Genomic DNA, 68,010 nt, shown 5'->3' with positions numbered 1-68,010 from the left:
ATCTCGTTTGGCTTTTTTTGGGGTGCGAGTGTATGCCCGCTGACTTTATGAGCTCATAACCGATTATGCGATATTGTGCGCAGCGGTGTTATTAATCAAATGTAAACAAGCTGTTTCGGTGTCTCTATAAATTGTTGCAAATGCTCGGTTGAGGAGGGGCTATGTAGCGGTGGTGTTCTTATAATTTATTACTGTTCAATTTAGTTAACGTTCTTGGTGATATTTTTTTGTTGTGTTTATGAGTATATAAATACACCAATTTAAGTATGAAAGACTACTATGAGAGCTAGAGAGCTCTATAGCTACTATTTTACTAGTGGAGGAGTAGAAGATGCGCAGGATATTGTAAAAGTTGACCCATCCTTTAACTAAATAATGAAACAGTATAATTTCGGTTTGTGCATGACTAGACCTATGGAGATCTAGCTAATCTATTTGTTTCCTCGTTTGAAATGCTTGAATATATAATTGACTATTCTAAATCCAATGTAAGTAGCAAGTCCTCGTATTGTAAGGGAAACAAGCTTGAGGAAATATGATTCTGATATGATAAACTAAAACTGACTAAAACTAAAAAAAAAAACAAGAAAAAACGTTAACTTCGGCTGTACCGAAGGTAATATACCCTTCACAGGTGCATTTCTTTTAGTAACTACATATGTGTTTAAGCATATCTAAAGACGTAAGAAAAAATAAGTAAAAAAAAAGAAAACATTTTACTAATTATTTTTAGCCGGGTTGTTTGCTAGAAACATTAAGGTTATATAGTTAACCGATCTGAACAATTTCTTTGGAGATTATATTATTATCTTAAGCAGTAATCCATGTCAAATTTCGTGAAGATACCACGTCTAATACGAAAATTTTCCATACAAACCATTGATTCCGACCGTTCGGTTTGTATGGCAGCTATATGCTATAGTGAACTGATCTGAACAAATTTTTCGGAGATTAAATTATTTCTATGAGCAATAACTCACACCAATTTTCGTGAAGATACCACGTCAAATTCGAAAATTTTCCATACAAACCATTAATTCCGATCGTTCGGTTTGTATGGCAGCTATATGCTATAGAGAACTGATCTGAACAATTTTTTCGGATATTAAATTTTTTTCTATGAAAAATAACGCACACCAAATTTCATGAAGATATGTAGTAAAATGCGGAAGTTTTCCATACAAGCCCTTGATTCCGATCGTACAGTTTGTATGTCAGCTATATGATATAGAGTCCGATATCGGCAGTTCCGACAAATGAGCAGCTACTTGAAGAGAAAATAACATCTGCAAAATTTCAAAACGATATCTTAAAAACTGAAGGACTAGTTCGTATATATACAGACAGACGGACATTGCTAAATCGACTCAGTTCAACATACTGATCATTTATATATATACTTTATAGGGCCTCCGACGCTTCCTTCTGGGTGTTTCAAACTTCGTGACAAACTTAATATACCCAGTTCAGGGTATAAAATTATCTGACGGACACCGAAAAGTGCTTCAGATATGACCTAAAGACACTGGTGTTTCCACTAATGCGAAGAGAATTCGAGGTTAATTAATGTCTTTAATTTCTATATTCCTGTCATGTTTTAGAATTTCAAATTGTTACTGTGGATGGAGATATTTCAGATATACATAGGTATATCAAGAGAAGAAGAAGAAGAAGACGATAAATAAAAACAACCGTTAGTGAATCAACTCCAGAAGAATCGATCTCAAAGACGATAGGAAACATCATGATAGACAACATGACCAGGCTTTTTAAAGCTTTAAGTCACTTGAAGTTAAACTTATTTCGAAATATCGAGAATTCGAGCTAGAGATCTTAAGAAAAAGCTGAGATCATTTTGTGACCTACATAATATAGTCGTCGCTAACGATTTGATCGAAGAAATCACCCAACTCGAGGCTATTCAGGAAGCAAATTTAAAACTATGCAAACTATTTCCATTAGTGTAGCTGAAGGTCTACTATCAGATCTGATCTTAGATCAATGTGCTTTGTGTACTAGCCATATTTTCACTGATATCTGAACTCTATATAATCTATAAATTCGATTTAAAGGTAATTTTTTCGATGATCTTACAAAAGTCTCTTTGAAAACTTGGTCTCTTTGAACTCTTTGAAAACTTGGGTTTTAATCAATAATAATATACAATAATACAATATATTTGGGATGGAGAAGGTTTTAATTCAATTAAGTTGTAAGACTTTTAGTGTTCAAATGTCTCGTTTCCTTCTGTATTCTCTTGTCACATTATTTTCTCACAGTGACATTAATGAGTAAAGCGCATAACAGTGCAATATCAATAATTATGTCTACTCTCCTTAATGGTTTAAAAATATTTACTACCTTTTCACGCGCTCTCGAAATCACCCACTCCCTAGGCAGCGAACACCAACATAATTGGGTAATTAATAGGACTTAACCACTTAACTTAACGCTGTGTGTACGTAGCCTAAGGCAACCGAGCGGAGCGTTGCTGCGTGCCGACACGAAACAATAAAACTAAAAGCGAGAGTCTGTTTGCACAAGGAAATATATGCAGGAGCAGGACGGAAGCTCACACACACCAACACACTTTCATACATATGCGGCATTAAATATAGTTTCATATAGGCGAGAGAGATACGATAAGTGAGTGAGTGTGTGTGTGAATGCGCTCGACTGAGTAATTAAATTGCTTTAAAAAATTTATTATCGTTCGTCAAAGGGTGTCGTGCATATGAAAGTGCTTGTAAGGGATTATTTTAATTTTGCCAAGGAATTTAAAAATGGCGCAACTGAAAGATGGACATGCTGCAGAGACACACACACTCGCGGAATTGTTGCATATTTGGAGGCGCATTAAGCTGGCCGCCTGCAGACAAGCGAGCCAAATTAACCGCAGTGCTGCTTATGTATGCGTGTATGTGTGTGTGGCAAGCATTTTTACGCATACATATATGTACACTCGCATAACCGCCGAGGCACACACTAGCATTTAATTACTTTCGAATGTGCAAAATGTAGCAGTCGCTCGAGCTGACGACGAAGATACTCTGCGTAATGAGTGTAAACAGGGGTCAGGGGTCTCGGAAAGCACACAAATGTACATATAGAAATACATATATGCAGCACATTTAGCTATATGTTTATCTGGCGTCGGAATGCATACGTAAGCGAGAATGGAAGTGCACAAAAAGTGCAAGGCCAGTGCTGGGCCAACAGAGATGTGGACTGAATTTCTGACTTTGACCATTCACTTTTATTTCAAACAGTGACAAGAAGCTGCGAAATTTTGCTGATTTTCGAAATTACAATAGTTCTTATACTTAGCTGTTCGTTGTAATATTGGATTTAACAGAATATGGTAGAACTCGTTGCATTCTACAAGGTTTATGGTTAGATTGGAGATAATAACGCAGTGGTTAGGAGTACTACGAGACTCACGGAAAAGGCCCCAAAAGCGGAATATCTTCGAAATAGTTTTTGCTTCTTGTTCTCATATAGCATCATTTTACACTTGACAGGCGTGCTTGTGGATCTCACTAGGACAGAAATGGGCGGATCAAAATTTATTTACGAGCTCTTAGTATATTTTTTGGATTAGCTGACTACTAAACAATGACCGTGATCTTGAGCCGCTCAATAGTTTTAGAATTTAATCAGTTTGAGCATTAATCTGAGCTGAAAGATGTCGTTAGTTAAGAAAAGCAGGACTCATTAATTCTGAAGGATAAGTTATATCCTACAAAACAAGGAAAAGTAATTGCGTTTTATTTATCGATGAAAATTATGCCTTTTTTCTCTTTGTATGCGTTACATTTTTTACATGATAAAAGAACAATAAATTTTCTTCCTATTAAGCTGGAAAAATCTCACACAAAAATTTGAAAACAATTATATTTTTTTTTGAGATAAGAAAACGCTGTAAAACTTACAAGTTAGCATTGCAGATTGTTGGAGTCAAAAATGTTTGCTAAATAATTTTGGGGAATGCTTTTAAATTGGTAGTGCTTGACTGTATAAAAATTTCCGCAAAATCATGACGATATAGATTTCTTTCAGTTTACGTAGTGCAGCATACAGTGTCTTCATCGTATAAACGGATACAATTTTATGAAAGTAATTGTGCCATATATTTATTTAGAAATCAACTATATTTAAAATTTTTTGCAGTTAAACATAGTTCAAGGTTTTATCTAACTGATAAATTAACAAATATTGAAACAAACATTTGTACTAATAAATATTAAAAAAAAACAAGTAAGGAAGGGCTAAGTTCGGGTGTAAAGGAACATTTTATACTCCCGCAATTTGATTATTTAACTTTATTTATATTAATAATACACAATTTGACCCACATATTCGTCATATATATTATATAAAGTCCATTGAAAGTTGGAAACCCTAATATTAGGTTAGAAGGACCGAGGTCCTTATGTTCGATATGTGGGGCCTTGAAAACATATGGTCCGATTTTGGCGATTTTTAGAATGGGGCTGCCACACTATAAACGTAGTATTTGTGCAAAGTTCTGATATCTTCACTAGTGCTTACTTTATATATTGTAAAATAAACAATTCAGATCGTCTTCAAAGTTCTGGTATATAGGAAGTAGACGTGGTTGTGAAGCGATTTGGCCAATTTTCACAACGTATCATTGGGAGGTAAGGAAACTATTACAAACCAAGTTTCATTCAAGTAGTTCCTGAGATATGGTTTTTGACCCATAAGTGGGCGATGCCACGCTCATTTTCCATTTTGTAAAAAAATCTGAGTGCAGCTTCCATCTGTCATTTCTTATGTGAAATTTAGTGTTTCTGACGTTTTTCGTTAGTGAGTTAACCCACTTTTAGTAATTTTCAACCTAACCTTTGTATGGGAGGTGGGCGTGGTTATTATCCTATTTAGACTATTTTCATGGTATGTAGTGGGGTACGTAAGAAAATCGACTGCAGAAAGTTTGATTTATATAGCTTGATTGGTTTGTGAGATATATACAAATAACCGATTTGGGGGCGGGGCCATGCCCACTTCTCCAAAAAAATTACAAATTACAAAAATACCAAATATGCCTCCTCCTAGTGCGATCCTTTATTCCAAATTTTACTGTTATAACTTTATTTATGGCTTAGTTATGACACTTTATTTGTTTTTGGTTTTCGCCATTTTGTGGGCGTGGCAGTGGACCGATTTTGCTCATTTTCGAAAGCAACCATATCATGGTCCCAAGGAACATGTGTTTCAAGGTTCATTAAGATATCTCAATTTTTACTCAAGTTATCGCTTGCACGGACGGACGGACGGACAGACATCCGGATTTCAACTCCACTCGTCATCCTGATCATTTATACATATATAACCCCTTATCTAACTCTTTTATTTCTTGACACAAACAACCGTTATGTAAACAAAACTATAATACTCTGTGCAACAGGTTGCGAGAGTATAAATATTAAAATTGCTCCAAACGGATGCAAATTACGGTTAAATCGAAACAACGAGTAGTTGTATTTGGAAAACAAAACTGTCCAAGAAATCGCTGAATTAGAACAAAATAAGTAAATCGACTGTCTACGACATTATTAAGAGATTAGTCTAGAAAACAAGAGTCTTGAAGGGCATATAGTTGATATATTTAATTTCTAAGTAGTTATATGACACAATTACTTTCATAAAATGGTGTCCGATTATACGATGGGGTCACCGTACATACATGGGAACATCGTTGGTAATGGAGCGTATTTGCTGCCCTCTTGTATGAGAATACCAGATTCCTCGTAGAAAATATCTTAACTTTTCAACAGATTTCAGTAAGTTTAAATATAAAGAAAATTTTCTTTGACTTTATTATGGAAGCTAAGAATATGTTAAGCATCGAGGCTATTATTCAACCATCCAAGTTACTCCTATCCTTCTACAATTCAGATAAAGATAAATAAGTTTATATTTTTATAAAAATATTTTTATAAATAAAATATAAACTCCAAATACTTTACCTCATCCTTGTAAGTTATTTAAATTTAAGACAATTTTTGCCAAAATCGCAACACTGTGTGTCCTGATTATTTATGCACTTTTTGGCGTACCAACAACAACAACAACATACGCATAAGGAGTCTTATATGTGGGATTAAAGTGCACGCATGAGACACACTTGATACAGAATCTATGGAGATATACGTGTATACACATACACTCGAGAGGAGCACGGCGACAGTTGCACAGCGTTGCATCTACGCTTGAGTGAATTTAAAATAATATTAAATTATTATTTTTTTATCACACATACAAATGAGTTTTTTACACACGCACACATATTACGTATTTAATATGCTTTGGTACATTACAATTAATGATATACGCATATTGTTACTTTTTTACACTCGCTAAGGCACGATCATACATAGTATATATGCCAACATGATTGCAGTGTGTTATGGAAGAATGCTCATACGCCTGGTGGTACCCACATGTGAGAAGTATTTGTGATATATGCAAATGAAAATATGCAAAAATATTATATGTACACATACATACATAAAAAAGGCGCATAAATTATATATTATCTGATTTATATGCATTATTGCGGTTTTTTCTTAAATAATTATTTCTTTAGTATAGAAATTGTTGCAGCGTTCCTATTAAGTGGCGTACATACTGTAAACATATGTTTACATACAAATGTATATGTAATTGTATTCACGCATGCCTTGCGTTTATGATTTTTAAGCATTTTGTAATTGAATCCTTAACGCGCTGCTGATCTCTTCAAGTGTGAAACACAAGCGGCAGCCGCGTCAACTGCGTGCATGAGCATAATTATGGCGTGGTGCACTTGGAAAACACATGGAAGCAAAATGCCTACAAACATATCCATACGCGGAAGGGAAATATAAATGCATTTCGGCACTTCTGAGAATGCTTCGCATACATATATGGTATATGTATGTATGTATATTAAAAATTATATATTAATTGTATGCATATTTATATATTAATTAAGAGTTAATTTTAGTTAATTTTAGTTAATATGGCATCACTGATGTTTTATGCTTTATATATCCCCTCATTTACCCCCACTTATTATAGATAATTTTCGAAAATTTGTTTGAAATTGTTAAGGTAATTTTATAATGTCACCTTCATAAAAACCTCATTCCTATCCAATCCTATTGGAAAAAAATGGCACTATCGGCTTTCACAAGCTTCATTTGAGGCAAATTATTCACCAGCAAAATCATTCGCCATAAACAGGAACAGATAGTGATCACTTGGTGTTAGGGCTATAAGGTGGAAGCTAAAAAATCTACAAACCAAGCCCCTGAAGCTTCTGGTGAGTCATTATAGAAGTGTATCGAGGAAACCGACTCTTTCCCTAATGATTAAAAATGCCCGCTTCTGGGCGATAGCTTGTTACAGACAGTTTAATTATTGACATTATCCGAATGAACGGGAATGAACTTAGTTAAAACTTTCCATTGTTTTATAGATATTTTAGACAATTGGTTTTCCAGAGAGTGAAATCCATATATTGGAAAAATAATGGATTTATTTTTACTTAACTTAATATTTTTTTGTTCTTTTAAAGGATAAAAATAAATAATATCGGTAAATTGTATATCTTCTTTAAATTCATATATTCACGTTTTCGATACTCTAAAACTCCCAAAATACTGTAGACAACTTCTGAATGATGAATGGCGAATTATTGTGCATGTGAAATGTAAATAATGGTGTAAATATTGGTTTATCGTCTACTATACTTCAGCTAGTCGCTAATCATAATACCGATATATGTACAGTGATCAATATTTAAGCCACAAATAAAAAAGTGTGTTCTTTTAAGTGCCTTTTACAACATTTGTAGCCATATGCATAGCCTTAATGGACTGAAATCAATTTTTACGACTTATCTTTAGTGCTGTTGGATAACCGGTTCCTTTTCGCACAGGAATTATTTTTTTTTTGGTTTTTGAACTATTAAAGCGCTGATTTAGATCGATTTGTCATACAAAAGAAAAATCATATTTTACTACATTAATTTTTTTCGAATATAAATTGAATTGAAACTGCAACTCTGCGGGTTGTTGTCCACGCTAGAAATTTGATTTTTTGGTATTGATGAAATAACAAACAGCTAATGAAACTTTCCAACTTCTTATGAACAGCAAAAAAAAATGTATAACAGCAGATCGTTAATCGAGTAGCGACTTGTGCGAAAGATAAAAACTGGTTTCTCAATTATAATCTTAATGCATTAAATTAATTTGGCTATGCGAAAGAGCAACAAAGTATACACTTACATACCTACCTACCTACCACACCCGCCGGTTTATCGCTTATTACTCAAAATCCTGCATACTTACAAGAAATACTTCGAAAAGATACTTTAATGAACTATTAGACCTTTATTTATCGATCATTTAAATCACATTCGAAGGCTTGTAGTAAACTGATTATTTCTGTAATATATGCTGAAGGCATAACAAGTAGGCGCTTCGACGAGCAAATTAACACCTAAAATGATAAATTGAAATAATCGCCAACTCACAATCGGTGAGGCATTTCATTTAAATGTAATAACTTATTTTTATTATTTGCACTAAAAAATTACGACAGTTTTAATTAATTTTTGCGAGGCAACAACAAATTACATTCGCAAAATTGTTGGGACTAATAAGCAAATATTGTAATACCAAGGCTTATCAACTAGTGCTACATATATGTACATACATACAACTAATTTACTGTTGCTTATTTTAAAATATTATTTTTGTTTTACTATTTTCTAATACTTTTTTCCAATTTCGTTTACCTATGAATATACCGGCGCTGTGATTGCTGTTTAACCGCGAGAGTTTTCATTATCACATTGAGGGCGATAAAACAAGCAAACAACAGACTGTTTATTTTCATTACATACAAACATATATACATATATTTACGATAGCTAACTTTATTTTCACACCTTTTGTGAAGGTTTTTGTGATTTGTTTGCATTTTATTTATTTTTTTATTATAATATTTTATAGCCGCGAACTTTGACGCTTCACGCTTAGTAATAGTAAATAATGGCAATAAATGAATATGCTTTGTGATTTGTATGTGTATATGAGTATGTATCGCACCAAATTGTATGAAGCACACGCGTGAAATGTATAAATTGTGACTTATATACACAGTTGTGTATATATAAGCGCCCTTACATACTGCCACGCGCACTCGCATGCCGAGCACCCAGTCATAGAGGTAATAAATTTAACGATCAATTAGTGAAGAGCATTTGATGACATCGTCAATTGTCTGTAATAGAATTACGCCAGCTTGAATGCATCGCAAGTGTGGCATAGCCGCATACCCCAAGTGTCTTCAAGCGCTCAAATGTGAGTAACACACTGTATATATAGAGATGTATATACATATGTTTATCTCCAGCATTTCCACTTCTCCCCTTTCACCTCACTCCAAACACCACTCCCAACTGCTTAAACTTTAATTTCACATTCCCGCCACATTCTTTGGTCTGGCAAGGCGTCCAACGCTCGTTTAATCCGTTGGCTCAGTCTTTGGCGTTAAAAATCATAAAGTTAATGATTTTATTACAAGTTTTAATTTCATTTACTTTCTTCGCTGCACACAAGCATGCTCTCTGGCTTATTTGTATTAGTGCAAATAGTTTTTGGTATTATGCGGTCGAAGAGCGTTCAATTTGTATGGTGCAATGTTTGATGTCGTACTTGCTGCCACAGGCTACTTGTGTGGCGCGCTGCAGCACCGTATTGCTGTCCGAGAGGAAATCTGTGAATGCACAAAATGGACATTTAATATTGGTCACTGGCAAATACAGTTAATTTTTTCAGTATTCAATTAAAAGATTTAGAGCAGAAATTAATGGCAGCACGTGCTTGGATTGGAATTCTAATTGCATTATAAAATTATTAAGAAATTGCTGAGGCTTTAAACAGCAAAATTCACTTGTGAAGAAGCTTGAATATGTATGCACCCTTCGTAGTCTATCCTAAAGAATGACAATAGTATACATACAAATCGGATTTCGTCCGCGACCGAATCGAATGTGTAGATGTTTGAACTGATCAGCAGGGTTTAAACGCTACAAGTTATTTTTAGGTTTCAAATTTGTACAAATTTAATCATTACAAGCTCAAGCGAACATCATCAATAAGTAGGATAATAATAGATAGGTATAGCTTTGGAATCAAATGGTACATTCAGTTACGGGACGAAAATTTCGCATTCTCTATTCCATTACCCAGTAAATTTACTGTGCTTTATAAGTTACTAATGCGATCGTGATGACCGGGTACGTGTCTAAAACTCGTTAAGTTGTGATCATAAATTTCTGCAGTATATAGAAAGATTATTAAATCTAAATATACCGGCAGGGTACTCTGAATGACGTCAACAGCGTTTATCATATTTAAGCCTTTGTCAAATAACGTAATACTGTTTATTTTGGCTCGACTCAACTCATAATTAACGATGATCTTGTATATATAACAATGATTATGACCGGTATGCATATATGTATTTATGGGGATATCTATATCTCACGACAATAAATTAAAATTTCAAATTCCAAGCTACCATGTCCTTAGCCCAAAATACGTGAATCCCATCTCATATTTCCCAATTATTGTATCATAGGCAAGGAGTTATCTATAGATATAGTCTATAAATGATAGTCGCAAACAGTTTCTGTCAAAAAAGTCAGGGGATTGCATTCAACGATTCGAATCGTTAGACAAAATATCTATTATATTAACTATAAACCAGAAAATAAACAAAACTGTAGCTCGAACACGAAAGAGAGCACACGCTGAATTACGAATAAATTATAAAACACAAATTTGTGCTCTTGGATTGTACAAACTTGAAAAAGGTGAAGAGTATTTAAACATCAAAGAGATGAAGACGTAGTTCTTAATCGGGTAACAAGTTGCTGCAGCCTACCTAAGGATAATCTATAATCAAATGTGGTAAACTATCTTTATGCAGGACCAGGGAAATCTCTCAGCTATGTTTAGTCGAGATCGGGAACAGATCAATAGGACAGATCTCGGATTTTATCTTCAAAAGCTCCCGACATGGTACATTCAGGGTTATAACTTAGGAAGGGAACATATGTTGCGTATTATAAATCAAACTGATCTACAAGTCAAAGATATTTTTGGTTCGATACAGCAAAATTATCTGATAAATATACGCACTGAATATTACCACCGGATTTATATATTCTGCAACCGGATAAAATATAAATATTTAACCTCAACTAATCCCTTCGTCACTTAAATTCAGGATACTAATACTTAGTAATAATATTGATGAAAAGAAGAACCCACCAATAACTAAGTGCACCATCATGACGCTGTGATTATTCGTATGGCTCCAGACATTTAAATGATGTACCGATCTGTAGAAGAGAGGATTATAGACAAGAGTAAATAGAATATTAATATATCAAAATTTAAACTTATTAGAGCCAATAAGTACTTACTTAACGCCATCAATGTTGCCTAAATCCAACGCTAGACTCTTCAGTGATATCGATGAAGGCACTGCATCCAACAGAATAGCAACCGATTCCCGAAATAGACGCACAGTGGTCATGAAAACGATAACGGAGAATAAAACCGTGCACAGCGGATCGGCATATTTCGCGTTTGGCTGTGGGGCATGAAATCAATAAAATAGTCAATTTAATCTTTATCATCAGGACGGAATTTACTCACATAAATTAGAATTAATAATGATGCGAGAAATACGCCAATGCTTTGCACCAGATCGCCGATGACGTGTATCATGGCGGCGCGCAGATTTAGGTTCTCAACGGTGTCGCTGTGGGTGGTCGAAATGAGAAAAAAATATTATATATGTAAATATGTAAATATATACAAAGTGTATAAATAAATAAGTGAATTCAAAAATTATTGTGGAAAAAATTGTGAGCGTGTTGAAAAAAATTGAAATTAAAATTAAAAATAGTTGAGTGAAAATCGAAAATGCGAAGCTTAAAAGTATGACCAGCAAAAATCATGTAGAAAATAATTGCAACTATAATTAAAAGGGAAAAATGCGCTGGCTGGTGAAAAAACTCGCCGGCGAATTAAGTTGGTAAATCGCTGGCGGTAAATTGAAATGTGTTGCTTATTGACACAAATGTCGAGTGCGAGTGTGTCAAATGGCGAAAAAATTAATAATTGCCAGCAAAAAATGAGTAAGAATTATCATTTATACATGTGGGGCGAAAATGCAGGAGTGTGGCGCAAAAAATAAATAAACACACGGCCACACACACACGCAGATGTGCGCACATATGAAATGCATAAAAAGCGCTGGCGAAATCAATTTTAAGCACTTTTGTAAACGAAAATATGCACAAGTCAATATGAATTATGCACGCGAATCCGCTTGGATTAACTTCATTTACATATAAGCGCATATACACGAGTGCATGTTGGTATTAATGGGAATTTGCCAATCATAAAAACGAAAATAAAAAAATATAAAAATAAAAACAAAACTTGTGTGGGAAAATCGAAAATTATAATGAAAAAAAATGGCGAAAATGAAAATCATACAAATTTAAATTGTTGTAAATTTGTGTGCGTCTGTACATACAGGTATGTATGGGCTTAGCAGTATGATGCTTGATCAAGTTACCGTTATTACTTTAACAGATGAAATCAATTGCTTGGTTTGTAGTTGAACTTTTAAATGAAGATACTGACATAAATATTTGATATGCTATATAATGCTGCCTTCAGTTCGTAAAAACTTGAAGTGCGACAAAACGAACATACAACTGGTATGAAATCAAATAATTAGCTGAAAATGAAAGTTATCAGCGTTTCATCAGCTCTTGGACAGTTGTTAATTGTATTAAAAGTTGGTATAGTTAAATCAAACAAATGATAGAGCGGCAAATCGAGTAAGCATTTGGTATAATATCATCCACATTGGCATAAACAAAAAGTTCATTATGTTTAATTAATCCAAGGATTGTAGTGAATTGACCGAAGAATTAATAAAATTCAAACAGGCTAGTATAATCGATATGAGTTGCCTTTGATTTCCTCTATGTATCTTGAAGTGGTAACGCCCATCACATGGTTTGGATAAGCCGCAACATCAATCTCAGAGCAGAGCCTTACAAAACTCTATCCTACAAAGCAATCTAGCAGTAGCCAATCGAGGGGAGAAACCTACTGATATAGGACCCACCTCGAAAAAGTCCTAGGTATAATGATCTATACCAGTATTGGTGCCATGGTGGCAAATTAAATGGCTTAATCGCTAAAAACTGCTTTAGTTTCATCAATCCCTTGAGCAAATCAAACACTAAACTGGTATAAATCAAAGAAATTGGCATAATCGAGAACAAAGTAATTTTAATTCACCAACTCCAAATAGTTAAGTGGCCAATAGAATAAGCAACTGGTATAAATATATATAGGAAGAATTATCTTACTCTCTCATATACAATTTAACTGAATAACTTGGTTGCAATTTTCACATTGACAAGAGAACAGATTCATCCACGACCTATTTTTTACTAAACTAGTAATGGATAAGGAGTAACATTTGTTTTTTTGTTTTTTACTATGAACTTTTTGTATTGACCTGGGTAGCGCTATTTGACATTAAGAGTTTGACGGTTCATTAAACCCAAGCAAAAAGTCGTCGATTCATCGAGGTTTTTTGACATTGATTCTTGTGTTGTTTTGTATTTTAAAGACGGAGGCTTACAAGTTCGTAAACTTATCAACTAAATTACAACAACAGCTAATCTACTAAACTAAAAGCTTCTGTTATTTTTGTTAGGGATCTAGGTTGGACCAAGTTTATGTTGTTCAAGTTATCATAGATAGTTCTATATAAGATTATTAATAACTTCTTCTTCTTAAAGATGATTGAAGTGACGAGAAGAGTCACAGACGAACCTCATTAGTTAAACAATGTTGAAACTGATCTGATTAATCATTCTCATACTGTTCTTATACTCCTCTAGGGCAAGCTTTGGCCACTCAAAGTAGTTAGTAATGGGTTATAGAAGTTTTATTGCATTGGTCAATATTCGCTCTTCAGTGTTATGGCCTTATTTAACCAACCAGTAGTTTGATACTGTCCGCTTCGTCGTTATTATAATTACTTTACTAATTACCTTCAGAAGGTCCTTAGAATTATCAAACTATCTAAACACATTTTAGAAATAGATTCGATTTTTTCAAGATATAATTTGGACAAATTACTCAATTCGATAATTTCTTACAAACCCTTAAAGTTTTTATATCAGTGAAAACATTAAACAACTTTGAATTTCTACAGCAATTTAAAATCAAGGACATAACTACCACAAACTACCTGTATATTTGAATATATATGTTTTTGTGTGCGTACATTTAAATAACTGGTTGGCATACATTTGTTTACTCACCATTTTTTCAATTCATTGCCACCACCACCACCATTTGAACCATTCGCTTGCAACAAACCATTGCCGGCCGCCGCTGAATGGCCGTGCGCATGCGAGTGGGAGTGTGAGTGCGCATGTGCGTGTGCGTGGCTGTGACCGTGAGCAGCGCCATGCGTTAGCGATGAGCCGTGGAGTATGAACGCCATGCTGAAAGACATATGTAAAACAAATTTGAATTCAATCAAAAAAATGAAAAGTGTGCAGCAAATAATAAGAATTTTATATGAGCAATACTGGGACAATAGACCCGCATATGAATATATATGTATGCATGTATATATTTGTGCGTATGTTTTTGTTTTTATAGGTGTGCAAAAACACACGAATAAAATATGTATGCAAATGAATTGCAGCTGAATTGGCAATTAAGTTTTAATTAAATGCACTCACATAATATACATAAATTCATATATATTTTAAATATCAGTGCACTCGACTATCAAATGTGCCGCTACAAAAACAAAAATATTCTTTTTGCTGCATTTGCCACGAATATGTTAGGTAGAATTTCATTATTTTGAAATTAAAGTCAGTTGAATTGCTAAAACTATTTTGCTTCGCATTAATATTCGGTCATTAATTATTCAAGTTTGTACTTTTCGTTTTTGAGTATTATTCATAAAAATTGTATGTATTATATTTAGAATTGATAAATTTCCAGCTTGATAGACTTAGTTAGCTGGCCACCCTAATTGCAATATATAGATAACTGTAAATGAAATGTGATATTTTGAATTATTTCTACTTACACGATATTAATTAAAATGCCAATGCCCGATATAACCATCATAGTTTTGGCATTCAAATCGAAGTCATTGGAGTATAAGCGTTCCATGGCCACAATAATTAGTGTTGCGGTTAGTATCCAAATACCTAATATCGATACAATGGCGCCCATCACCTCTAATAAATATACAGCAAAAAGAAAATAAAGCTACGTGTTAGCTTAAGGACACTCTAGTTAAAACAAATAAATTATAATGAAATTAAATAAATTAAAAAAATATGTATTTTCGAAATTCGAAGTCAGGTGAAATAATAATTACTGTCTATTAATACTCTATTAATACATTAAATGAATAATTATAATAAATTATTAACAAAATATAAATTCAAAATATGTACTACGAAAAAATTCGAAATAATTTTCGAAAAAATAACCGTTTATTTTTAAATATATATATATGTAAAAACTATAAGCAACTGATAAATTATTTGGAAAATTATGTCACTTAATTTCGAAATTTTTCGAACTACTTCGAATTTGCAAAAAATGTACTAAAAATATTTCTAGGAAGTGTTATTAATAAAATTAAAATCTGCTAAAAATTGCCATTTTCTTAACGGTCAGTTACTGTTTAACATCCTTGTTTCAATTCGAGCGAAATTCAGTAACAGTTATTACACACGTGGGCATAATAATAACGCACAATGGCGATTATCTGTAAATTGTCTTCAAGCTGAAACAGTTTAACACATTTTAATCTAATCTATTCTGACTAAATGGACATCTCTTTTAAATTTCTTCTCAATGTTGCTTGATATTTGCAATGTTAATTGAAATTCGATTACTTAAATAGACCATAAGTTGCCTACATATGTATGTGAATATGTAGTTACCCAGCAGATTTAAAAGCGAGATCTCCTGAATGGAGGAATGAAGGAGTCCTCCTATTGACCTCTTTTAGGAGCAGCAAGGGAGATTTTTTAATTTTGTTCTTATATTGTGTTTTTTTTATATTTTATTTTAGTGTTGACCTCCTTTTGTCATCTTTTAGGAGCAAAAAAAGAGATTTTATACTTCTATTGTGATTTTTTTTACTTCATTTCAGTATTGATCTCCTTTTGTCCTCGTTTAGGAGCAATAAAGGAGATATTTTAATTTTTCGTAGCTTAAAAATCGTACTTTTGATTCAAAAATTACAATTTAACGGGAAATAATAAATTTCAATTTTTGTCTTCAAGCAATTGTTCATTTCAACTGTGTTTTTTAAAGCGTGCAGACGTAAGTGTTTTATATCTATTGAGAATTAAATATTTTAAATTGCTAATTAAATGTACTCTAAAAGGCATTTAAAACGCCTAGTGAATAAAAAATTAAATAATTTATATAAACAACAAAATAATAATACACAAAATGAAAATGATGTGGAAAGTGTTAATGAAATTGAAAAACATGGAACAAAGAATACGGAAGCTAGAGGAAATATCAGCGCAGAACACTATACTCCTGGAGCGGATTATTGACATATTTCCACCGATGAAGATTGAATTAATGATATTTCCTATTAAAAACATGAATGATTTAGCATCTACAGAATCCTTGATTTTGAATAAGCCTGAGGCAGAAATTGTGAGTATGATAAAATACATTTGATAAGATGTTACTAAACTAAATTTTCAAAGAGACCCCTATCAAAAATTTTGGATGAAATGATTGCGGAGTCCCTGCCCTTAAAAGTGAATTGGGATGGTTGCATTGAAGAATTGGAAAAAAGTTGCATTGAGGAATTAACACTTTTCAATAAATTTCTTTACGGTAATACATAATTTCAATTCATGTCAACTATTTTTTTAACAAGTTTAATTTTTAGAGGCCTTAAAAGATGATTACTCATACCCTGATTTTGAGGCAAAGATCAACAAAGGCGTTTCTGAAATGTAAGGCTCAGTTCTACAGGAATACTTATAATATAAAAAAATAATAGATTTCATGTACATTCATTCAATTAGAAAACTTTAATAAAAAATAAAATTATAAAAATGTGTGTGCTTTAAAATAATTGCAGGTTGAAAACAATATAGGATTTATCATAGAGATCTCCTATAGTAGTAATCATAGAGATCTCCTTTAGGATTAATCATAGAGATATGCTATAGTAGTAATCGTAGAGATCTCCATTAGGAGGTTAAAAGGAGTACTCGCGTTCCAATGACATGCAATGTTAAAAACGAGAATACAATTTTACGTGTATTTACACACGAGTATTAGGAGTAATAGGGAGTATAGGATATCTCCTAAAGGATTAATCCAGGAGGTCTCAAACGATCATCCTAAAATCTGCTGGGTAACTATAAAATATTACAGCGGGTTATTACTTTGATAAAACATTAGTGATACTCTAACTAATATGGAAGCCTCAGAGAAAATCAAATACAGAATCTCCAGGATTTTTCCATACCAAAATAAACAAAAGAAAATGCCTCTGTAAGGGAAACTTCAAAAAAGGAATATTTAGTGCAGAATTGATTATGCTTGCTGAATGGAATATAGTTAATTTACTTGATATATAAAATACAAATTAAATGTGACTAAACTAGAACACATACATATTTATTTAAATCGTTTTATAACCTAAATCGTAATGGAACGGAATATTTTTGAATACAATTGATTGTAAATTGATTTTGCCGTTTTCGACTGGTGACCTGAAGTCTGTCAATTCCACAGTATTCTTCAAAATTAGCTTTGGTGAAGTGTCAATTTGTTAGTCATCATATATTTTTTAGGCAACAGTTATGAGTACTTTTAAAAACCTTAACCACATCTACATATAAGAAATCACTATTGATTATAGGAGCACTAAATGAAGTCAATTAATAAATTGTCTCCATTAATAGGTGTGTTTATAAAAACAGCTAAACCAACCATTTAATTGATTGCCCGCAACGCGCATAAGATTAGTATCGATGTTCATCAATATTGGCTTAAGGAATTGGGTTTCAAATGTATTTTCGAGTAATTATAGAAAATAAAATATGTTCACACACCACAATAAAAAGTGAATGTTTATTTTAATTAAAAGTATAATAATCTTCCAACATAAAATATAGTATTTTACTGCTTAAATTAATATTTATTTAAATATTTATATTTTTAAAAGCACTATCTCGGTTCATATAAATATATAATAGCACAGTTAATTAGATGCATCTAGTAATAATTTTAATATATAGTGGCTATTATAAATCAAAGTTACTTAATTCTAATGTCCTAAACCGAGATAATTTTCAACTACTTCGCTTATATTCAAACTAAAACCGTAAACGTACTAAATACTCATCCAAATGCATCACACTTACCCATCCGTTTATAGCCGAAGGTCATACGATCATCGGGCGGTCTTCCGCCCAACCAAATAGCCACCAAACCGATGACAAAACTAATGCAATCGGACGCCAAGTGGGCGGCATCCGTCATGATAGCCAAACTTCCGGCCATATAGCCGCCTAGGAATTCAACAATCTGCGCAAACACAATACATAATTGAAATGGGAATGGAAATGCAACGCCAAAAGCAATAGCAACAGCGCACGCCAGCGAGTGTAAGGTCAGCAGGGTGGCGAGCGGCCGGTAAGGGAAAGTGTTGGCGTTGGCGAATTTGTTGATTGGCGCGCGACAACCGCAAAGCGCGTATGTGTGTGAGTGTGTGATAAACAATACACACATGCCGCTGTTTGATTAATTAAGTGCGAGCCAAAGACCGACCGGTTGTGGGAATTTCACACGCCACATTAGCTGACGCGCGTTACTCATACGCCACGTTGTGCGCGTCCGCCGGCAGCAGTAGCACAAAGGTGAAAATGTGAAAACAAGTGTTGAACGCGCGCCGCCGTTGGGCTGGCACGTGCCGCCGCCGCGACACAACACTCGCTGGATGGATTGCTAAACACTTTTTGCATAAAACATAAGCACACACACACGCGCCGGAGGATTTACAGTGCTGTTCGCATGTGCGACGCGCGTGCGTGTGTGTGGCTCGTCTGCATTGTGATTGATTTACTCACCATGAAAACGCAGCACAGCGTAATTGCTAATAAAATTTTGAATTTCGCATCTTGTGTAGATTTTGTATGCAGATTTGCGCCAAATCCGGGTAATTGGCAATGGCAGGTGGCGGCAGCGGAAGCGGTGTTGAATTGCTGGTGCTGGTGTGCGTGGTCATGGTAATCGGCCTGTATGGATGTGAGAGCAAATACAATGCAATGTTAAATGGGCGATGGATGTTTACAAAAACAGCAATACAAACAAAAACAATAACAAAAGGTATTATATTTACAATAATGCATAAGGGAAGCCTACATACGAAAGTGTGTTCAAAAACTAACGGGAATTTTAATTTTTTTTCAAATATTGATTTAAATGCTTTTGAAGTACGATCAAAGCTGTATCAGATGCTCTCCGCTGTATTCATTGCTGACCGCTAACGAGCGACGTGTTTTTACGAGCTTGGTTATTTTTCTTTGTTAAAAGTTTACACTCTGCTGCTTGTTCGTGAATTCTTGGCCAAAATTAATACTTTGACGATGGCCCAGCCTCCATATACCAGACAGACATGACTGCAGGTGCCTTTTTTCTTATTATCAAAAATAAAGAGAACTTGAAAGGGTCGTCCAAGCATACGCCAAATCGCTGAAAGAGCCAAAAGCTATCCCAAAAGTGGAGTTTGAGTAGTGTTTCGACGATTGGAGGAAGCGCTAGCATAAGTGCATAATACCGAATGGAGACTATTATGATGGCGATAACATTAATGGAAGCGTATAAATAAATATTACTTTTTTTCGAAAAATTAAAATTCCCGTTATTTTTTGAACACACTTCGAATGTGTGCTTATATGTAGGTATGTAAAATTTTATGTTTTGTTGCAAAACAATTCGCGCGAATGAATGGCTCTGCATTTTGAATAAATAAATAAACAATATTTGCAAATTTTCGGCCGACTTTGGCCGCCTAGAACAAACACATACCTACATACATATACATACACATACATACTCATACATATACCCACATATTTGCTTATGTTTGCCTATGCACTTGCCACTTGCCACGATTTGTTTATGTGTGGAAATATTCGAAATTCCTGCATATGCAACTCTATTATTTATGCCCGCAATTTTGATTTGCTACCAGCGGCGAATTTTCACCAGCGTTTTCAATGGAAATTTCCAATGCAATTCTAATTTATTTACATGAATTTATCATATTTATTTGCTAATTGTTGCTCTGTGTAGGAATATTTTTGCATTTTTTGTTGCTTTTGTTTGTAGCCGCGGAATGCGCGTTGTGCATAATTCATGTGAAGCAGCACTCACACACACACACAAACACATACATACGAACAAAAATAAAGCCATTGAGAATTCAATGGCGCGAATTGTTTGTGAAAGCAAAACGGCGAATTCATGTTTGACTCACTGAACCATGCACGCACACACATACACTCAAGTAACATAAATATAAACACTCCAACACCCACACACACACATGTCCAGCGAAAAGGCTTGTGGCGAGCAATTTAAATTTCAACAAATGCAATTGGTGCACAAAACTACGCTAAACTTCGGCAAAAATGCTGCGAAAATATGCAAAATAATGCAACAAAAACAACAACAGCATATTATTAATAATAACGCACCATTAACCCGTGTAAACAACGCCGTCAGCTTTTTTCAGCGCCTTTTTTTATTTTTATTATTTATTTATTATTCCTAAAGTAAATATTTAATTATGCATTGCTGCAGCTGCCGTCTATATTTGTGCCATGACTGCCGTTATGCGCTTTGAATGCGGATTTATTGAAATATGATTTTGAAGCGTTTATTGTTGTTGTTGTTGCATGCTTTCGTTGCTTCAGCGCTGTATTAATTTCAATCAGTTTTTTCATATTTCAAAACCAAAGTTGTCGTAATTGTTTTTGCATTTTTAATGCGCTGCGCTAAAAAATGCTGCATTAGAGATTGATTCAGCTGATTGGCATCGTTAAAAAATTTTGGCATGCTTGACATGCTAGTTAAACATTCAGCGAATATTTTTGTGTGGGATTAGCTGGTATTTAGGGGAAACTATAAAGGGTTTTGATTTTGTATTTGGAAATTGGAAAGCTTAAAAAATATTTTTTTTTAATTTTTTTTCATTCGTTAAATTTTTTATGGTGGAGTGTATTGCTGTACTCATTTGGTATGAATAAAAAATAATTATGCCATAATGACTAAAGTATTTGAATTCTTTTAGGATTTATATTATATTCATACCTTTGTATTCGAAAATAAATTATGAGCTTTATAATGATATATTTTTCGAGGAAAAATGTACGAGAATGTATGTATGTAACGAAATGTATGTAACAACAAACAAAAAACAAAACGAAACTCGATGCACATTTGACTCTTCACTAGGTATTTGAGAGGTAAAAGGAGAGTTTCATTTTTCAATACATTCCAATGCGTTCTACACTTATTTCTGGTCTGGGTGCGTATTTTAAGACCTTGGAAAAGCAAACAAAATATTTTTGTGCGAGAAGTGTCTTAACTCTCAACACGTTCCAATGCGTTCCACATATAAATTTTTAGGTTCATGAGTAGAGTAACATGGTACACCTGTTTTTCTCTTAACCCTCCGATGTTCATATGGGTCTGGCCAGACCCACTCGATCTTTAAATGTATGTAGATCTTTTAATTTTAATATCTGAGGCTTTTTAGTCCATGACTTCCTAAAATGTAGTGTGCTAAACACAATGAAGTAGCAAAATTAAGATTTTTGCTATATTTGTTGTAAAAATAATAATTTTAAACTAATTTCGTTTATTAAGCTCACATGGGTCTGTGCAGACCCATATAAGCTTCTCATGTAAAATGGTTAACCGTTAGGTGTAAACAACTAAAGTGTTAGCGGAGGCAGCGGCAGAGATAATTTTTTAGTTGACATTTGACAATTGAAGTGAACACGTGTTTTTTAATTAGTGGGAAGTGTTTTTTTAAATAAAATGGAACAATTAAATATGGATGAAGTTGATGTGTTGACGCGTTTGCTTCGTAAGCTAAACGCAGCAAATGTGAGTCCGGAAGAACGTCAGCGACTTCAGGAACAAATTGAAGAAATTATGGGACTGGAGTCCGATCCATTTAAAACAAGTGGCGACGTAGAAGATGATGAATATTTTCCAGATGAAGATGACTTCGGTGAAGCATCAGATATAGAACAGGAAATCGAGTTAGAGGCTGTTCTGGATGAAAACCATGATGATATTGAGGATTTGTATAGAGAAGCTATCGCCCTTGAGGCTTCAACTACAATGGAATCATGCAGCACATCTATTACCCAGGGCCTTATATACAGGTCGAAAGATGGTAGAATGTGGAATTCAAATCCTACACCACCTGGAAGGCCTCGTTGTCACAATGTTACAACTTTTACTCGTAAAGGGCCACTACGAGGAGCGTCACCGAGTCATAAAGCTCTTTTCAAGCTATTGCTGTCTCCTGAAATCGTAAGTATCATTGTTCAGGAAACCAACAGAAAAGCCGTTGAAGCGTTTCGTCTATGGAATGAAAAGCATCCCAGTAATAAACAGCGTTCTTGGGTAATGACTGACGAAGACGAAATGTATGCTTTTTTTGGGATGCTACTTATTGCTGGTGTATTCTACTCGAATTCTCAGCCAGCGAAAGAATTGTGGGCCAGCTACAATATGCCAATTTATAAGGCTACTATGTCATTGAATCGGTTCAAGAGCTTAACTACTTTCATCCGTTTCGATAACAGTGGTACTCGTGCTGAGAGGTTGAAGCAAAGCAAAACTGCTGCCCTGGACGATGTATGGCTCATGCTGATAGCCAATTTAGAGAAATCATACACTCCGGATTGTCATGTAACCGTCGATGAACAGTTATTTCCATATCGTGGGCGCACTCGATTCACCCAATATATTCCGAGTAAGCCGGCCAAATATGGCATGAAAGTGTGGTGGATTTGTGACTCTGTTTCAAACTATAATTTATACTGGAAAACCACCAGGTGGCCAGCGAGAAACGAATCAAGGTGAACGGGTCGTCATGAAATAGATGCAAAATTATATGGACAGCGGTAGGACTGTTTATGCTGACAATTTTTTTTTCAACATACAACTTGGCAGAAATGTTGATGAATCGTAGAGTGGCTTTTTTCGGTACCGTAAGGAAAAATAAGACCTTCATTCCGCAAAGCCGAAAAAGCCAGTAATTATGTTATCCACTGCCCATTACCGTCAAAGCACAGATCCATTGAAAGGATTCAATCCAGATCAAATTTTGGACTTTGGTTTTATAATATGCTGGATATTGCCGGTTTGGCCTCATTCATCATCTATGACGAGCTGAATCCGGCAAAGCAGAGTGATAAGAGGCGCTCATTTATCATTGAATTGGCACGGCAGCTAGTTATTCCACATATGACGAAACGGGCGACTAACCAATTAGTATGGAGGTTTGCTCATATAAGACAAGCAATGAATCTTTTCAATATCAAGGTGAGTATGAATTATATACACACCTACATATATCTCCGCGTATAAAGATATGTGTATGCATGTATTCATATTTACTAATTTAAAATAAATTACTTCGCTACTTTTAGGTACCGGAATCTTGTCCATCGACATCAGATGCAACACAGCAACAATCATATGCTCAAGTTGCTTCAAAACGGTCATCGTGCTACCATTGTGCTGCTTCTTCTTCGAAAAAGCGACGTAAAACTCGTTATAACTGCAGCAAATGTAATCGTCCCATATGTCTTAATGAACATTCCATGCAACTATATAGTTGTAAACCCAATTGCTCTTCATAATTAATACTAATCCGTTCAAATAAAAAAATAAAATTATTTTTAAAACCGTATTTCTTACATTATTTACCGCATCATAAGGCACCGAACATCGGAGGGTTAAACTAGGTGCTCTGTGGGAACGCCGATTACGACAAAAGCTGTGAAATTTGGAAATAGTAAAGAAATGTTAGTGACACTTCCGACAGTTGTCAAGTTTTTTTATACTCTCGCAACAAAGTTGCTAAAAAGAGAGTATTATAGTTTTGTTCACATAACGGTTGTTTGTGTCACCAAGAAATAAAAGAGTTAGATATGGAGTTATATATATATAAATGATCAGGATGACCAGTGGAGTTGAAATCCGGATGTCTGTCCGTCTGTCCGTGCAAGCGATAACTTGAGTAAAAATTTAGATATCTTAATGAAACTTGGAACACAAGTAGGCGTGGCATCTCCTACTTATGGGTCAAAGACCATACCTCAGGACTTGACAGATTTCAATAAAATTCGGTATATAATATTTTCTTGAAATGGGCGAAATCGGTTCACAACCACGACTACTTTCCTTATAACTCAATTTTTAATTCCATCTTATTACTTCACTCTATAATATATACATTAGGAACCAATAAAGATAGCGAAAAAAAACTTTAAAACTTTACACAAATACTGTATATGATCTGTGGCATCACTTGTGAAAAAATTGTCGAAAACGGACTATAACTTTTCAAGGTCCCTTATATCGAATATGTCAAACTCAGCCCCTAAGGGTAAATTTTAACCAAAACAAGTAAGGTTAATATGTGAGATATCTTAGCAAAATTAAGTGAGCGTATAGTCTTGGATATAGTGCACCTTGCTGGTGAAAATGAATGGAATCGGTTCAGAAATTACTTCAACCCTCATATACTATATATGACGATTTTCGTTATTCTATTAAACTTTATGCCGAATTTATGGGTAAATTTGGAAATTTTTTGAACTCAAATTCGTAATGAAATACCCCACAGACCTCGTATCACATCAGTCGCAAATTTTTCCTTCAGATTTGTAGTGTAATTAATGTTGGTTTAAAAGCCTTGACACATTATAGAGGTTCCAGTCAAATGGGATTAGAGCAATTTTTTTCCAATGTACCATTTGAATTGAAAATAGGGACACAAATCTTGATATTTTGTAACGTAGCGTAAGGCTTCAAATATCTCTACAAAAAGAAGTCAGAGAACACAAATTTGGAGATCTGGAACCTGTCTTCCTTTTCGTCATGAGACATGCAGGAAATTTGAACCGAATGAGCAGTGTGACATTGCGTATATGAGTTTCCTAGATTGGACAATTTTTCTACCGTGCTGACGGTATTTGCTGAGAGTCTGGGTAAATTCCAGCTGTATGTAGTAGTTCTACAATCTGTCTATTCTCGAAAAGTGGATATTATATTTTAAGGTGTGTTTACCCGTTCTGCCTATTGCAAATATCGACTACAATTCCTATTATAAATGAATGTATTTAACCAAGGACGCAATACTCAATGAATCCGCTAAGCTATTACTGAGTCATTATGTGATGGTAGCGACACGGCTTAACTATGAACACCCAAAATGGTACCCACAACAATTTGTATTGTCTACAGCTCGCAAGCAGAGTCAAACAATATAATAATAAATACATATTTACATACATATATAACAAATTACAGACATTCGTTCTAATATGATTATGGATACATGAATAATGCAGGTAATTGTAGAAACAACAATTTATATAAAAGCATAAACATAGATATTATACACATGTAAAGCGTACAAGCCTTTGTTTGCATCAAATTTCATATGAATTTCACTTGCATTGTTATTTCCGCCAAGCAGTGGCACCTCCATCGTTGTGTCATCCGCCTCGTAAGCGTCCAACAATAGTGATGTTGATGACGTTTTCGCTTCCATGTCGGCTAAACTCAAGGCTGCTGTTGACATTGTTGTCGTTGTAGTCGGTGTTGCTCTTGACATCACAACCGCTTTTGTCTGATTAGTGTTGTTGTTGTTATTGTTTGTGCTTATACTATCGAAGGGACTGTACTCCCAACTGCTGGTGCTGCCGCTGCTATGACTATTCATACTATTGCTTTGACTGCCGCTCCTATTGTTGGTATTGTTGTTGTTGCTCCGTGTAGTGCGCCCTTGTCCGCTGCCGCCGCTGCTGCTGCTCGATTCGTTGCTGCTGTCGGTGTAGAGCAGCGCCTGTAGGTTCTCGGCGGCATGATGGAGATTTGTATTTGTTGCCGTTGTTGTTGTTATTATTGCATTGTTGTCTACGCCTGTAGTGGCCGCATCTTCATCGCCGGTGGCAGACGGTTCGAGTAGCAGCTGATATTTAGACATATTCCCTTAACGTATTTAGACACTTGTGTGTATTTATGTTTCTTTCTATGTGTGTGTGTGTGTGCTTGTTTTTATTGGATAAGCTGTTGTTGTGCTATATTTAATATTTATTTTCGTTTTCACTTTAGTCACTACATACAGTTATATTTTATTGTATATTGCCTTGCGTTGTTATTGTTTTTTATATTTTTGTTGTACTTATTTATTGTATTTTTGCTTTTTTACATGCAACACATCTAGTCGCGTGTGAGTCGTGTTATTTTTAGCAGAAAATATTATTCAATTGACTTTATTGTTGTTAATGATGTTTGTTGTTGTTGGCGTTCGTTATGGCATTGCTTTAGCTTCAATTGCTTTTCACACTCGAGGTGATAAAGTGTAAACTGAGGAAAAAAATGATTAAATTTGCATTTCTTTGCCACAAATTTTAGCGACAATTTGTGTGTTCTTTGAGCGGAAAATAATACAATACACTGTTAATTTGCTACACTGTAAAAAATTGTTGGTGCTGTTTTAAACACACTCGAAATATTTTGCAATATAATTTTAAACTTTTTTATTATTATTTGCTTAGAGATCGATTAAGTTTAAATCTTTAATGATTGGATACTTGACATGTTCATTCATATCAGTTCCACACGTTTCTTTGATAGAATAGTGAGGCATGAAGTTAAAATTATTCTATTAGGAACAAAGGCTTTTAACTTTGCCACACATTCCAATGCGTACCACATTATATTCATTTCAATATTGCTATTGGGGTACATATCGGTAGTCAGACATATTCTTCTAGCAACTAATTTTTATTTTTAAATACATTCCACATTTTATTCTTTTCTAGGTGGGTATTATGAATTATTTGGGAGATAACAGCTTTATTTTTCAACACGTTTCAAGGCGTTCCACACTGAATTCTTATTTAGGCGCACATTGGACGACATTTGAAAAGTGAAAACTATTTTTTTTTCAATACGTTCCACACTCATTTCTTGTCTAGCTGAGTATTGGACGGTATTTTAGGAGACACAAATTTCGTTTGGTGAAACTGGTATTATTTTTCAACACGTTCCAATGCGTTCCACACGTAAAATTTTTGATTGGTGAGTATTTGGAGGCATTTGAGAAGCATAAAATACTTTTTCTGGTAAAAAATGCTTATATTCTTAACACTCTTCAACAGGGATAGCGATGTGAATGAAATGTTTAGAGCTCTTCATAAAATTTCCATATTGTTTTGTTATAAAGCGAAAAGTGGAGGTATCAAACTGCAATATTTCACTTTGTATATGATATGCGATATTTTACGTGATATTGGTTGGTCTTACTCGCTCTTAGTCGTACGAAGATTGCGTGGACTTTTATACTAGCCCGCGGTTTTTTCCGTCAAGTAGAAATTGAAATTTTAATATGGTCTTCAAAAGTGATCAGCTTCGCAAATCACACGTCTGCATCGGCTATCATTAGTACTCAAATTAAGTATGATTAATTTATTGCTCTCTAATTGCGCATAAATATTCTATATCAAACAATAAAAAGAATAGAAATTATTTCTATATATCAGAGTCTTCAAGCCATTATCTGAATTTTCTGGTTTCGCTGATATAGAATTGATTAGCGGGTAATAAACCATTGATTATGAAACTTTTCTATCTTATCTTGAAGCCACAACTATAAACGTTTTAAACGTCCGGCGTCTGACTGTGAATTCAATATATGTGTGTGTATGTGAGAGTCTATAAACTATATATATGTCTAAAAACAAAAAAATTAAATGAAAAACCTTTCCTTGGCTCGATGTTCTTGAAAACTGCTTTATGAGGAAATATCAATCCAATGGAGCAAAATAACCGCTGTATAAATATTAACTGTTGCTATAGGGCAACTGTAAAGCGAAATATTTATTCTAATGGAGAGCTGATTGGAGCATAATAAGACAATATCTAAAAGATCATTTCGTAAAGCTTTGAAATAATTTATGAAATTGTGCTGAACTGAATAAAGACCAAAAGTAGTTGAGGTCCTGAGGCTACATTAGTAGCGTGTGGTTCATAGGTAATGGTATACTAAAATAAACAAACAAATCCGATTATTTGAGGAAAACTTTCTAAAAATCCAACAGCTTAAAATAAGCAGAGACCAGCTATCGGTTAAATTTTGAGACCTATAATTGTTCTTATAAATGAAAGCTCAAGGTCCATGAAAAATTAAGCTCTGGGATACATATATGTGTCTAAATAATTGAATATATATGTAAATGGCGGAGTGAATTCGATATTAAAGTTAAAAGGTGTAATTCATTTATCATTCTCTTTGTTTTGTTTACCCATGACTGCACACTGTTCTTTGTTGCATTTCTCAGAAAGATTTCATATGTTTGTTGTTGTTGTATGCTTGTTTTTTAACTCAATCCGCTATATTTACATTTTAATTAGCGGGTTATTAGCGTAAAGCGCTGTAACAGTGGGTGGCGAGCTGGACGAGTATGTTTACTTAAACTGATAAGAGTATTCAAGGTTATTTTGCACTCTTCAGATTAAAATGTTTGTCTAAAAATTAGTATTATGCTAATAGTTATACATATTCTATATTTTACAATTGCTTTCAGTAAATAATTTCCTTTTATTTTTTTTAATTACACTTTCATCTCTTTCTTTTAAGTTTTAATACTTTATTTAATACACAATTTTCACACATTTCAGCAATCCATATTTCATTCTTTGCATATCACTTTTGTTTTATTGTTGCCGTAAATTGTTTGCCGCTGAACCAGCACTTTGTACGCACACGAAATTCACAAAGCAAAAAAAAAAAATAAATATAATCGTGTTTGTTTCCTTCCCTCAGCGACGCTCACTTTACGCGTTTTCGTTTTTAATCGCGTTCATTCACAACCAGCAGCGTCGTCTCCGTCGGACGATCACACCGTAGCGCTGTTGTGCTTATACTAAATGGATATTGGGCGGTTTGGATTTGGGTGTTCTACGATCGTCGCTTGTCTTCCGCGCTGCCGCTCACCGCCACACTCAACGCCAGACCCTCATCTCCATTATCGCTGGCGCTCATGCACACTCTTCCGCTCTCTCTCATGCTCTTTCACTCTCTCGGTCTCCCAATTTGGAACAGCCGCTGGGCTCCCCTTTTCGTTGGCTGAGTAATGCAGTAATTTACGTGTGTTTGTGTGTCGGTAAGCGAATTGCCTGATATTTGCTAATGAGTTTATGGTCAATGCTTTCCACTGATAAGCCGCGAGCGGGTTGTTCGGCTGTTGAGACGGGTATTACTGCTCTGTTTACTCGGTTTGAAGTGGTTTTGATGTTCGACAAGCAGAACCACAAGCGACTACTAAGTCTGGATGCGTGTGGGTATGTATGTTTGTAAGCGGAGTGTGTTATCGCTTGTAAGCACTGTTATAAAGTTGTCGTTGTTGCGTTAAATCCATGCGTTCGAGTGAATAAATTTTAGATTGCGAGTTTTGGGAAATTTTAAGGTTGTGATAAGTGCGGGGTTGCATGGTTGCCAGACCATTTTGATTGTTTTACGGTAGACAATAGAAATAATATTCTGACACATTTCTAAGGTTGAAATCATTGACCAGTCACCTTCTTATTAGACTAAAGTCCAATATAGAGTTTCATACGATTTAAAACTTTTTCGTAGCGGTTGAATATATGTATTTGAATGCAGTTTGTTAAATATTTCATTTTGAGAACTACTTGTCCCTAAATCTTCATATGTTATTAAATTGTTTAGATAAAAATTTCCAAAAATTTTTGAAAAAGGAGACAACTCTGCAAGTCGAAAAATATCTATGACTTGCAAATTGCGGTATTAAATTTTGTTGACATATTTTTAGAAAGATGCTTTGTGGTTAGATTCGGTTAAGGGAATAAAGTTAATAAGTTAAATAAAGTGGAATTTTTGGTGGAAGATAAAGGGTAAGGTACTTATATACATATATATACATTATATATAAAAATGTTGAGCACAATGGTTTTATGAAACGTATGATAAATTGAAGTATTGGAACTGGTTTAAGGTTTTATGTACAGTTCGTCTTGAAACCTAGGCTTTATAAAAGTCAAGAATAAATGCTGGCACTGGTTAGATTAATATTTTTTCCCTGGAATCTTACAAATCATTTTCAAGTAGATATACTCTCAATTCTTCTTATTCGCCATATACTGAATATATATATATACTAGGTATATATTTGATGGATTTCCCAAATTCATAGTATCTTCTAGACTAAGTGAACTAATAATATATAGCGAAAACAGATTTCCAAGAATTAAATATGTAAGTCTGAACGTAAAGTTGTTGTGTCCGTGATTAGGTTCTCCAAATTTAAAGTTAGTTCAAAATCAATCAAAACCACGCCCCTCACAAAGGGAACAAAAGAGGTGAGAGACACCAAAATGTGTACGCACACAGAAAAATAAATCTTAGTCACCGCATAGATTACACCGATTGATGGTAAAATAAGACTCTGTGTCTTGTTAAATGAAATTAGTAATAGGGAAGCAACTTTCAGATCTAGAAGATCCCAAAAGCATCTGTACGCTGTGGAAGGAATATAAATTAGTACACTAAATAGATAATATACTCTAACACAGATGTTTAACTCTGTTTTGCCTGGTGGATATCTTCTTGCTCCTATATCTATTCCTCCTGGGTATGTGACAATCTACCGAAGCCTCAGTGGATGAGATCACAGTATATCGGTTCTGACCTGTGTCTTACAGCTTTGACCGAAATATATTATATAATGGATATGAGTGAATAGCATAAACCTATTTCTGATTGCAGAGACCCAACACCAAAAAATTGGTATTTTGTTATTTTATATTGAGCAGAGCTTCCTTAGTCTCTGTTGTTATTTAATCCTAGCCACACATAAATATCATGACACTGATCGTTTTGGTGGTATACTAATACTGACATGGTACTAATCAAAGACATGAAGTGCTCAGCGGTCTAAAGATCTTTTGAGCTTAAAGTGCAAGACACAGACATTTAGTTGAAAGAAACATCGCAAATTGGGAGTAAGCTTTCGATATGCGATTAAATTCACTTTAAACAAGTTCTTATATCCAAACCCAGAATTCTCACCTAGCTATATTGAACTATAAGAGTTCTATTGACACGTTCTACAGCCGATTAAATATACAATATACATACATATTTATTCATGAGAAACAAATAATAATCACATTCAATGTGCTCCTGTTTCGAATGAGCTTATCTCCTCGTCATATCGCGCAATTCGGTTTACGCGTCATTTCAGAGGCGTAAACGCAATTCAATCAAAATTATATTTACCATAGCATATTCTCACCATATTGTTGCAAGTATACGTTGAAAGTATATGTTGAACGCTATTGTCTTAGACTGTTGAAGAACACTTCATGGAAAAGAACAATTGTTATACTCGTATTTATTACTTACACTTGAATTTATGACATATCTTAACTTTATGCGAATGCTATCACTTTTGACCACAATCATCTGATTGATAAGACTGACGTGAGAAAGAGAATGTCGGCACGGAGAGCTTAACTCATTCAACGGCTGCTTAACATTGTTGTTGTGATAAAGTCTACTGACATTGAAATGCTGGCAGTTGCAATTGTTGCTTTATATGTACACTTCAATGCTCATACACCACACACACATACGCAAGTATCAAGTCGCTTATATTTATGAGGTGATTAAATGTGAGCGACAGGTTTTTATTACACGCGGCATTAGAGCGCGTTTATGGCCATAAAACATTTACTCATTGAAATTTAAAGACACCCGGCTGAGAAGCAAAAAAGGGTGTCTTTTATATAAATGTTAGAAAGTGTCTCGGAAAATAATTTGCAACGTATGACAGTGCGGAGTGGAGTTGCGGATGGTATATTTTCGTTTAAATAAACGATTCTGAAAAGTGGCTGTGGGATAGAGTTATTGTATGATTATTAAATTTATCTCTAATAGCTTTTATATATGGATGATGAAACAGGTTCTCACCAGCAATTGGAGACATTTTGTCTTCGGTTGATCATATTAAGATATCGATTAAATTTCTGATATTTAGTAAAGGTCTTAGCGCCAATAAAGTCTTTGCTTATTCAATCCGTGATCAACATTTGGTTCTCGTTTAATGTCTTTTGACAGTTACAGAGCTTCTTGATTGAAGTTTGAAGTTTGAATTACCTTTGGAATCCATTGAATTCAAAATAATTTCGAGTTGAAGATCCATCTATACATTATGAAGATTAAAACACTTTTCAAACATTAATGCCCGGTTTCACAGTTCGTACTTAAGTTGTGCCCAAATAAAATCTTAGCTAAGCATTGTTGTTGACTGAGTAGTCATTTGCGTTTCACAGTCCATGCTTATTTTCATTTTTTTATAAAACCATCTGACAAATTGAAATTACTGTTGATGAAACATAACTTTGCGACGAATAAATTTAGAATCTGGGAAATGGATTGAAACAATAAAAGGACACCGAATTTCACCGCAAGCGAGTGGGGGCACCTATTGCAACTCGCAGGAAAGCATATAACCGTCATTGAATTCAAGAAATTCCAAAAAAATTTTCAGCAAATAATTTTTATTTTATTTTTTTGACAAATAAGTCAATATTCAAAACAAAAATCAGCTGTTACTTAAGCACTGCTTAAGTCTCCCATCTTCCCAGTACTTAAGCACTGCTTAAGTCTCCCATCTTCCCAGTACTTAAGCAGAACTTAAGTATGAACTGTAAAACGCAATATTTCTGTTTTATCTTAAGCACAACCTAAGCACTGACTGTGAAACCGGGCATAAAAGTAGCGAATCGAACAAATTCTTGAGTTGCTGCTATGTAACTTTACAATGGTAAGACTGATCTAAACATGTAAAACAAAACAAAAGCGGTTATACCATTCTAATTAGGTATCTGCATATTCTCTTCTATCCACTTCAGATCGCAAACTTTGTCCATTTTTTGACAAGAGAGTAGCGAGTAGAAAAATGACGAATCGATAGTTATTTAATAAAAAGTGATATATATATACTTGTATATGTATAAAAGTTAATATCATTTAAATTAAATGGCGAGACTGAGTGCGTGTATATGATAAATTCGTTATTCCCGTTAAAACATTTTACAATTTAACGATCCATATGGCTATAAAAATTATGAGCTTGTAAAACATAATTTGAGATAAGTGTAATGAACTCATACATTCGTATCGTTAGCGATATTAAATTTATAACTTTACGGTTGTAATGATATACATAGATAAATTCTTCACTTTAATATCGATTTTTTTTTACTATGATTCACGAAACGTTATAGATAGACTTGTATTGGTAATAAAATTTGAAATCATTGAGAACTTTTAATAGAAAAACACAGATAAAACTGATGCAATAAAGTAAGAACACGACTCTTGAGGTGGTCACTGATCATTTTGGTAGAATACCTGGGATTAAAAAGAAGATGAGTATTAATTGAAAAATGTTACTTTATTAAATTATCTTCAGTTGCAGATCTATTCTGTCATAACATCGACACCGATAAAGGGAAGTTTGATTGGAGCGGTCGCAAGTTTTAAGCACATTTAAAGAAGTGAACCGAGTTTTGGAACTATTTCTTAAATATATTAAGTTGATTATTTTTAGTGCTGCCGAAAATAAGTTTTTCTTAGATTATATGACTTATAGCATTAAAAGGTTTCGCCACCCTGAACGCATGGAAATCGGATGATTTTTTATAACTTATTTTTTGACAAAACTATTTGAGGTAGGACTTCTTTACATTTATTGCTAATATAATATATCTTAAGCTTTATAAATATTCAGAAAAATGTTTTTAGTTAAAAATGGAAGAGATATAAGCGTTGGCGTGGATCAATTTTTCCGTAGCACTCCTTGATGGTGTACACGATTGACTTGTCAATTTTTGTCCGATACAAGTAAAATAATATTTTTTTTAAGTGATAAATTTTGAGCAGGTAGTGCCCATTTTTTTAAACCAATTTTTACGAAATTGGTAGCACTTTAAAATTTGATTTTATATTTTGGGTTAAAAATACCGTAAAAAAAGGGATCAAAATTTCTCAAATTATTCATTCAAAAGAAATCTCACGTCACTATGCGGAATATGTATTTACGAAGATGTATTTTAATTTAATAGTTTTTGAGTTATCGTGTACACCGGTTCGAAAAATATGGTTTTAAGAAAAGGGAAAAATAAGAAAAAATGTACTCTCGGCGCGCTCCCACCGCGCTGTCTTCTAATGATCATAACATTCGTAATTTATTGAGACATTGTTTTCAGAAACATCTCAAAATACTCGTTAGAATATAGACTTTGAAATTAAATTTTTGAAAATTTCCGGGTGGAGTAATCCCTTAAGGTATTTTTGGTGGAAAGTGAGAGGTTTATGCTGATATAAATATCAACTACAGGTTTTCAATTGGGAACCGATAAGCGATACATATCTATTTGGTGAGAAAAAGCTGATTTTACTGAATGTTGTGGTTTAAAAGCGGGTTATACAATGCGGTCTTCATAAGATGAACGTTCAAACAAGAAATATTTGAAAGTGTTGCGTACTAATAATGACAAAATATTGGTAATTAAATTAGTTTTTCTTTCTTAAAAAATCTATACCTTACCAAAATCCTTTATATATATAGGTTTAACCAATTAAATAACAAATGATCGAGTTATATCGATAAAAGTAAAATTTTGAGTTGATTTACGGGGCTTTCAATTAATTAACTTTTATCAATACACAGCCTTTGTAAGAGTTTTAAAAAGCCACGACCATAGTGGTCTACACCCCACAACTATTGATTCATGAAGCAGTCATTCCAACACCACAATCGATAAGTCGACCACAATGCATTCGATTGATTGCATTCACATATAATCGCAAGACCACACAATTCTTTTGCTTGCAACTTTCGTCGCAAATATTTACAGTTAGTTACATATCTACATGCGCTAATATTAAACTCCAGTTATACGAGTTTGCTCCGTACATTTGCATGTACTGTAAGCGGTGTCTGCTCACAAAGAGAGTGAGAGAAAGCACTGAGTGTTTAAGTGAGCATGCAACTTGTTGGCGCTTCGTGTTGGTAAGTGTAATTGTGCTCATGATTTAATCAGTTGCCAAAGCTGAAATAAAACAACACGATAATAACAAGTTAAACAACAAAAACAACAACAATGCAGAATTACTTTAAATAAAAGTGTACAACAAAGTGAGCACACAATGGCGAAGTGCGAGCACGCAACGCAACGCAGCAGCGGTGTTTAAACACATTACTATTAGCAACACCTAGGGAAACAACAACAACAATGACACATTTCAACAAACTTCTTTCAAATGACGATTATTGTATGTAAATGTTTTTTGTTTTTGTTGTTGCTGGCAGTTCCTGTATTCTTGCTTTCTTTGTACATTGACCTCAAAGAGCGAGTTGCATGACCGCAATTCGAGAAGAGTTTTCTGCATCAGCTTCTAGTTTTATTTATGATATGAACAACAACAACAACAATCAGAGCAACAACAAAAACACAAGTAGCGGAAAAATGACGAGCAACACTAGCAATATAATGGAAAACATTTGCTGCTTGTTTTCGAAATTTTAAAATAATCGACAGCGGAAAACTACGTGCGAGTCAGTGTGAGTGTGTTCTCATTGGAACGAAGCAATAACTCTATCTGGAATTTATTCAACCTAAATCTAGTGAAATAACTAGTTATTTGTGAGTGGTATTATTTTCGACGCCATAGGTAGCACATTTTAACAAGATACAGCATTATTAACCATCTTGTAAGTTTCGAGCCAAAGCTTTTGAGTGCTTTTTCCCAGGCATATTGATTTAGTTGTCCATAGTTCCTATTGTACTCTAATCCTAGGATTAAGTAGTTAATATAGAAGAAGAAATCAAAAAACGGTATCCATCTTTTCTCAAAAATAAAAGAAAACCTATATAGTATATATAGTAGTATCTTATGGACACCTCAACAATTGATAATATTCGCCTTTTGAGTTTCTTGATGCTATATAAAAAATAGGAAATCCTCCCAGCTGACTTTGTTCCTTGATATTGGTCGGCTTCGAATCAAAGTCCTCGGCATTCATTGGCTGAACTCTACAAATACATATTTTGTCTACAAAAGCTAGCGCATATATTCCAGATATTACTATCCGACAGTTCCTTCGGTCAAGTTCCCTCTTTATAACTAAGTCCACTAAGTCTGCGTATTACATTTCTTAAAGTTACAACTCCGGTCTCTTCCTCACAGAAACACCTTATTGAAAGACAATGCATTTTTAAGGAAGTTATGAAGGTATAACTTCGGTGAGACCACTGAAATCAGAAGTAGAAATATCGCGAAAAGAAACAACTCATAGGAATAAAGAAGACCAGGACTAAAGCACACTCAAATATCCAGAGACTTTAAATCAAAAACCACTACGGTCCAGCATTTCCATCAAAAGATCTACAACTGCTCTCGCACTGAACTCGAACAACAAAAGCTAGTTGACTACTGGGTATTTAGTATATGTACTACAACTACATCATTGCAATTGGCACTGATCTTCAAAATCTATTCAAGATCATGCTTACTTTGCTTTATAAATAAATTAGTAGTGTGTGGTTGTTTGTATATAAGTTGTGTGCTTGCAACACTGTTGTTGGCTGTAGAGAGTGTTCTGAGTGCCGACGATTTTCGCGGTGCACCCCTCGATTCAAAAATAGCACACTGGCACATTGACTTCATTCATTGAGAATTAAAACTAACACTCTAATGAGAATTTAGAAAGTGATTGTGCAATGAAATTTAATTTCGAAGAGGCTGTGTGCTCAATGTTTTCTATGTCATCGCATACATTTGGTTATAAATATAGTATATTCGTTTGTTCATTTATGGGCTTAGGTAAGCATACTTATATGGGATTTTACTTAAAAACGGAGCCACATATTGGAATAAATACGTAAGAATATATACTTTTTCATTTCAATGGGGTCGTCGAAATCTCTCATTTCTTTATATGTTATTGGAGCACAGTTCTGATGCATTCGACTGCTGCAACACCATATGTAGATTGAACTGTATCTTACTCTCTCTTAAGCATACTACCCCATCGATAAGGCTGTATGTATTTCGTTAATTGCATAAGTTTGATTTGAAAATGTGGGGTGCGCTATTTTGAGGTATTTTTGAATCTTCAACTCTGAAGAATTCTAACCTTAAATCGGATTACACTGAGCCACGTTCCAACATATATACGCTATAATTTGGAGAGAAGGTCAGTCAGTTGGGTTTACTTAATGTAATTTTTAATATGAAAAATTGTCGGATTTGGGAACTCAAAATCTATTCGAAATCAATGCTGTTCAATATCTACAATAAAAATTCTCTGCACTTCTGATGTCAAAAAAGTTTTACGAATTAGACTCCCTTGAATTCTATTGTACGATTTTATGAAAATATATGCCAACAAACTTTTGGTCGCTATTTTCGTGCGGAAAGTGATCTCATTTCATAGTAGGCAAATTTAGTATGGCACTATTATCGGAATTAGATAGATGAAATTCTTATTGTTATAAAAAAGCCCAAACGAAGAATGCTATGAAGTTGGTTCCACAAACCCTCAAAAAACTTCTACAAATAATATTAAACCATTATAGGGAATGCCATTTTACATATCATACCCCTTGACATAGACGGTATGAAGCTCAGTATTAGACTCAGATGGTCGTAGATATGGAGTTTAGAAAATTTGCTTCTTTCTCTATTAATTAGTTCACCGTCGAGCAAATTTCTGCTGATACCTTTTTTTGAGCTGTCTGTCGAGGTGCAGTGTGTTTGTTTATATATGGAAAGAAGCTTAGGCGATCGATTATTGGGGATTCTCTAAAGCTCGCTTTTCACATTTTCCAGTGGTGGTCCAGCGTTTTTAAGCAGATGTGATTTTTATTGACAATCGATTTAATGTTCTGGATTTCAGCTTCCTACTTCAAACTCACTTACAGTGAGCCCGAATGTAGCTAAGGAATATATGAAAGAATAAACAATTACAATGAGCTACTTTGTCAATAAAGTTGTTTGAGGTCAGGCCAATTTTCGTAATTGTTTGGAAAAAGGTAAGGTAGGCACCTCAATGGCTTCAGGGAGCTTTGTCGGTTTACGAGGGTTTGGAGCCATCGAGAGACTTTTTATATCAAAAAATTGATGTGTAATCACGTCTTAAACCATATTCAATAATATTAAAGATGGGCTTTCTTATTAAGAAATAATATTATGTATTTAGCTGCAGGCTATTTCTCGATTGGACGTCAGTACAGTGTTTTGCAATAAGAGTGTTTTAAATAAAAAAAAAAACGTTTGGGATATCAATGAAATTCTTTATTCCTGTAAAGTACATTCGATGCCTTTATTCGGAGATATCCAGACGCTGAACCCAATTTTCTATGGTTTTTAAGCATAAACGGTTCGATACTGCTGTAATTTCACGTTCGATATTCGTACGAAGTTCATCAATTGTCTCTGCTTTGTTGGCATAGACCATAGACTTGACGTAACCCCACAAGAAATAATCTAACGGATTCAAATCGCACGACCAGGGCGGTAAATTGACTCGGCTATTTCATTCACAAAATTTGGTTTTCAATAAATCGATTGTGACATTGGCTGTGTGGCTTGTGGCGCCCTCCCGTTGGAACCACATATTGTCCAAGTCCATATCGTCCAATTGGGTGAAACACAGTAAAGTGCCGGTCTTGATCATCACGGAAGAAATACGGCCCAATGACGCCGCCGGCCCATAAACCGCACCAAACCGTAATTATTTCGGGATGCAATGGGGGCTCATGGAGTACGTGTGGATTGCTGCCTTGCCAATAACGCATATTTAGCTTATTGTCGAATCAGCTAGAAATGAGCCTCATCGCTACGTAGGACATAGCGTTTTAAAGTTGAGGCCACTGTCTACGAATTTCGGTAGTAAATTTTAGTAATTTCGGCTCGTTGTTGGATCGTAATTAATAAATATAAATCTGAGCTTTTTAAGATAGATTCCTATATTAAATTATTGCAGATAAAACATAACAAGAATTTCACACAAGTAGGGGTACACATATTAAATTCACGCTAATTAAATGATGGTGAAATTCGATTTCGAAATGAATGAACCCAAATATATACATATGTATATAAGCTGATTTAGGTTTGAAAGGAAAAAAGCCTGAATTGGGTTGGCGAAAAGAACGCAGCCGCAGCGCCAAATTTTCCACTTAAATTGCACGCAGATCATCTAAATTATGTCTTTCATTTATAATTTCACTTAATGTCACAAACGAAATTGCGTTCAAAATCATCAGTGATAAGATTTCAATTAATTTTACAGCTCATTCAGCGCCGCATTGCCTTGTAGCGGACAAAAATTCGTTGAGGAACGAAACGAATGGGTGGGCTGATGATAAAGAATTTCGCTCAGTAATAAAGTACAAGAAAAAAATAAGTAAATGAAACGAAGCAAAATAAAAGGAAGCACGCATTCAAAAGGAGAAATGAAGAAAATGAAACGAAAGGCAACGCAACCAACAACTTGGAACTGTAATCAAGTAGCTGCCACCTTAAGGCGCCAAAGTGAAGTGAAGTGGCACTCGAGAACAAGCAGCTGTAGAAGCCGAAGCCGAAATTGTAAAGCGGCAATTGGCAATAGGAAAAAAATCAAACTGTAAATTTCATTTCTTGCACACACACATGTGCGGCAAGTTTGGCCGATAACCTTTTCTTTCATTTCACAGCTCAGAGGATTCATGCCACAGCTAGAATTGCCTCGCACCTGTTTGCACCCGCCTCCTTACACACAGCGTTTTGTAGGCGGGCATGAGTGAATGGAAGAAGCTATACACAAACATATTTTCCTACACGCTGTATACACACGTGTGGGAGCCACTTAGTAGCTGCATACACACACCCGCACTTAATGAAATTACGAAATCCCTTGAGTGCGAGAATTGTTGCGTAGCATGTGGACGGACGCACATGTTCACGGAAAGGGTGTGTACGGCAACCGCAAAAAATTATATGTGGAAGAAAAGGTAAATTGATTTTCACAGATTTTAGCAAATTTATTTGTGCGAAATAATAGCGGCTTCAATGGACAATTTCAATGTGTGTAGTCGGAGATGCGTCTGGCTATATATAATATTATAAGCGGCAAGTATGTGTGTTTCTCAAAAAAGTTCGAAAATAATATTGGTTGGTTTAAGCGCTACACCTGGCCCTTCACCACCTATCTAGTGCGATTGTGCGGTTCTGACTTGCTTTGTACCGCATATAATATAACATATACACTAGTTTATATGCATGTGTGTACTTGCGACAATGCGTCGAAAAGCTGTTGTCACAATTACAGTGAGCCAATTTTTTGTTAATTTTTTACAATAATATTACATTTTGATGAAATAGGAAAAAAAGTGAAGCTAAAATGATCCGCAACGAAATTGCGTGACGCAACGAAATTCCGTCACGTACGCAGTATAAGAATAATCCAATTTTGATCAGTGTATAAGCGTATAAAATTTTCTATTCAAAAAGTTTATAAGATAAATAAATTATTACAATGTTATCATCGAAATAGACTTATGAAAATTAAAAATATTTTTGGAATAGTGTTGCCACATATTTAAAATTCCGCTTAATTAATTTGTTACTATATTATTATCGAAATGGGGATTGATGCGTATTAATAGTTAAAAATATGTTTTGAAAGACCTTGCCACCTTTTAAATTTTTTTGTTTTCCTAAAATTAATGTTGCCACCTATTTAAAATTTTGATTTAACTAAAACTTATAAGATGAGAACATTATTACAATATAGAAAGACTTAGAAGTCAAAATACAACTTTTAGAGTGTTACCGCACATTTAAAAATTATACTCAGATAAAATATTCTTGAAGGTCAATGTTACTTATTTTAAAATTGTAAGAAAAATGATTTTTAGATTTTTAATAATATTTTTAAGCATACATTTGATATATGTGTACTTGTGTGAAGCACTGTTACTACTACTACTGAAATGCCCCACTGACTCTAAACAAATACAATTACCGCCGATTTAAAAATAAGAAGTAAATAAATAAAGCTAAACAAATAAATTCTACTCCAAATAAATACATACATCTAGGCGCAAAACAAACAAAATACCATTGATAAGCACCACACCCAACTAGGCGTCTAAACGTCAACTCACATATCTAGGCGAAGTACAAATAAGAGACGAGAAATGCGTGGAAATAAACAATCAATAGTGTCGTCTCTGCAGGATTAAGTCTTCACAGCACACCTGATGCTTTTTAGTTGTGTTTGCTGCGCCTATATGTATACTACAGCTATTGCCATAGAAATGTTGGTGTCTACTATGTGTGTGTTGTTTGGTTATAAAAAATGTGTGGTTTCGCTTGCCTTGTATTCCCTAAGCTAATTCAGACATTCAAACCTATATCCATCTCATCCGTTTTGATAGAAATTGTTTCTTCGACGTGAGAAATTAAGCTGTGCCACCATGCCATACAGTTTTGGTTTCGAATTGTTGGTTAAATTTCCTTTTTTGGTCTTTAGAAGAGGATAAGTAGTTTTTAAAGTAATTATTTGTTTTTTTGAGAATCGATGCGTGAACTGATTTCATACCACCTTAAGATATCCAGTTGACCACAATGGTGGCAATGAGCACTGCAAGGAGTCAATAAATCTAAGCCTTAAATTTTATAGTGAAAAAAATCCATGATGAGACAGAAGAAATAAAATCCTATGCTTTGCATAAATAGGTAGGTAGGATAAGTAGGAATAGGTGCAATGCGACGTGTTTTTCGATTTAATTCAACTTTAATTACTAGTCCTAACAAACGGGGTGTGAGATACTAACAAAATGGAGAAAATTTTGCTTTGTTGGTGAATAAGTTTAATTCACGTTCAGTTGACTTTTCAGTCTAGACTAATAATTTTGTTTAATAGTATTCCTCATGGTTTTTTTTCTGCAATCTACCATCCTCATTCCTCTTTTGCTGGACAGAGGTGTCCTGATATGCATATTCAAATATTTCTGAAACCTTCGGAACAGTGTAAGTAAAAATATGAAGTAAAACATCTGGCATAAGTTTCAAGTCCTAATTTAGCCTGTTATAGGCGAATCGATGATAGCGCGCCTTGCACTCTTTCCTTCGCAGTTTGAAGCTAGTTGGAAATCCCAAGGGTAATCAGGTCGCTCCCCACCTGGTGCCTCCCATTTGTCAGCTTCCTCCGGCGGGTACTGCATCAAACTCTTTCAAAGCTGGAGTCTTTTCGTTCCAGCGTGGCATCTGTCTTTTTATTCGCTGAACTATGTCAAGGTCGTCGCATAACTCGTACAGCTCATCGTTCCATCGTCCTAGATGAGACGACACATCTGATATTGACATCGTCCTCGCTTCTGCATCATAAAGCAGGGCGTCAATGATAAATGCCTTATAGAGTATGCTTTTGGTTCGTCGAGAGAGGACTTTACTTTTCAATTGCTTACTCCGTTCAAAATAACACCTGTCGGCAAGAGTGATTCTGCGATGGATTTCGAAGCTGACTTCGAAGTTATGATTGTCAACAGTATCATCGGCGTACGCCAGTAGCTGTACACTTTTATAAAAAAATTATACCTTCTCTGTTTAGCTCTGCGGCTTGAACTATTTTTTTCCAGCATTAAGTTAAAGAAGTCACACGATAGTGAGTCACCTTGTCTGAAACCTCGTTTGGCATGGAATAGCTCGGAGAGGTCCTTCCCGATCCTGACGGAGCTTTTGGTGTTGCTCAACTTTGGGATACCAAATTCTGCCATCGCGGGATAAAGGCAGTTGCTTTTCGGTGGGCTTTAGTCCTTCACACAGTACGCTCAATAGAGCCTCATAGGCGTTATTTAGGAGGCTTTTCCTATGGTAATAGGCACAGATGGTGCGATCTCCCTTTTTATGGATTGGACAGAGCGCACCGAGATTCCAATCATCGGGCATGCTTTCTTTCGACCATATTTTGCAAAGAAGCTGATGCATGCACTTTATCAGTTCTTCGCCGCCGTATTTGAATAGCTCGGGCGGTAATCTATCGGCCCCTGCCGTTTTGTTGTTATTCAAGCGGTTAATTGCTATTTGAATTTCTTCATGGCCGGGTAATGGAACATCTGTTCCATCGTCATTGATTGGGGAATTGGGTTCGCCATCTCCTGGTGTTATACTTTCACTGCCATTCAGCAGGTCGGAGAAGAGTTCCCTCCATAATTCCAGTATGCCCTGGAGATCGGTTTCTTGATTGATGAGGATGCTCCGGTCTTGAAACCTTAGTTAAGGCGGTTAATTTTTTTCATGAAATTTTCGGGGTACAAGGGTAATTGTTGGTCAGCTTGTCAAGCTCTTCATACTCACGCATTTCGGTCTCTTTCTTTTTCTGTCTGCAAATGCGACTCGCTTCCCTTTTTAGCTCTCGGTATCTATCTCATCCCGCAGGTGTTGTGGTGGTTTGCAATGTTGCGAGGTAGGCAGTCTCGTTTTTAGTCGTTGCCAGCTTTTCGACGTCGAACCTTCTTTGTGTTTGTTGACGGGCGTTCTTTGCTACACAGAGGCGGATACATATCTTCGCTGCTACCAAATAATGGTGCGAGTCCATATTTGGTGCTCGGAGCGTACGCACGTCAAAACACTGGAGACATGTCTTCCGTCTATCACAACATGATCGATTTGGTTACGCGTGTTTCGAAGTAAATAAAAATCGGTTCATATGGTGCTAAATTTATGATCTAAAATGAGTCTTCCCAGAAGGTTGTTCCTTATTTATTCACAGGAATCTCCTTTCGTATATTCAGGTATTAATATATACGGATTATTCGAAGATGGCAAGAATCTGAATATTGCATTCTGTCTGTAGTGGTGTGTAGTGTTTCGAAGCGGGAACACAAAATCGTTACAATTGAAAATGCAACACGTACTCTTTTACCCATACCTTATAATTAATACAGCAATAGTAACAGAGTATCAATAATAATATAATAACTTACAAGATTTTTGTTGTTATTCATATAATTCGAACTTTCTCTACATTTGTACAAGCAGTATCGCTGAAGCTCAATGATTAATTGAGGATTACACGGGATCTCACATTCCATGTTATATTTTCATTGTTTTTTTTTTAAGAATTCTTCTAGTATATCATCAACTGACAGATCAATATCCCTATGAATATTCCTTTCCGGTGATACTATTGAAACAGGCAATAACGCCAATATGCGTAAAATTTTGAAAACATTCCCAAAAGACGTTTTGTTCACTGCTTGTAAAGCTTCGAGAGTATTCCGAAAATTCTTGCCTGAAGTTCGCTGTTTTCGTTTTAATAAAATAAATGAAATGTTACCAAATAAAAGTACAACTTTAAGCTCAAATGCATTTCAAAGCGGAACTCAAAGCTTAATGAACTCGTTCGCTTCAAATCTGTTCGCAACCAAATGCAGCTGAGCAAGCGAGTACTTGTATGTACCGTATAGTATATAATCACCTACGGTACTTGTATAATCAGTTTGGGTTAAATTCACTGCTTATGCTGCAACTAAACACAAATAACTGTAATGGCTGTCTGTGCAAGTGTTTGCGCTTGCAGCCAACGGCGGTAATAAGACGCCCGACGCCCAGCACCTGCGCGTGATTAATGCACTTTGACTGGGAATATCATTTATTAAGCTTGATTGTTGCAAACCGAAATTACGGTCAGTCACTGAGGTTTCGGTATTTGCGTGTCAAAGCGAAGTGCAGCAAAATGGATTAGGACGTGGATGCATTCGCAATTGGAGCCGTTACGTTGCAAGGCGAAATGGAGCAGAAATTATAGAGATTAAGACTGCAGTTGATTGGAACTTTAGTTGATTAAGCGGTGCAGTGTTTGTGGTGGAGTGGTGTGTTGGAAGCGTAATGAATCTTAAATGCAGTAACACAACCATGCGTTCTAAGTCTGTATGACGTGTACCTTTGAAGTACAAAGAATTTATAATGAGATGCTGCGCTTTAATAATTGGTGGTTGGGTGGTATGTAGAGCCCTTTGTATGGAGGTAGCGATGGGGAAATACTCGAAGCCCGGCATAAAGTTATAGATTATTCGTGAGATGTAGCCAGAAATCAACCCTAATGCCTTTGAATACATGGAAGTGAATAAAAGCAGTTTGTATGAAGAATTTCAAATTTCTTATATTGAACGTTATATATATTATGGTACAGTGCGACGTAGCGGACGGAAAACAACATTGATGATCTGTGCAAAAGGATGATTCGACGGCTAGCAGTTGCGGACTTGATCAGCAGCGGTGAAATAAGTATCTCGTTAAGACTGCAAATCACAATAAATATAATTTTTTCAATTATACATAAAAATCAGTCTCTCAAACACACCTCCATGGTACCTAAATCAACGCTAAACAAAAGCACAATAAAGCAAATTTGAGGTTTGCAAATAAATATCTGGGCCGATAAGTGATAGAATATAGTCTTTAGTGACGAAAAAAAATGTAATTTGGTCGGCCTAGATCATTGCAAGAAATATTGGAGAGATTCGCACCAGGAACGACGGTCCTGCTACAAGCGATGTTTTGGGGCGGTACCTGATTTCATGGGCTGCATTTTGCGGCAGGGGAAAGCCATCTACATGTTTTAATCTACTCAAATGAATGCTAATATCTACGTTGATCTTTTGGACAACGAGTTAATAAAATTTGCTGGCAATATTTATGGCATAAACTGGACATAAACTGTAGGATAACGCTTCAATCCACCCGAAGAACATCTTGAACGACCGGAAAATTCATTTATTACAATGTGCAGAATTGAGTTCGAACCTAAATCCTATTGAGGATCTCTGGGGGATCCTCTCTGCTACTATTTTCCTAAACAGAAAGAAGATTGAGATAGTACGTCTCCTTAAATTAGCCATAAAGCAAGAATTTGCCAATATTTACATAACTATTCTACAGTCATTAGTTAATTTTCTGATTAAGCAGCTTAACCCTTTCATGCCAAATGTTGCCTATAGGCAACATTGTACTTATCGGCTTCTAACTCTCGTTATTTAAATATTTTTGACCAGCGGTTTTTTCAATTATGTAGACTTATCTGTTGTGCAAGCTTACAGTTACATTTTTTGTAATGAGCTGTGCACGTATTCATTCAGTAGGCCTTCTCCGCAGAGTGGAATTGTCAAAATCGGTTTCGCGAAAAAGTTATACTGAAGTGTTTATACAAAAAGTGCTCAAAAAAAAAAAAAAAAATTTTTTTATTTTAAAACAAAATGAACTATATAAATAAGTAAAGATAAGAGAGTTATTTAAAAAAAAATTTCACGAAAAAAGTGTTTAGTTTTTTTATAATAATCTAATTTGTGCCTATAAGCAACATCCTGTAACTAATGAACCAGGATACATAGGACTTTGAAATTTTTATCACTTCATATTTGAGTTAAGACTAATATATATCTGTCCTAAAAAAAATGTTAGCTCCGCCCATTTTAATTCTGACATGAAAGGGTTAATTTAGTTTTAAAATATACAAAGGCAATGCTACTGACAAATAAACATTGTATAAGATTTACTGATAAATATAATATATAAATATTTACTATAAGCCTAAAATTGAATTATTTGCAATTTTCTAATCTTTTAGTTTTTTTTTGCAAAAAGTTTATGTACTTATAATTAGTTGTGCATGCACATATAAGCTTTGTTTGTATGATTTATGCGTGACGTGTGGACCCAGTAATGCCCATGAAATGAATAAGGTCTTGCGCATAGTTTATGATTTTGTGAATATTTAATTTCAGACACTGTCCAAGTGATCGCATGGACCGTGCAAATTACAAAAATACTTAGACCTTTCCTATGTAAAAAGAATCCAACAAAGGCTCATAAATACTTGGCACAGAAATGGATGTCACGTAAGAGCTATAGGAACTTCATGAACTGGTCAAATTCTATAACATAAAAACAATCTTAACTTGGAGTAAGTTCATAGAAAGATGAGAATGTTCTGAAATTTTAAACCTAAGGAATCAGTTGTGGTATTAGCGGAACACAGAAAATGCTAACGGTGATTACGAAAAAGAAATCCAAGAAAAAAATTGTATTTTTCATTCGTTAATATTAATATAAATTATCTAAAGTCTCACGAGCTAAACAGCTCGTATTAATTAAATTCTGTGCATTTTGCGCGCTTTGTTGAAGTGAATTTTTTGATAAACTGTATTTTACTATTTCGTTCTAATTCAATAATAAAATTCGAAAATTTAAAATTAATTTTCCGAGTTTTATCTACTCTAAATAGCGGAATGCCCATATGTATGAGTTTATTGTATAATTCGGTGCTATGCTGTTAATGAACTGCAATGAGCAACGGCGTGAAATATTTATTTAATTTACCCGAAATAATTCGCAGCTTGCAACGGTACTAATTAAAAATGTTCAGGAAACATTAGCACTGGAATTTCAGTTACATTTGGTGCAGTCATAAAATAGATAAAACTACCAAATGTGTGTTAGTGGTGATATGTGTATGTGTGTATGTAAATTTGTAATGAAATATATATATATATGTATATTCTGTGCAAATATGTAATTTACTAGTGTAAATACGCATCGACTGTTGGTCAAAAACCTGGTTATAATTAATGCGAAAAATGCTGCTGAGGCATTGCGTGTGAATTAGGTTTACCAATTCGGTTGTAATTTACCGTAATTAACAATTGTAATGTGCTGCAATGTGTTTGTGCAAATAATTGTGAGCATTCGTGCCAATAGTTATATGCGGGTATATTAGTTAGGCTAAACATCCGATATATGAATTCAGACTGTCTGTTTTATAAAAAATAGAACATCATTTCAGCCATTTGGTTATCGCGTCTGACTTTCCGGCACTGCAATTTTAATCGATATTTAGAAAAATAGACTCGGTGGTCTTTATCTGGTGGTTTTAATTGCAAGGATTGAATCGGTGGAGCTTCACTTACTTGCAATGGGATCGGAGAATGAGTAATTGACTTTGAATGCCATTAGATTTATATAGACAAGGTTTCACTCTATTATTCCCCCTTCATGCAAACATAATTTAATTTGGTGAAATTTTCGCCTTTCATACAAATTAATCCATGCATTTATATATGTGTTTCAGATAATAATATTGTATTAACATATTTTAGTGCCCGTCAACATACATTTATTCAGTATTAATTCATTATTAATATTTTATTACATTATTTGATGCAAAGTTTCGCTTAATTTCCTCCAATTTTATGCAATTAGTGATTTTAATAATAATATGAATTGTTGTAGTGCTCGTCAGCTGACTTATTTAAGTGGATTTTAAACAAATCGCTATTAATTTAATCGAGGTTAATATTTTAATTAATTGTTTCTAATTACCATAAAAGGATAGGTACACCAGGTGGTATGAGTAACATCCGTATGGTTGAAAAAAATCAAACATATTTGGGAAAGTATAAATTATAAATTGATCACACTTATGTATATTGCGCCCTCCAGTATATAATCATACCATATACTTAAATATAATGAAGAAATTGGTGTAAGCTCGCCTTTAGCCTCCATACCCCAGATATAAAGTTTTTAGCTTGCTGTATATCTCTAAAATACAAAATATGTTTCGCTTTGTTTGATTTTATATCGCTTTGTAGAAGATGTCAGAATATAATTAATTGAGAGTATTTACTAATATGATGAATATAGTGATTTGTGTTAATTAGATTTATTTTGGTAAAAATATCACTTTCAAATATTGTAATGGTATAAAAGTCCGGTTTTGCTTAAACTGAGCTCTTTCTTACTTCTTTTTGGATGGTGTTACCCGGTTCTTTCTGACATTCCCACATTCAATCGTCTGTACTAAGAATCATTAACAACTTCCTTTGAGGATCACTCACAAAAAAAAGTAGTTTGTTATTTATAACAGCGAGGCAAAATTTATGCTAATAATGATAATTGATCCAGGAAGTCTCAATCTAACATATGCCAAAGCGCATAATTGATGACACTTCTAAACAAAGTTAGCTAATCCAATTATTGCGAAACATACGTAAGAACAAGAGCAGAGCAAAATTTATGGTTTCTGATGACGAAATTGTGTAGTTGGTAAGTCTTTAAATATTTACTTTGAAAGAAGAATGTCGATCTGTGAAAAAGTAAAAAAAAAAAAAATGGTGCGAGAGCTGTTTTGTTTGCAAAGCAAAGGAAAAGTTAATTTACGAAGGAAAGTAAACATAAAAGCATGAGTAGATGTACCAATGTCAATTTCCTTTTGTCAAAGAATGTGATGAAAACTTTCGGAGAACTAAAAAAATATTACAAAACAAAAAATATTGAGTAGTGTCAGTTGAAAAGACAGGTAAGGAAATAAAATGGTCGCAAAAAAACATGAGAAACCCGAAAATAGTGAAATAGAACAGCATGAAAAGGAAGTAGTTATAGTAGAGGGTTCCTTTCGTAGATGGGCAAAATCGAACCACTGCCACGCCCATAAACTGTCATAACTAAGCCATATGCATAAAGTTATAACGGTAAAATTTGGTACAATGGTAAAATTAGGACGATCCTAATAAGGGGCATATTTGGATGTGTCCATGGCCCCGCTCTCAAATATGTTTTTTGAATATATCTTGAATACAAACTTTTTGCAGTCGGTTCCCTTACGTACCCCACCACACACCTTGAAAATAGTTGAAATGAGATGCTAATTATTATCACCCTCCTCCCAAACAAAGGTTAGGCTGTAAATTACAAAAAGTCCGTTAACTCACTAACGAAAAACATCAGGAACACTAAGTTTTGCGGAGGAAATAGCATTCAGATTTTTTTTTACAAAATGGAAAATGGGCGTGGCATTGCCCAGTTATGGGTGAAAAACCCTATCTCAGGAACTACTCGACGGATTCGAATGAAATTCGGTATTCGGTATATAATATCCTTGATAACACGTGTGGAAAATGGTTTAAATCGGCTCACAACTTCGATATAACTCAATTTTGAATGCCATCAGATTCCTTCACTTTATAAGATATACATAAGGAACCAATGAAGATAGCGAAATAAAAGTTTACACAAATACTGTATATGTTCTGTGGCATCACTTGTGAAATCGGACTATAACTTTTCAATGCGGACATCGAATATGAATAACTCAGTGGCTTAGGGTAATTTTCCACCAAAATATCGGTAAATCCCTCAGATATTTCAATTTAATTCAGAGGAAATCTTTTTCTTCTAACAGTGTGTCTCTGTACCAAAAATGGTTAAAATCGGGTCATAACTTCCCCTAGCTCTCATATACCGAATTATATGTATGTAATGGGCTTTTTCGATGGGCTTAATAGCTTATATATCGGTTAATATATGAGATATCTTAGTGAAATTAAGTGAGCGTATGGTCTTGGATATAAAATGTTCGGTTGGACCCCACTTAGCCTTTCCTTACTCGTTTGAATAAGCTTTGTTAAAAGACGTTATTGTATCTGAATACTATATGATTTTATAAATTTGACTACCTCTCTAATTCAAAAGCGGACTGAAGAAACATTAGAAATAGATACAGAACATTTTCGAAGATGGATCCAGTCAAGGAAAAAATGTGTAGGAAAGTCTAAGGTTGTACTTCGACTATCTCAGCCGTTGAATACATCTCTTAGGTCGAATATTTGAGGATTTCGGAAATGATAATATTTTTGATCAAAAACCATCCCCTCTAACGAAGTGCATTTTCGTTTCATCAGAAATAATACTTAGGAATCGAATGGCAAAATCTCACTTAATTTTACAACAACAAACAATACATCAACAAATTTCTAGCCATTATTTTTGGGAGTACAATTCAAATGCGTTTTGCAGTCGTAAATTTAAATTAAATTATCGATTAGACTGCAGGTTTGACTAGACTTGTCCCCAAGCGTAGACCACGATATACTGGAAAACGATCAAAAGAGAAACATGTTAGTATTTCGTAAAGTCAGCATGCTATAAACGGTATTATTTTCCCCTTTGAAAAGCAACTCTATAGAGGTAATCAAGCACATCCAAACACAAATATATGAATATCTGAGGAACATAAATCACTCACTGAATTGGTTGACGTTAGAGCATATTTCCTGGTATTTGCCTTTTGACTTTGATTATTTGCGTGTGAGTAGAGCGTTATTAGCGTGTATGGCAACAAAAGTTTTCAAATATAATCCGAAAGGAATGTTGGCAGGGGTATAAACTTCAAAAGAAGGTGGGGAACGCTGAAAAGACTAAAAGGATCAAAAAAGGCAAATATTTTTTCTTTGAGCTTTATTTATAAATAGCTATACATACATACAAAGATATGTAAAAAGTTACGCAGAAGTCTAATAAAGCAGTGACACGAAAATTCTGAAGCGATAAAACTTGCAAAGATTTTTTTCTACTCCCTTCTTGTTGTTGTTTTATTTGTTTTTTGTTCTGTAGTCTGCTGTTAGGCGGCAACACTGCCTCATCATGCATGTGACACAGCCATAAGTTTGAGTGTAAATTAACCAGTTTACTTCCACACTCTCATAGACATGTAGAGCTATGTAGCTTTCTGTTTGCCATTTGTTGATATGAACGAGATTTCTGGCCTATCTTTTATGAACATGCTTGTTCTTATTTCTACTTTGCTTGTTGTTGTTGTTTTTTGCTCAGCATATTTTTTTACACTGTCATGCTTGGCACGCTTTCTTGCCTTTGCTGGTTGCCGTAAGTTTTAGTCGGAATAGCTGTCATGATGCCTAATTAAGTCACTCTAATGCACACATGTGCGCTCAGAGGCACACACAGACACTCTCACACATATGTGCATAAACGCACTGTGAGCTTTGCGCAAATTGACTTTCATTGGATGGCAAGCATGTGGGTGTGCTTGGCATTCTTGGCATACGATCCTTTGACAGCTACCAGTTAGCCAACGACAACTAACTGTTCCTTTTCGTCCCATAATGTGTTCATAATATGTGTGCCCATGTATGTGTGAGTGTGTGCGTGTGTGTGGCAAGTAATTGCGTGTTGCTTACGTTTTTACTTTATTGTTATTGTGCATTTTCGTATATTCGTATTTTTCCTTTGGTTTGTTTGCACTTGTGCTGCTTTCGTTTGTCTCAACATTTGCGCTCTTCATTAATTTCGCTTGATTATTGTCACCACAAAGCGTCTGTGTCTGTTTGTTTGTTTGCCTGTAATTGTCCACATTATTTGCAGTAAAACTAGCTTTTTGTTGCAATGAATTCGTCAAGTCAGAAATAAATTCCATTTGTAATTGTCATGATTGTATGGATTACCCACTGTGATGTATTTATAAGCTTTGTGTACTTTGGGGGCGTTTGCGTTCCATCTCAAATGGTGGAAATTTTATTCGAAGGAAATTTTAGTAATTAGTTTGAGTTAGAGAGCATATATTATTATTTTTTTTTATTTGCATGCATAGCATGGTTTATCGAGGTAGTTTGGCGAAGAGCAATCAGAGTGGGTGCAGGTTACGTATACGCTATGTGTATCGCTTGTTAATTGATGGAATCTAGCTATTTCTTTACATAGTTAAAGTAATACATTAATACTAAAACAAATTCATTATATTTGTCATTTATTATTTCAATACCTTGGCGTGGAAAGTGTTGAAATTTAAAAGATAAAAGCTTTATATAGTTCCAGCTTTACGAAGCCGATCCTAGAAAATTATATATTATATATTTTGCGAATTTAATCAGAAAATTTCATATAATACTTTTCCTTTTCCAAGTTGAAAAAAATATTTTTGCAAGTCCATAATATTGCCGCAATTGTTGCTATCCAGCAGGCTCAGAAATTCAGCAATCACTCTCTATATTCTTCATATTAGTAGTAATATTGAGAATTTTCAAATTTATAAAAAATAAATTTTATATTTTACATTTACCATTAATATATTTGTTTTTTAAACTATCTCGAGGTTGACATATACCTTTCTGACACCATTATAGATTTGGAAGGATCACCGTATATCATTCTCGCAACAGCTACAAGTATGATGAGTAGTTACCTTCTAGTGTACCTCTCTCTCTCTTTTTGAATTTTTTGTCTCAACCTGATACATAGGTTACTTACTCTGTCTTCTTGATTGTTAAATATTATGTAATTGTTTTATATAAGGTAGGCATATGTATGTTCTGTTGGGGGGATGGGGTCATATGTAGAAGTTCACGCAAGTGAGGAAAGTTTCTGATTGCCATTCACTTGAGAGTGGCCAGGAATGATTCTTTTACATATGACTCAAGCAGCTCACGACTTCCGGTTTTAGACCAAGTATCCCCTGGGTAGCCAACAGACATCCGTTTGAAGGCGAGCTAAAGTGAGAAGGCGAAGCCCGCTCCTGCGGTTGTGCGTAGGGTTTGGGACCCAACATATAAAAAAAACCTCCCCAATGAAAAACAATCAGAGATCCATGCAAAACTAATACGGCTATGTAAACTGACGCTGAGCAACACCAAAAGCTCCGTCAGGATCGGGTAGGACCTCTCCGAGCCGTTCGATACCAAACGAGGCTTCAGACAGGGTGACTCACTATCGTGCGACTTCTTCAATCTATTACTGGAAATAATAATACGAGCTGCAGAACTAAATAGAGAGGGTACAATGTTCTACAAGAGTGTACAGCTCCTGGCGTATGCCGATGATATTGATATCATCGGAAGCAACAACCGCGCCGTTTATTCTGCGTTTTCCAGACTGGATAAAGAAGCGAAGCGTATGGGTCTGGTGGTGAATGAGGACAAGACGAAATATCTCCTGTCATCAAACAAACAGTCAGCGCACTCGCGTCTTGGCTCCCACGTCACTGTTGACAGTCATAACTTTGAAGTTGTAGATAATTTCGTTTATCTGGGAACCAGCATTAACAACACCAACAATGTCAGCCTTGAAATCCAACGCAGAATCACTCTTGCCAACAGGTGCTACTTTGGACTGAGTAGGCAATTGAAAAGTAAAGTCCTCTCTCGACGAACCAAAATCAAACTCTATAAGTCGCTCATTATTCCCGTCCTGATGTATGGCGCTGAAGCGTGGACGATGACAACATCCGATGAGACGACTCTTGGGGTTTTCGAGAGAAAGGTTTTGCGCAAGATTTATGGTCCTCTAAACATTGGCAACGGCGAATACCGCAGACGATGGAACGATGAGCTGTACGATTTATACGACGACATTGACATAGTTCAGCGAATAAAAAGACAGCGGCTACGCTGGCTAGGTCATGTTGTACGGATGGAAGAAAACACTCCAGCTCTGAAAGTATTCGATGCAGTACCCGCTGGAGGAAGCCGCGGAAGAGGACGACCTCCACTCCGGTGGAAAGACCAAGTGCAAAGTGACCTGGCTTCACTTGGTGTTTCCAGTTGGCGCCAAAAAGCAAAAAGGAGGAATGAGTGGCGCGCTCTGGTGGATTCGGCTATAATCGCTTAAAGCGGTTCCTACGCCAAATATATATATATATATAACTAAGATGGTAATCAAGAAACTGATGCCCAGGGCTTACTGGAATTATGGAGGGAACACTTCTTCGACCTGCTGAATGGCAGTGAAAGTACAACACCAGGAGATGGCGAACCCGATTCCACAATCACTGACGATGGAACAGATGTTCCATTACCCGGCCATGAAGAAATTCAAATAGCAATTAACCGCCTGAATAACACAAAAGCGGCGGTTGGCGATGGATTACCGGCCGAGCTATTCAAATACGGCGGCGAAGAACTGATAAGGTGCATGCATCAGCTTCTGTGTAGAATATGGTCGGAAGAAAGCATGCCCGACGATTGGAATCTCAGTGTGCTCTGTCCAATCCATAAAAAGGGAGATCCCACCATCTGTGCCAATTACCATGGGATAAGCCTCATAAATAACGCCTATTGAGCGTACTGTGTGAAGGACTAAAGCCCACCGTCAACAAACTGATTGCACCTTAGTGTGACTTTAGACCTAGAAAATCCACAACTGACCATGCGCCAAATGTTGGAGAAGACCCGTGAAAAGATGATCGACACACACCACCTTTTTGTGGATTTTAAAGCTTCGTTCGACAGCACGAAAAGCAACTGCCTTTATCCCGCGATGTCTGAATTTGGTATCCCCGCAAAACTAATACGGCTGTGTAAGCTGAAGTTGAGCAACACCAAAAGCTCCGTCATGATTGGGAAGGACCTCTCCGAGCCGTTCGATACCAAACGAGGTTGCAGACAAGGTGACTCACTATCGTGCGACTTCTTTAACCTGATGCTGGAAAAAATTATAAGAGCTGCAGAGCTAAACAGAGAAGCTACAATCTTCTACAAGAGTGTACAGCTACTGGCGTACGCCGATGATATCGATATCATTGGAAACAACACGCGCGCCGTTAGTTTTGCTTTTTCCGGACTGGATAAGGAAGCGAAGCGTATGGGTGTGGTGGTGAACGAGGACAAGACGAAATATCTCTTGTCATCAAACAAACAGTCAGCGCACTCGCGTCTTGGCTCCCACGTCACTGTTGACAGTCATACCTTTGAAGTAGTAGATAGTTTCGTCTACTTGGGAACGAGCTTTAACAACACCAACAATGTCAGCCTCGAAATCCAACGCAGAATCACTCTTGCCAACAGGTGCTACTTTGGACGTAGTAGGCAATTGAACAGTAAAGTCCTCTCTCGACGATCAAAAATCAAACTCTACAAGTCGCTCATTATTCCCGTCCTGATGTATGGCGCCGAAGCATGGACGATGACAACATCCGATGAGACGACTCTTGGGGTTTTCGAGAGAAAGGTTTTGCGTAAGATTTATGGTCCTCTGAACATTGGCAACGGCGAATACCGCAGACGATGGAACGATGAGCTGTCCGATTTATACGACGACATTGACATAGTTCAGCGAATAAAAAGACAGCGGTTACGCTGGCTAGGTCATGTTGTACGAATGGATAACAACACTCCAGCTCTGAAAGTGTTCGAGGCACTACCCGCCGGAGGAAGCCGAGGAAGGGGAAGGCCTCCACTCCGTTGGAGGGACCAGGTGGAGAGCGACCTGGTTACACTTGGGATCTCCAACTGGCGCCGAACTGCGAAGGAGAGAGAGAGGTGGCGCACTATCGTCGATTCGGCTATAACCGGCTAAACGGTTGCAACGCCAATCACATACATACAATGGTAAACCTCTGAGATATTTATTTTAATTTAGTGGGAATCTTTTTCTTCTAATAGTGTGTCCCTGTACCAAAATTGGTTAAAATCGGGTCATAACCTCCCTCAGCTGCCATATACCGATAGGTTTTTCAAAAATACGATGGGCTTAATAGCTTATAAATCGGTTAATATGTGAAATATCTTAGCTGAATTAAGTTAGCATATAATCTTAGATATAATGTATGTTGGTGGTGATAATGAGAGAAATCGGTTCAGGAATTACCTCAGCCCTCATAAACCTTGTATGATGATTTTCGTTATTCTATTGGACTTTATGCCGAATATATGGGTGTGTTATTTTAATAAAAATATAGCAATAAATTGCGAGAGTATAAAATGTTCGGTTGCACCCGAACTTAGCCTCTCCTTACTTTTTTTTTGAAAGATGAAATAAAGGGCGTTATTAAGATGTCAAGTATCGGTCAAAAGTGTATAATAAAGGGTGATTTTTTAAGAGCTTGATAACTTTTTTTAAAAAAAAAACGCATAAAATTTGCAAAATCTCATCGGTTCTTTATTTGAAACGTTAGATTGGTTCATGACATAAATGCTGACCGCGGCTGCGTCTTAGGTGGTCCATTCGGAAAGTCCAATTTTGGGCAACTTTTTCGAGCATTTCGGCCGGAATAGCCCGAATTTCTTCGGAAATGTTGTCTTCCAAAGCTGGAATAGTTGCTGGCTTATTTCTGTAGACTTTAGACTTGACGTAGCCCCACAAAAAATAGTCTAAAGGCGTTAAATCGCATGATCTTGGTGGCCAACTTACGGGTCCATTTCTTGAGATGAATTGTTCTCCGAAGTTTTCCCTCAAAATGGCCATAGAATCGCGAGCTGTGTGGCATGTAGCGCCATCTTGTTGAAACCACATGTCAACCAAGTTCAGTTCTTCCATTTTTGGCAACAAAAAGTTTGTTAGCATCGAACGATAGCGATCGCCATTCACCGTAACGTTGCGTCCAACAGCATCTTTGAAAAAATACGGTCCAATGATTCCACCAGCGTACAAACCACACCAAACAGTGCATTTTTCGGGATGCATGGGCAGTTCTTGAACGGCTTCTGGTTGCTCTTCACCCCAAATGCGGCAATTTTGCTTATTTACGTAGCCATTCAACCAGAAATGAGCCTCATCGCTGAACAAAATTTGTCGATAAAAAAGCGGATTTTCTGCCAACTTTTCTAGGGCCCATTCACTGAAAATTCGACGTTGTGGCAGATCGTTCGGCTTCAGTTCTTGCACGAGCTGTATTTTATACGGTTTTACACCAAGATCTTTGCGTAAAATCTTCCATGTGGTCGAATAACACAAACCCAATTGCTGCGAACGGCGACGAATCGACATTTCACGGTCTTCAGCCACACTCTCAGAAACAGACGCAATATTCTCTTCTGTACGCACTGTACGCATTCGTGTGGTTGGTTTAATGTCCAAAAAAGTAAACTGAGTGCGAAACTTGGTCACAATCGCATTAATTGTTTGCTCACTTGGTCGATTATGTAGACCATAAATCGGACGTAAAGCGCGAAACACATTTCGAACCGAACACTGATTTTGGTAATAAAATTCAATGATTTGCAAGCGTTGCTCGTTAGTAAGTCTATTCATGATGAAATGTCAAAGCATACTGAGCATCTTTCTCTTTGACACCATGTCTGAAATCCCACGTGATCTGTCAAATACTAATGCATGAAAATCCTAACCTCAAAAAAATCACCCGTTAGATACTTGTATTACATTTTTGCAAAGTCCATTATGTTGTTGTTAATAAAAATTATGAGTTATAGGAAGTGGAAGTCTTATGTTTCAGTTCCCCATGTTTAGGCTGTACTAAGTGTTAGTTATTGAAATAATACCCAACCAAAGCATTCTAAGTGTGGATTATAAAATATGACATTTAACCGAAAGAGGACGGAGTCAAGCATGTAGTAAAATGTTTGAATTGATTAGACATTTATATATTTAAAATGTAATACTTGCTAGAAAACATTTAGCTTTTGTGAAAAATTCTCCTATACATTTTTTTGCGTATTTGCCGTAACTATGAAGAGAACTAAGTAGAAACAATAAATATACTAGAAGGTCTGACAAATTAATATTTTAAAATTTAGCATTAAAGTAAGTGTGATTTTATAATTTCAAAGTGTAATCAAAAATTACCCATAAAACACATTTAACTCTTAAATAAATATTCATAAATATCCATACAATAAAAGTTACCACTTTGTACGAGTATGATTTAACTCAGAACAAACACTTACTTAGAAAGCATTTGCTATTAAAATTTACGGTTAGCACCTCGCCACGAGCATCTACATAAATCTCCGGCATTCACACTGTTGCCACAAATACATAACCTGCCACTAGAACTAGACTAGAAGCCGAGAAGAACACTCCGCAAACACAATAGTTGATAATAATTTATTGTTTCTGCTGAAGCTTTTTAAACTTGCAAATTTCATAATGCATAATTTGCACGAGAAGTGCAAAGAGTTGCCACATAATAACGGTAGAACGATAGACATGCACTCACTCTCTCAAATAGCGCTTATGATCATTATGTGGCACGAATGAAGATGCAACACATAACACAGAAGTACAAAAAAAGCTTGCTGAATACATTTATTTAGAAGAAGAGGGAGAGAGAGAGTGAAAGAGAAAGATGTAGTAAATGAATTTGAATAATGAGCATTCCTTACGGCACGAAATTGCACGCACTGCCACTACCTGTGCGAATTGCATTTACTCGAGGCATTTATAAATTACAACTGCCATAAGCACTTACTTACGCACTCTAACTAAGTTACTTATTTGCATACTGCATACTTAGTTACTTAAATGCATACCATCCTCATACATCCGTATATATTGCTGCAACTTATTTATTTATTGCTTGCTCCTTACTTATTTGCCAACTTGCTAGGCTGCCTTGCACAATTACTTACATACAAACTTACAAACTTACGAATTTACCCAATTGCTGACTTACTCATTTACGCACTTATCATTTACTTTTGCACTTTACCGGCATCACTGCTTATTTAGGTGTGCATTCACTATGCAGCATGGTCTAACTACTGGGTATACTACAGGAGAGAAATGCTGATGAAACTTCTGTCGGAGTTAGTTGCGCAAATTTTCAGTGGAACTAAATAAACTAAATAAAGAATATACAAAATAATATACTGAGTAGATGAGGTGTTGAATTTTAAGCGCATTTCTCAAACGCAATTAACACGAACAGCACAGAAAGGTGGGGCTTGGCTCGGGCAGAACCAAATGTTATAACATAACTCCGTTAACACACATTTATAAGCTGTTATCCTGTCTATAGACATTCTGAAGTTATTGTAACCTTGGACTCCATTACTGAATATCTAACAGAATTCATCTTCGCACCATCTCACGTTGAGGTACTTCAAGGAAAGACCAAATCATGATGGAATTGTTGATAAGGAAGTTTATTGTTAGAATTAAGACATCCAAACGACTGTATCAATCACAAATCACAAATTGATTCGCCTAAAATATAGCTACCGAGATGTATTAACCTCAGTCTTGTGAACCCTGGACAGTGAATTTGGAAACGACCTGATGCTTCCACATCGCTTATCTCTACACAGCTATAGCAGTTTGCCAATCCTGTCCGTAACTTAATCGCTTGTGTACTTGTATTCAGCAGTGTCCTCAGCTCGGCACGGAAATATGGAAATATGTGTCTGATAGTGAAATAGCTTGACGCTATCGATAATGAGTTACACGGATACACTGCTTAACAAGCATTCAGCGAGCTCAGGGCCATGCTTGCCGTTCTAATATCATTGAAGAAGCCTGAAGTGGAGTTTTATGTTGTAGTGGTTACCATGAAGATCTGCTGATTCGGAAGCAAACTATTTTCAGACGATTCAGTCTAATAACATTGAAATTGTGGAATTTGGAAACGAGATTAGCTTAAGAGTCCCTAGTGATGCTTACCTATAAATTGCATCAAGTTACTTCCTGATGGGACTAATATTGCTTTGTGATTACAGCGAAATCGTAGGATCGTGGACCAATGTAGATAACAAGAGAAGTTCTCGATCTTGGGTACAACTTTTAGATAAAGAAGGTGAAGGAATCAAAAACTATATAAATGACACTTTCTTATTTTCTTTCAGCACATCTGTTTTAATTTGCAGTGAGTCTCCCACCCACCGTCGTATATAAAAAGGAAATGCTTGATAACTGTCATAGTTTGTGTTGGCTTGGCAATGCTTCTGTGTTATACCTGTCATATAAAGTATTATCTATTTCCCACGAAACCTCGACGCGTCACTATCATGCCCAGCGTGTAATGAAAAGTTGCTGCACGTGAATTTGTTTGTGCCACGGAAGTTTTGTTTAAATATTCATTTATTTTCGTTTTTTTTTACAATTTTCGTAAAGTTTTATATTAAGAAAATGAAAACTTTTCGAAGAAAAAACTAAAAATACCAAAAAACTGTTTACAAAACACTTGCTGGTGTTGCTTTTCTTGTTTTTGTTGTTATTGCTGTCAGTGTTTCCTCTTTGTTAGTTTACAGTTACGCTGTTTTCTTAAACGTCTTTCGCTTGTAAGTTGGTTTAGCAATTTTTCGGCTTTGCTTCACGAAGTATTTGGCGTTTTTCGTGCAGGACGCTGGCTGTTGTACGTCGTGTTTGTGTTGTTGTTTTTGCATTTGCGGGTGTTGGCGTTAGCGTTGCTGTTGATTTCACAACTTGCTGCAGAACATTTTCTTATTACTCACTTCGCTGTGTTATTGTCTTCGCAAAAACTATGGCTGCGGGGAGTTGTAAGCGAAAAGCGCTGTTTGTTGTTGTTATTGTTGTTTTATTACTAACTTTCTTGTTTGCTGTTTTAAGTTTGCCGTTATGCTATTTTAGTCTATTTTTTCGACAGTTAGCGTCTTTGCTGCTTATTACAGCACGAGTTAGTGCACTTATTGTTGTTGTTTGCACAATTGTTATTCTCATTGTTGTTGTTGTTGTTGTTGTTGTTGCATTTATAATAATAACCAAGGTAGGGTATTTACGTAGACGCCTTGAGTTTGGCATTGGCGTTTGCGTTGATCTGCCGTTGCAATGTTGATTCTGCTCTTACTGTTGTTGTTTGTTGTTCGTGGTTTGTTTTGTTGTACTTATTTCTTTCCCTTTGTTTCTGTCATATTGTTTGTTGCTTGATTATTTACAGTTATTTTAGTAATTTTCGCCGTTTTAATTCCATCATGCTTTGCTTTGTTGACAGCTCCATAGGCATGCAATCGTGGCGTGGCTTGGCGTGACGAAACATTGCTCCAGCGCCGGCTGCCCGGATATGCGGTTAGCAGTTTTACCCTGAACTCAAACACACATTCATTCATGGAAATAGAAAAGAAATTGCAACAAATTATTTTCGAACAAACTTTCTTGGAAAAATTTGCTTGTGCTCACGCTAGGCTTCTTGTGGAAATAATAGTTTTTCAAGGGAAACATGTTTTATGAACATGTGTTCTGCGCCCTTCGCCCTGAGATCTGTCAAAGGCGCATCGCCGGGCTGATTACTTAAATAGCGGACTTGCCAAATAATACTGCCATAATATGGTTTTTATTAAAAATTACATGTACACATATCAGCTACTGGGATATTGCTCACAGCTGAGATCTGTCAAAGGCGCATCGCCGGGCTGATTACTTAAATAGCGGACTTGCCAAATAATACTGCCATAATATGGTTTTTATTAAAAATTACATGTACACATATCAGCTACTGGGATATTGCTCACAGCTAAGTTTTTGAACTCGCCAAGGTTGGCAATGAAGTTGTGTTGTTCTTTCACAGGGTGTTCCTTCAAAGTTTTAGTTTTAAATTAAAAATCTTTGAGAAGAAAGTTTGATTGAATTAATATAATTCAGAAATAACATGAGAGCTTTAAGGAATACCCCACATATCCATAAGTACATTCTAGTATCCATAGATGACAATCAGGTATACGAGTAATTCGACAATTCAATTTTAAATTCATGCTTAAGGTACGTGTTTAAGGTTATGGAATTTACTAGAGGGAAAGCTCGCGCACTAAATGTCAAAGTAACACGTATGAGCGAAGAACTTTTCTCTCGAATACTTCAAGAGAGAAAATCTACTACCTCATTCTTTTTAGTATTTCTGCTGGTAGCTAACGAATACTTCGTCTTGCGCTCATTGACCGCCAGACCCATTTTGGCGCATTCCTTCTCGATAGCCGCTAAAACTTCAGATACATCCTGCTGCCGTTGCACACCTGCTCCTTATCTTAATGACGCTTCGGGTGTTACTCATCGTCATTCTGCAAAAGAGTATTAATTTAGTCGGCATATACACGATCCCTTATCAGGCAATCAAAAGTTGTCTTGTAATTGATAAAGAGATGGTGGATGTCAATTTCATAGTCTCAGGTCTTTTCCGGGAAATGGGGAAGTGTGAATATATGACCAATGGAGGAACGACCAGGTCTAAAGCCGCACTGATAAGTCCCAATCAGGTTGCTTGGAAGTGGCTTTAGTCTTTCACACAATATGCTTGACAGTACCTTTTACGCAATGGGCACCAAAAAAAAAAACATAAAAGCTTCGATCCGGCCCAGCATTGTTATGTATTCTAAAAGCTGTATAAATTTGATTAAAATCCACTGAGCAGTTTTCGAGTTATAGTTGTCACCAGGTCGAAAAACATAGTTTTAAGAAAAACGCATTGAAAGTTTCACAATAACGTGTTGGAGTGCCCGATCGCTCTTTGTTATTTGCCGAATAACTTTAAAGTAATTATCAGATCTACCTCAAATTTTCAGAGGATATTTTTGAGATATTGCACTTAACGAAATTGCAAAAAAATAAAAAAAAAATATTTTTCGAAGATCCTGACTACCCCTACCCCCTAAAGTCGCTGTATAGTAGTGTGGACTCTTCACGGCTAGATGTTGGTATATCAATACCACGTTCTCGATTATGAACTCAGGGTTCTCTTCTCCGCAGTGCATTCGTTACCAGGTCACCATGTTCATCTCTACAAGCCGTTGCTTCGGTCTTAAAACCTTGGGCCAAACGTTTGACCTTCTGGTAGAATTTTCGAGCAACATTCATGTCTCTACACATCTCGCTTGAACTTTCCTTGTTCTTGCTACTGATATCTTTGGCGACAATCCTCATCGTACAACTGGTTTCGTTAGGGGGTGTAGTAAAGCAAGTACTTTCAGCGATGGCATATATGGACTGAGAAATGTGTCTCCATTGTACGCTGGCATCATCGATACGGGATTTTTTTATTTTTTTCAGTTGTTCAAAGAGTTGAGCAGCAAAGGCATCGGCTATCTTTTGTGATCGCAACTTTGAGACGTCGAACGTTTTGTGTGTAAATCTTAACTGCACCTTGGCCTAGAGTTAACGGGAGGGCCATTGCTTCAGATACTTTTTACAAACTAAATTTGTAAAGATTAAGCATAAGAGTGATTATGATACCAAAATCTGCAAAATACGTGAATTCGTTTTCAGGGGATAATTTCATACTGCGCTTGAAATGTTTTTTTGAAAACATATTACTTAAGATTTTGCCTGAGATCTCAGATTAAGTTTGGATGAAAAATTTGTCTAATAAGATCATTTATCGCATATTTTTTTACTGAAATGTTCGGTTTATATATAATAATATTACATAATCTAATTGCATTAAAATTTTTGAAAACCTGGTTCAGTAGAAATAAGTGGGTAAAAGGGAAGGAAAGTGTGATACCTCGATTGCCTCATAAAAGAATATTCTTGAAAAATGAAATAAAATTTTCAAACGGTACTCATTTAGACTTCTACGGAATACTTCATAAGCATGAGTCAGGGACCGTTGTTGAAAAAAGAATTGGAAACTGTACATACATATACATTACAAAAACAATAACAAAATTTAATGAAAATAAACTGCCATAAATTAGTAATACTGATATAAAATTGCATATCTTTTTATACTCTCGCAATAAAGTTGCTAAAGAGAGTATTATAGTTTTGTTCACATAACGGTTGTTTATAACATCCAAAACTAAACGAGTTAGATATAGGGTTATATATACCAAAGTGATCAGGGTGAAGAGTGGGGTTCAAATCCGAATGTCTGTCTGTCCGCCCGTCCGTCCGTCTGTGCAATCTGTAACTTGAGTAAAAATTAAGATATCTTGATGAAACTTGGCACACTTATTTCTTGGCACCATAGGAAGGTTGCTTGCGAAAATGAGCAAAATCGGACCACTGCCACGCCCACAAAAAGGCGAAAACCGAAAACACATAAAGTGCCATAACTAAGCCATAAATAAAGCTATGGAAATAGAATTTGGTATGAAGGATCGCACTATGAAGGAGCATATGTGAATGTAATTTTTTTTGGGAAAGTGGGCATGGCCCCGCCCTCAAATAGGTTTTTTGTACATATCTCGCAAACCAATTGAGCCAAACTTTCTGCAGTCGTTTTTTTAGCCACTTCTTAATACAGTCCAAAAATTAAAGAAATCAGATAATAACCACGCCCACCTCCCATACAAAGGTTAGGTTGAAAGTTACTAAAAGTGGGTTAACTCACTAAAAAAATCGTCGGAAACACTAAATTTCACATAAGAAATGGCAGATGGAAGCAGCACTCAGATATTTTTACAAAATGGAAAATGGGCGTGGCGTTGCCCACTTATGGGTCAAAAACCATATCTCAGGAACTACTCGACCGATTTCAATGAAACTTGGTTTGTAATATTTTCATCCCAATGATATGTTGTGAAAATAGGCCAAATCGCTTCACAACCACGCCTACTTCCTATATGCCAGAAATTTGAAGACAATGTGAATCATTTACTTTACAATATATAAAGTAAGCACTAGTGAGGATATCTGTGCAGAACTCTGCACAAATAGAATGTTAATAGTGTGGCAACCCCATTATAAAAATCGCTGATATCGGACCATAGGTTTTTAAGGCACCATATATCGAACACGAGGACCTTGGTGCTTCTAACCTAATATTATGGTCTCCAACTTTCAATGGACTTTATACAATATATATGACGAATATGTGGGTCAAATTGTGTATTATATAATATAAATAAAGTTAAATAAATAAATTGCGAGAGTATAAAATGTTCGGTTACACCCGAACTTAGCCCTTCCTTACTTGTTTTGGTTTCGTATTGTTATAGAGAATGGTTCACCTAAAGAGAATATAAAATATTAGCGTCTTAAATTTTCAACATTTGACAGCATTTAATGCACTCTATATAAATACGAATCCACTTGAATTCAATAGCCCCCTATTAGGCTTTTAACAAAATCAATCAGTATTAATAGCGAACTTTATGTGCAACACCAGTATCATGGAATATGCAGCGCTACACGCTGACAATGCCAAACAAATTACAATATAATAAACCGTTATGCAATCAGACATTTATGGCAAAATCAAAGTTTATAGCAAAACTGATTTTATCGCAAACAAGCGCACGATGCCGAAATTATAGACAATGCCACACACACACACAGAGAGATAGCAATCGCTTACGCGCATAACAGAATATGAGTAATATGCGCGCTGCCGCTAACAATTGCACGCGCTGGGCAATTTTTGTTGTTCGACAGCCATTTGCCGGCTGTGCAAATATGCCGGCAGCAAATCATGGCAAAAATTGCGGCTAAGCATTGCAGCGCGCGCGGATTAATGCAAGTGGTCATTTGGACGAAATACACAGCCTTATATATATATGTACGTATCTGTGTATGTGGAGGTGTATGCGTGTGTGCGGCTAAATGTGAATTGTATGTCCTTTGCTGTGATATCCGGCGAAACGATGCGCGTCGATTGCAAAATGGGCACATAAATTGCAGCATTGTTGTTGGCTAATGCCGGCCTGCGGCATAATGGTGGCCCTAGAATAGAAATTCATAAAAACATACACGAGTGCATATGTATTAGTGTGCGTATATAAGTGCTTTGTCGCATTTTGGACGGACGGAGGCAAAAGCAGCGCAGCAACACATTCATTGGATTTTGATAAGCTCACATAATAAATGATATCATTTTATCGGTGCTGGGGAGGCACAAGCACACTCCAACACACACACACACTCAAGCGCGAGCTCACGCATACAAATCCATATACATATATTTATCCAACTTGCCTTTATTGCCCATATGCGTAGCCCTCATGTATTATTGCTGCGCCTCGCCGATGGACTCGTGAAATTTTTAGCACAATTCCCCTCGGGCATCAGCGTCAGAATTCGGCAATGAAAACGCGCTTACAGAAATGAAATGAAGACAAAAAAGTGTGGCGCGCGCGATGACAAGCGCCATAAGGAAACAATGGACAGCAGCCTCCAACCCCCTCCCCCCCTCGAGGCGTGGCGCACAAAGTGCATGATCTTCAATATTTCGGTGACTTCCAATAACGAGCAGCAAAAAATATAATGAATATCGCTTCGTTATATTGGCGAATTTATCTTTATTGTGTGCGCATTACACTTCATGCAATTCTTCGCATATTCGGCTTTTTTTGTTTGCATTGCCGTGCATTTTCCATTGTAACCTCCTTTTCGACTTCCTTCCGGTCGCTGTCAGCTTACGCGGCCACTTCCTGCTGCAGGCCTTGCGGTCGTCAGCGACCTTCGGCTTGCATATGCTCAGCTTGTATTGGTTGGTGTTCATGTGCTCATTTATGCACACGCATGTACATCAATTTACGTCATTGTCTTCGATTACTTTGTGGTTTCGCGCAGATAAATGGATTGCCGTCATACACTCGGCACGCCAGCCAGCGTTGATAAAATTTACTATCCGCTCACTTGCTGCTGTTTTTTGGGTGAAGCACGGCTCGGCTGAAGGAACTCATTGTTTGTTCAACGCTTATTCAAGGTTTAAACATTGGTAGCTTTATTACTTCGGTGCATTCATTAGGCGCCTTGGAAATGGATCGGGTGAGATTCTGTGATTCGTGGAAGTGTCTAGAGTATCATTATTATCTAAACATTAACGAACATGAGAGCTTAACTCAAAAAATTTCAAGATATCAAGGCAGACCAAGAATATCCACGCATTCAGATTGAAAAATGCATAATTTTATATTTTCAAGTAATTTTGTAAATTGTTGTTCGTAAATGCATCCTTAGAATGAAGTCTTCTTCTGATAATATCATCAATAAGACAAGAAAGTGATATATATGAATATAATTAAAATTTTGCCAAATTGAGAG

At 35.7% G+C, this 68,010-nt stretch overlaps 1 protein-coding gene and 1 long non-coding RNA gene across 2 annotated transcripts; both read right to left on the bottom strand.

The window, feature by feature from the left end:
• Positions 1-8,998: 8,998 nt before the first annotated feature.
• LOC105209914 (proton-coupled zinc antiporter SLC30A2) lies at positions 8,999-28,116 on the bottom strand. Its single transcript, XM_054233284.1, has 9 exons — positions 25,924-28,116; positions 19,280-19,447; positions 18,575-18,737; positions 15,241-15,394; positions 14,453-14,638; positions 11,748-11,853; positions 11,513-11,682; positions 11,358-11,428; positions 8,999-9,795 (listed from the first exon to the last, which is right to left on the bottom strand). Exons 1-9 carry the CDS (start codon positions 26,452-26,454, stop codon positions 9,683-9,685), a joined length of 1,662 nt encoding a protein of 553 aa, XP_054089259.1. The 5' UTR covers positions 26,455-28,116; the 3' UTR covers positions 8,999-9,682.
• LOC128922520 (uncharacterized) lies at positions 23,892-24,726 on the bottom strand. Its single transcript, XR_008471739.1, has 2 exons — positions 24,168-24,726; positions 23,892-24,106 (listed from the first exon to the last, which is right to left on the bottom strand). It is a non-coding gene; the product is annotated as an uncharacterized LOC128922520 (long non-coding RNA).
• Positions 28,117-68,010: the final 39,894 nt, after the last annotated feature.

Source organism: Zeugodacus cucurbitae, chromosome 6, assembly GCF_028554725.1.
Source record: "Zeugodacus cucurbitae isolate PBARC_wt_2022May chromosome 6, idZeuCucr1.2, whole genome shotgun sequence".
In the NCBI taxonomy this organism is placed as follows: Eukaryota; Metazoa; Arthropoda; class Insecta; order Diptera; family Tephritidae; genus Zeugodacus; species Zeugodacus cucurbitae.
Note: the sequence above shows the minus strand (reverse complement) of the source record. Positions and strands in the feature narration are given on the sequence as shown.

Excerpts from the sequence above, each read along its gene's own strand:
- LOC105209914 (XM_054233284.1), bottom strand. The coding sequence starts at position 26,454 with ATGTCTAAATATCAGCTGCTACTCGAACCGTCTGCCACCGGCGATGAA. Across the intron at positions 19,448-25,923 it reads TGCTTGGCGGAAATAACAAT|GCCGATTACCATGACCACGC; the intron begins GCAAGTGAAATT and ends ACATCCATACAG. Across the intron at positions 11,854-14,452 it reads GGCAATGAATTGAAAAAATG|CGACACCGTTGAGAACCTAA; the intron begins GTGAGTAAACAA and ends GACCACCCACAG.